This window comes from Cebidichthys violaceus, unplaced genomic scaffold (genome assembly GCF_023349555.1).
Source record: "Cebidichthys violaceus isolate CVI_PGR_0920_01 unplaced genomic scaffold, fCebVio1.0.p SCAF_106, whole genome shotgun sequence".
Taxonomy (NCBI): domain Eukaryota; kingdom Metazoa; phylum Chordata; class Actinopteri; order Perciformes; family Stichaeidae; genus Cebidichthys; species Cebidichthys violaceus.
In genome coordinates this window covers 43,313-112,525 of record NW_027176270.1, presented here as the reverse complement: position 1 = coordinate 112,525, position 69,213 = coordinate 43,313, and the positions used below count along the sequence as shown (strand labels likewise).

The 69,213-nt window shown below is 44.7% G+C and overlaps 5 protein-coding genes and 1 long non-coding RNA gene across 13 annotated transcripts in view; 4 read left to right on the top strand and 2 right to left on the bottom strand.

Annotated features, from left to right (window-relative positions):
• afg2b (AFG2 AAA ATPase homolog B) overlaps positions 1–3,108 on the top strand; it is a 3,593-nt gene extending 485 nt beyond the window's left edge. For both annotated transcript variants that reach the window (XM_068732195.1, XM_068732203.1), the window contains 10 exons: positions 1–407; positions 500–685; positions 819–1,103; positions 1,198–1,383; positions 1,486–1,644; positions 1,771–1,980; positions 2,075–2,305; positions 2,410–2,544; positions 2,637–2,762; positions 2,886–3,108. The exon at positions 1–407 is cut by the window's left edge. In XM_068732195.1, coding sequence (XP_068588296.1) covers positions 1–407; positions 500–685; positions 819–1,103; positions 1,198–1,383; positions 1,486–1,644; positions 1,771–1,980; positions 2,075–2,305; positions 2,410–2,544; positions 2,637–2,762; positions 2,886–3,023 — 2,063 coding nt within the window. In that variant the 3' untranslated portion in view covers positions 3,024–3,108. The remainder of the gene's footprint in view (positions 408–499; positions 686–818; positions 1,104–1,197; positions 1,384–1,485; positions 1,645–1,770; positions 1,981–2,074; positions 2,306–2,409; positions 2,545–2,636; positions 2,763–2,885) is intronic.
• Positions 3,109–3,318: 210 nt separating this feature from the next.
• Positions 3,319–4,595, top strand: cunh15orf48 (chromosome unknown C15orf48 homolog). Its single transcript, XM_068732019.1, has 5 exons — positions 3,319–3,421; positions 3,498–3,557; positions 3,678–3,766; positions 3,897–3,957; positions 4,242–4,595. Exons 2-5 carry the CDS (start codon positions 3,519–3,521, stop codon positions 4,308–4,310), a joined length of 258 nt encoding a protein of 85 aa, XP_068588120.1. The 5' UTR covers positions 3,319–3,421; positions 3,498–3,518; the 3' UTR covers positions 4,311–4,595.
• A 2,329-nt stretch (positions 4,596–6,924) lies between these two features.
• slc30a4 (solute carrier family 30 member 4) lies at positions 6,925–13,121 on the bottom strand. The gene is made up of 8 exons (XM_068732132.1): positions 12,943–13,121; positions 12,151–12,660; positions 11,173–11,319; positions 9,870–10,023; positions 9,372–9,585; positions 9,109–9,214; positions 8,881–9,015; positions 6,925–7,889 (listed from the first exon to the last, which is right to left on the bottom strand). Exons 2-8 carry the CDS (start codon positions 12,560–12,562, stop codon positions 7,735–7,737), a joined length of 1,323 nt encoding a protein of 440 aa, XP_068588233.1. The 5' UTR covers positions 12,563–12,660; positions 12,943–13,121; the 3' UTR covers positions 6,925–7,734.
• A 72-nt stretch (positions 13,122–13,193) lies between these two features.
• Positions 13,194–15,692, top strand: bloc1s6 (biogenesis of lysosomal organelles complex-1, subunit 6, pallidin). Of its 2 annotated transcripts, none has more exons than XM_068732144.1 (6): positions 13,194–13,282; positions 13,464–13,550; positions 14,059–14,194; positions 14,322–14,409; positions 14,490–14,576; positions 14,692–15,692. In XM_068732144.1, the coding sequence occupies exons 2-6, from the start codon at positions 13,487–13,489 to the stop codon at positions 14,809–14,811; spliced, it is 495 nt and encodes a 164-aa protein (XP_068588245.1). In that variant the 5' UTR covers positions 13,194–13,282; positions 13,464–13,486; the 3' UTR covers positions 14,812–15,692. The 2 variants fall into 2 exon arrangements, with proteins under 2 accessions (XP_068588245.1, XP_068588253.1); XM_068732152.1 differs by having other exon boundaries at positions 13,233–13,323.
• Positions 15,693–24,178: 8,486 nt separating this feature from the next.
• Positions 24,179–26,999, bottom strand: mibp2 (muscle-specific beta 1 integrin binding protein 2). Its single transcript, XM_068732122.1, is given in 9 exon segments — positions 24,179–24,439; positions 24,523–24,617; positions 24,730–24,836; positions 24,940–25,011; positions 25,245–25,362; positions 25,365–25,433; positions 25,724–25,772; positions 26,027–26,117; positions 26,734–26,999. Coding segments are annotated over 8 exon segments (618 nt in total). The 5' UTR covers positions 26,760–26,999; the 3' UTR covers positions 24,179–24,439; positions 24,523–24,531.
• Positions 27,000–36,237: 9,238 nt separating this feature from the next.
• LOC137888666 (uncharacterized) lies at positions 36,238–54,353 on the top strand. Of its 6 annotated transcripts, none has more exons than XR_011105178.1 (10): positions 36,238–36,470; positions 37,873–37,920; positions 38,199–38,320; positions 38,495–38,765; positions 43,817–43,910; positions 45,312–45,359; positions 45,638–46,204; positions 51,703–51,796; positions 52,937–52,966; positions 53,465–54,353. It is a non-coding gene; the product is annotated as an uncharacterized lncRNA (long non-coding RNA). The 6 variants fall into 6 exon arrangements; XR_011105176.1 differs by having other exon boundaries at positions 38,199–38,765; positions 45,638–45,759; positions 45,934–46,204; XR_011105177.1 differs by having other exon boundaries at positions 36,239–36,470; positions 38,199–38,765; positions 43,821–43,910; positions 53,465–54,352.
• Positions 54,354–69,213: the final 14,860 nt, after the last annotated feature.

The following is a 69,213-nucleotide window of genomic DNA, read 5'->3' as shown; positions in this document are numbered from 1 at the left end:
TGGACCTGAAATGCTCCTCTCCCGGTCTCGTCTCTCACCCGCCCGCTCATCTCGACCTGGACCCAGACCACCTCACACCTGTGCCCTGCCCCAAACTGAAAGGCGTGAAGGTAACCGTGGTGGTCCAGGGTGTGGATTTCAAGAAACGCACGCCTCCCGGGCTCGTTCACGAGCTCGCGAAGGACATGCTGAAAGGTGTGCATGTCCACGAGAAGCACGTGATAAACCTGGAGAATTACGACACGGAGATTAGATATGTTGTTATCGAAGGCATCAATCCGGATCCCGCCAGCGCTGGACTCATCACCTCAAAAACGAGGGTGGAGGTAGTGGGCATCCAGACGCTCCGGCACCACAGGAGTCAGCTGCAGGACCAGCAAATAGTCCCACTGGGGGGACTGGAGGAGGTCAGCGTAGTGATATTAAAAAGCATTCATCCACAGTGTGTATTCCCTCAATGCGATGCCTGTATTTGTTGTTGTTTTTAACTATATTCCAGGTGAGTGCCTCCCTGAGAGAGATGCTGCAGCTGCCCCTGCTCTACCCAGGCGCCCTGAGCTCTCTCGGCGTGTCGTGTCCCAGAGGCGTGCTCCTAGTGGGGCCTCCGGGCGTGGGCAAGACCCTGCTGGTCCGCCGAGTGGTGGCGGAGGTGGGAGCCAGCCTGGTGGCGGTCAGAGGGCCGGAGGTATTTGTTGCATTCTGTCATGCGCTGTGTTTGTTTACATTACCTCATTTCTAATCACAGAATATGTGTGTTGTTACACATGTAAGGACTTGTGTGCCAGAGTTCCATGTTTTGGGTGAATTGATGCCCTCAGGTGGTGGGGGCCCGGCCCGGTGAGAGCGAGGAGCAGTTGCGTGCCGTGTTTGAGCGCGCTCGCTCCGCAGCTGAAGAGGGCCCCTGCGTGCTGTTCCTGGACGAGCTGGACTCTCTGTGTCCGAGGAGGAGCGGCTCGTCGGCGCCGGAGAACCGCCTGGTGGCCCAGCTCCTCGCGCTGATGGACGGGATGCAGCGGTCCGACCGCTTCCTCGTCGTCGGCGCCACCAACAGACCGGACGGCTTGGACGCGGCACTGCGCAGGCCTGGAAGATTTGACAGAGAGGTCAGGGGGGGGGGGGGTGATGAAATACATAACCCAGTACATATTAATACATGTAAACATATTGACAATCTGGGTTTCTACGTCTCTCCTTCAGATTGTCATTGGAGCCCCCACCTTGCGGCAGAGAGCAGCCATCTTGTCTGTCCTGTGTGCGAGGATGCCCGTGTGTCCCGGTGTGGACTTGGCGGAGCTCGCACGCAGAACTACCGGCTACGTGGGGGCGGACCTCAGCGCCCTGTGCAGAGAGGCCGCCATGCACGCCGTGCGAGGACGCTCAAAGGTAAATGCCGCGATACAGCGACTCCGCGGCTAGAAGAGAAGAGCGCTGTGTCGGCGATACGCTTTGGTTCTTCTTGTGTGGCCTCGAACTTGTTGTCTGCAGGGCTCAGGGGAGCGGACGGTGGGTGTGAAGCACTTCCACGAGGCCCTGAAGGCGGTGCGAGCCTCCTGCCTGCGGAGCAGCCTGGGCAGGACGGAGCTCCCTCCGACGTCATGGGAGCAGATAGGAGGCCTGGACGAGGTCAAACTCAAACTCAGACAGGTACGCCAGCGTCAGTGCTCCGATCATACAAACGTACAACACACATGACCAAACGAGCTGCGAGCGGAGAGACATACTCACGTGTTCCCTCCCATCGGTCCTCTCTTGTGTCTTTTAACATCAAAGAGCATTGAGTGGCCGATGCTGCACCCCGAGGCGTTTGTGCGTCTGGGTCTGTGTCGGCCCCGCGGCGTGCTGCTCTACGGACCTCCAGGCTGCGCGAAGACGACGCTCGTCAAGGCTGCTGCCGGCACGTCTCACTGCGCCTTCCTGTCCGTCGGCGGCGCTGACCTCTACTCTCCTTATGTCGGAGACTCGGAGAAGGCTTTAGCTCAGGTACTTCTCTTTTCACGATGACGCCCGCTGTGGTCGTTGTCCTCTCCCTTGTTTCATCAAACAAACACCTGTCCCTGTCTGTCCACGCACACAGCTGTTTCGCCAGGCCCGGGCCTGCGCTCCCTGCATCCTGTTCCTGGACGAGATTGACTCCCTGATCGGCTCGCGGTCCAACAGTGGGACGCCCGACGGCGTGCAGACGCGCCTCCTGTCTGTGCTCCTGAATGAGATGGACGGGGTCGGCCTGAAGACGCTGGAGAGGAGAGGGACCGAGAAGATCCTCCAGGCGGAGGGGACGGAGGAGGAGAATCGCCCGCAGGACCGGGTCAGATGTTACGGAGGCCGTCTCTCCTCCTTCTGTTGCTTAGCGCCTGATCAATAGGAGGCGACGCTTTATGCCATAAACTGTTTTTTTTTGCTCTTCGACAGTTGGAGTTCCAGGAAGTATGCAACAAAGATGTGATGGTTGTAGCCGCCACAAACAGACCCGACTGCTTAGACAGTGCCCTGCTCAGACCCGGCAGGCTGGACCACATCATCTACGTCCCGCCACCCGACCAGCAGGTAAGCCGCTCGTCTCAAGGGGACAAAGACACAGCGATCTTGCGGAGAAGGTTCACGAAGTATATCCATCATATCCGTGTGTGTGTGTCTAGGCCCGTCTGTGCATCCTGAAGATGTGCACGCAGTCCATGCCCGTGGGCGCTGATGTGCGTCTGGAGGAGCTGGCCGCAAAGACGGAGCTTTACTCTGGAGCCGACCTGGAAAATCTCTGCAAAGAGGTACTGAAGTAAAGACCTCGTTTTCTAAAACGCACGACGTGACACCCGGGTTCCGAAAAGCGTTGACGAAGCGGATGAAGTGAGAATGAAAACTGTGGTTTTTTTGTGTTTTTTTTTACCCAGGCTGCTCTGCTGGCGCTACAAGAGGACAACATGGAGGCTTCCAGCATCGGGCACACACACTTCCTCCGGTCGCTCGGCACAATGAGCCCCTCCCTCACCGCCCAGCAGATCCAAGCGTATCAAACGCCTCCCAGATGACAAACCACACATGTGACCATGTGCATAAACGATCAAATGTATGACCGCAGAAACAAATATTTTAAATAAAATAAGTCAAAGTGAACTTTTCTGTGTTTTCTTGTTTTTTGTTTTATCCCTTACAAGCCCTCAAAATGTCTTTAGTGTTTGACTTTCATTTTCAAATGTGGGCACAAGAGGGTGCTGCACACCCAGAAAAAAGCTATCGATCGCCACCTTACAGATATGTCGACGAATTGGACTTTGGGAGCAGGAAGCTCCGTCTTGTCTACGTGCCGTTCACCTCGTACCGCCTCTCCTCCAGCCTTCATCAGCCGGGGCTCACAGGATGCTGCGCCGAGACACGCCGAGGACGTCAGCAGCAGCAGCAGCAGCAGCAGCAGCAGCAGCAACAACAGGTGAGAGCTCGTCACATTCCATCCGGGGAATGGACTCGTCCTACATGGAATTGTGATGCATTATTTTTCCTTTTAGGTATTTGAGAAATTTGTCAAAATGGTTGGATTCTTCCAAATGTTGAGAAAGAAAAAGGAGGTGAGCCTTAACTTTGTTCAAATGTAATGTGTTGATATCATCTTTGTAGCCCAGGGTTTATTCTCTGCATTTTAACATGATGCTCATTTCAACACGGTGTTTTGTCTGCGTATGTTTCAGCTGATCCCTCTGATTGGGTTCATGGCTTTTGCCGCAACAGGAGCCACATCTGCTGCTCTCTACTTTCTGTTCACTAAACCCGATGTCATGTGAGTGTTTTATTGTCATTACTTACCATACACAGCGCCGTAAATTGCACTTCACCACTTCCTGTTTCGATGCTTTAATGTGACTTTTGAAGGCTCGACCGTTGATCCTCATTTTCAATTCGCTTTTTAGTTTGAATAAGACCAACAACCCCGAACCGTGGGAGAGACTGGACCCATCCAAACCCCAAAAGGTAATCGGCAATAAACCCAACATTACGTCACATTTATTAACGTCAAAATGGTTGTTAAGCCCTTTTTTTTTTTTTTTTATTGGCACAAGCAGATGCATCCAGGGTGCAGCTACAATCTGCTGAGTCACTGAGGAAGACGTGTTATCAAGTTACAGCCGGCGTGCTGTTGCAGAAAACAGATGAATGATGTTTACACGTGTTTGTACGCACTGCTCCTGTCATTTTGATGACGCCTTCTTTCTTTTCTTTTTTTCTTTGTTGTTTTGTGGGCATTGTCGCTGCAGCTCATCACCATCAATCAGCAGTGGAAACCAGTGGAGGAGCTGGAGTATGTGAAGAGTCTCACCAAGTAAAAGAAGGCCTGCCCCCCCCGTCCCCCCATCAGTCTAACAGAATCCTTTCTGCACAAACTTTGCTTTGACTCTCAGTGTGCGGAAATGCTTCTGCTCCACTGGTGGGGTTTCACCCTGCTCTGCATGAGGACATCCACCCACAATCGACACCGATCCAAGCTGTGGCGTTTCACTGCTCTTACAGTGGATGTTTAATGTACGACAGTGTCTCAATGGAGACCCGGGTATAATAGTAATGTTGTCATACGTACTGTACAGGTTCAATAAATTATTATTGTGAACAAGCTCCACTTTCAGAGTTTCTTCTGTTCACGTTTCCTGTCTTTAGGTTGATAATCTTGTGTTTAGAGCTAGTAGTTATATCTCCTCTGCACCCCCCCCCCAAAAAAAAAGTATGTTCGACACGTCGAATTAGGCTAGATGTGCTGCGTCCCTTCTTTTCATATCAGAATACATCATAAAACAATAATATAAGTTACATATTTCTCTGTCGCAGAGCTCCGTCGGCCTCCAGCGGACATTTATAGACTCCATGTGTGACGGTGAGCCGGCGCTCACAACACCAGGACCTTGAAACCGAAGCAGCTTCATGGACTTAAGCCTCCATTAACTGTATTATTTATTTATTTATTTTCCCGCTGTGACATCACAGAATGTAATGAAGGCGTCCAGTGAACAGGTTAGGACATTTTCTCCACATTTTATTTAAAAAAAATAAAAACAAGTCAGTATTTGTTTGAACGTTTGCAGACAAAGCGAATGAACAGTTTCCAGCTAGAACAGCTATAAAGTAATTACAGCCATAAAAACAAATGCACTCATTTGATTAGTTTATGGCTGAATGGGCACTTGACAATCCTCTTACCCTCCATCTATCAGAGGAGAACAACTCCTGGACTGATGAATCCAAAAGCACTTTCATGAATTATTAAACTCTAAACAAAAGGGTGTGTGAACCGAGCGAGAGGGAAGGAGAGGTGTGTGTGTGTGTGTGTGTGTGTGTGTGTGTGTGTGTGTGTGTGTGTGTGTGTGTGTGTGTGTGTGTGTGTGTGTGTGTGTGTGTGTGTGTGTGTGTGTGTGTTTTGTTTCCTGATCCGTTTGAGTTGCTCCTTTCCCCTCGTTTGGTTTCACTTACATGCACGTTGACCAGGTCAGCGAGGGTGTTTTCACATTTTCAGACACTTCCTTCCTCCTTCCTGTTCCCTCCAATATGTTTTAAAGATGTCTTCCAGTCACATTTATCACCTTTAGAGAACGTAAACAGCGGCGGACGAGTGCCGTCTTGTCCAGATGATCGTGTCGTCAGACAGAGAGAACTTACCGATCAAGATCTGTGCCATTGAGAGATTAGAGAAACAACAACAGGGGAGGAAGGATGTAGGTTGCGGTTATGGAATTGGTGTATGTGACTCTGTCTGTCACAGGCGTCGTGACACGCCACACCACACACACACACACACACACACACACACACACACACACACACACACACACACACACACACACACACACACACACACACACACACAAAAATGTGACCAGCAAGTAAAGCAGGTATCACCAAACACAAGCGCATGAAGAGCAAGAGATGGGAGTTTCCCCCCATGTGAAATATAGTGGTTGCACTACTTTGATGCACTAGACGCTCTCAGAAAGTGAACTCTCCTGACCTGCATACTTGAGCCTGAGCGAGGAAGAGTGTCAACAAGTAAACACGAAAAAGTACAAAGAAGTAATGCAGTCTGACTGCGTATCAGGCAGCGAGTCTATTTGTTCAGCTTTCATCAGACGGGGACTAAACACAGGAACCTGCAACTCAAAAAAAAAAAGAATCACAAGAGACCTGATCGTTAGAGCACTGGTCCGATCCAGTGATGGATTCTAAATGTTGGACATCTATTTGGATCTTGTGTTCAACAGCATTCAGTGACTATTGTTATTAAATATAATTCCACAAATGTAGGAAAGTTAAACATGGTCCCTGAAAAACACTCCTTAAACTCACTTTCAAACCACATTCTGCAGCTGCACCACGATCCTGCTCACCCAGAAATGTTGACGTCTAATCTACAACATTATAGGAGTTGAGTTGACATCAAATGGAGTGAAAGTTTATATATATATATATATATATATATATATATATATATATATATATATATATATATATATATATATATATATATATATATAAAAACTTTCACTCGCAAAAAGGACAGGAGCTCGTGTTCTAAGATGAGGTGACTCCGTGTGATGTTTGATATTTGTGTTCAAAATAAATGACATAGAAAGCTGTAAATGCTTTAGAGTCTCCTGAGTAACAAACCAGGCAGGTAAGAGTCAGACACTAACGAGGGCAGAGGACTCGTTACAGCCGTTTAAGGCGGGGCACTCAGGTGGACGCGGTTAACGATTAGCTCGGCTGCAGAACAAACAAGAGGAGTTGCAATGCCTGCCGTTGGTTTCCTGGTAACTGACACACACACACACACACACACACACCCAGTTAAACTCATTAATAAACCGTCAATGTGAGTGAGTGGAAGCTTTTCACTCCCGTGAACACGAGTGGATTTAATTGAGACTCATTCAACGAGATACGAAGAGACGGACGAAAGATTAAATACTTTATTACAAACAAAAGACAGTGATCCAGTTCCTGATTTCCCTCGATGATTAATATCCGACATGGAAGGGTCTCGTAACCCCCCCCCCCCCCCGCCCCTTACAGAAAACACTATTAACACCATTATTGGCACATTTTAAACTCACGCCTCCCTCCCTGACAACACAGAGAATCTGAAACACTGAACATTTCCCCGGACCCGTCTGCGTTGTCACACCGTCGGGTTCAGATAACGAGAAGAAGCCGGGTCTACCCTTCATTCAAAGTCGGCCGCACTTTTGATTGTCAGCTGCACCGCGGTAAAGCGTTACGCGTATTTAAACCGACATAAGAAGACCGGCGGCTGTCGTTCTTCAGTTTGATGAGTAAGTGATGAGCTGTAGTGACTAATAAGAGACCCGATGAGGAGGTTTCTCTTCCTCATGTATGCCGGTGGTGAGGACGGCCTATGTGCATCGTGACCACAGTTATTACCACACGTTCATCCGCTGACATCCTCGGTAAAATAATAAAAATCCTAGCAGGCAGTCCTTGCAACAACAAAAAAAAGTTAAATTTACACCAAATAACAAAATCAAAAAAAAAAAAAAAAAAAAAAACGGTAAAAAATACAAATTCAAAACAAACGTTACATGTTGGAACAGGCTTTTGATGGTGAATTTAAGAGAAAGTTTCTTGTTCATTCTGAGACTTTGAGCGTTTTCGTCTCCGCTCTGAAAGTGGTCCTTTCATTAGAAATGTGCATCTCCTGTTGCATCGACATACTGTTTGGTCTGGCTCCGCCAGTCTCTCGTCTCTTCAGGCGCTGGACTGCTGGCAGTGGGTGCAGCTGCGGACCGGCCTCAGGCGGTGCGTCTGCACCTGCACCGTGCACCTGGTGAGGCCGTAGGTGTGGAGCATCAGGTGGCGCGCCTTCGCCTGGACGTCCTCCCAGCTGCTGGCGCTAGAGGGAGCTAGAGGGACGCAAAAGACGCATTTGAAAACATAAATCCAACAAGTTACAGCACGTCCCAAATAGGTCTTCTCCACTGAGGACATTTTGACTTGTAATAGCAGGAAACACACGGGCGGAACTCATCAGATTGATGACGACTGCATACCAGCTAGGTGAGCTAGTTTAAGGGCTCTGGATCCCTGGAATAGTTTACTGGAACAATTTAAACTTGTTGGTAACGATTGCCTTTTCCGTCCACTAGATGGTGCCGAGTTTATTTTTGGTAAAGACGGCCGGATTACTCGTCACACAGGTGAAGCGTTACAGTCCGTCTGCTGGACCGACCAAGCCATTATGAAAACTTTATCTTCTTAGAATAAACAGATATTGACAAACTGCATCATTTAATGTTGGAAAAAAAAAAAAAAAAGGTAATAAATCTTATTATATGTAATCACAACACTCGTGATTTCATCCCCGTCAACAACACACTCAACATATATTTAGTTTTCCTGCAGGCGACGCAGGTTTCATGTGTAGAACCGCTTTGAACGGTGAACAAACGGCGCCCTCTTGTGAGGAACCTGGAGAACTGCCCAACACTGAAGCACGCTCCAGAGCAGACCTCGCTGCAGAGGGAGGAAGATGAATGATCTACGAGTATTTAGTGACTTGTAATGCACATCTTTTCACTATTCTTCAATGATTTTATCATTTCAGAATTTGAGCTGAAAGACCAGAAAAATCTGGAAAAACATGTGTTAAAATATGTTTAAAATATGTTAAAAATATGTTAAAATCTTTTTTTTTAAATATGTTACAAAAAAAATGTTAAAAAATATATTAAAAAATGTAAAAAATATGCACATCTACCTAAACCTTAGTGTCATCTGTTTTTTGTGTGAAAACTAAGTAATTAAAATGCATTTATTGCTACTGTGTCTAAATAATAACATCTACATTTGACTAGAATAGAATAGTCCTGTAAACACATCACGTCATGCACTCACCGAGCTGCAGATGCACTATTGCTGCAGTCTTGTCCGCCGTCAGCGCCCAGACATTCAGCTCATCCACTGACTGGACGTCCTCCAGCTTCAGAAGGTCCTCTCTGATTCTCAGAGTGTCCAAATGTCTGGGAACACCTGATAAAAAAACAAAAAACAAACACACATCACCGCTCTAAATCCTCGACAACGACACGACCCGACGGGACCCCGGGACACAAAAAGACTCACCCTCCAGCAAGATGACGGTTGTGTCTCGTATGATGCGGAACGTGGTGAAGAGAACCAGAACGGAGAAGATGTAGGTACAGATGGGGTCCGCCAACTTAAACTCCGGCTGTGAAGTCACAGAGTCTCGTCAGATCAAACGGATTACACTTGGTACGAATGACTCATTAATGCACAACGCAGCTGCAAATGTCCTTTCCTCACCAAGACCTCTGGTCACTAAAAGAGACCTGCGTTCACTGTTAACGGTCGAGACAAACGCGCACCTTGAAGCGGACGATGTAGGCAGCTATGAGCACCCCGACGCTCTGGACCAGGTCTCCCAAAGCGTGGATGAAGGCGGCTCTCACCGCCAGGCTGCCGTGCTGCTGACCCGACCCGGCCGACTGAGACCCGGAGCCGTGAGAGTGACCGTGGCCGTGAGAGTGACCGTGGCCGTGAGAGTGGAGGTGACCATTTTGGTTTAACAAGAAACCCATTCTGTAACACGCAAGAACACAAAGACAGAGGTTTCATTCATCTCATCTTCAGCCGCTTATCTGGGATCGGGTCTCGGGGGTCAACAGCTCCAGCAGGTGGACCCCCAAACTTCCCTTTCCCCGGTGCCACATCAGCCAGCTCTGACTGGGGGGATCCCGAGGGGCTCCCAGGACCAGTTTGGAGATGTAGTCCCTCCACCTGGTCCCGGGCCTCCCTCGTGGGTCTCCCTAGGGAGGTGTTCCGGGTGGCGTGGCAATGACACGTTCACGTCGGCGTTTACTCACACGAGGTTGACGGCCACCCCCACGGCGGCGGTGATGAGCATGACGTCCCCGTCGATGTCGAACTCCTGGTGCACCGTCCTCTGAACCGCCTCGTAGAGCAGCGCGGCCGTCAGGATGTAGATCAGCACCACACTGAGGACCGCCGACACCACCTCTGGGTCAGGAGATCACAATCGGTTGTGGGAACAAAGCATCGCAACACAAAAACAGAAGCAAAAAAAACAACAGATTTCAACAGAAAGAGAAGAAGATTGTGCCCGATAGAACGAACAAAACTGCTTACAAGTATCTCATAGAATAATAAAATTGTGTGACTGTTAAATTCAACTTCACCGATAAATGATTCCATTATAAAAACCCTGAACGATGCCTTCATTTATCTCCATTTAGCCCTTGATGATAATAAAACAAATGCTTTTCTCTGGATCCACAGATATAACTGACAAGAGAACACTTTCGCTCCGTCTGCGTTTAATCGTGAGACGACGACGACGGAATAGAAATCTTTCCACGCGGCTTCTCTCTGACGGGTAGAAAGACGGTGAAGCGGCTCACTTCCCGTTATCGAGGCTGAGGCCTCTCCACCCGTTTTAACCCATTCCGTCCCAACGATCACGACGGGTGACGTTTAGACGACGAGTCGCAGGTGTTTATTTATTCACGTACGAAGCTCTCGTTGGACAGTTTCCATCACACGACTTATATTTGCTACTCTAGCGCCTTCTTACCTGGTCGATACTTCAGGGACGTCATCTAAAAGTGAAAACACACGCACCTGGACATGACGTCTGTAATTGAGCCTGCAGCTGGTTTATTGTCCATCATTTGGTTTTATTAATCATTCCGTCGGGTTTCTCTTCACTGTGGCCGTCGACTAACCTGCTCTGTATGAATGAGGATTCATTACGAGACACTCAACAGGATCCAACCGCTCCAGAAAACAAGTTTGACGATGTCATATGCCATGTTATTTTTCTACATTTGAGTTGATGTAATTGGGGTTTATCTCCACGAGTGCTTGCAGCCATTTGGGAATCAGGAGAGACACTTACAAAACGGTGTTTTACCCTAAACACCACAGGTGGAAACTGGCGTTATTATGAATATCTATATCGGTAACGCTGTCAGGTATTCTCTATTTCAAACGTAATCTAAAGCATCCGATCGGGGACCCGGTCCGGCTCGAACGCTGCCGAACACTCGGTTTCTTTGTTGAACATAATTAATCCGCATCAAAAAAAAACAACAAAACACCGGCGGCGTCACGTCGTCTCACAGAGAGGGACGGCTCGCTGAGACTTACCGAGGCGATGCAGGCCGAAGGTGTAGCGGCTCGTGGGCGGCTTGGTGGAGAGCCAGAGGGCCAGCAGAGAAAACAGGATTCCCACCACGTCCGTCAGCATGTGCACGGCGTCCGTCATGATGGCTAAGCTGTTTGACAGGTAGCCGCCTGAAAGCACGACGGAGACGATCGAGATTTTATGTCTCATAAGGACACAAAAAAAGGCAGAACAAAAACACAGGAACAGGAAACGTCTAGCACAAGTTTTAACCTCATGTTCAACAACCCTTAAGTATTTTAGAAAGACAAAATCAATAATATAGGAGATTATTCAGCACAAGCCAGTCAGCAGGACATGCTTTTAAAGAGCGACTGTTGGACATATTTTCAATGAAAGGAGCCTCGGGCTGCTTTACACCCAGGACAATGCAGATGCTGTGAGCCGGGAGATACAGGGAGTGTCGGTACCGGTACCGGTACCGGTACCCTAATTCAATCTCATACAGAACAGCCCTGAAACAAACACTGCAAAGCTGTTTATCTTGTGCGCACACAGATAGGAAAAATGATCACCTTTTGGAGACTTTTAGCGGCCTCTGTAGAAAAGGTGATGATTGAACTGTGGTAACCTCTGAGGCCATAGTGCGTGTGCGTGTGCGTGTGTGTGTGTGTGATTGCATTTAGATCGCTAGCTATCTGTCTCTTTAGATTGCTCCTGCTAACACAACACAACGAAGGTGAAGAGAATGTGATTTGTAGTTGCTCAAAAACAATAAGACACTCGTTAAAAATGCGGCCCGTGTGAAAACTCTGCTCCATTTCTCTCGGAGGTTAGTGTTTGATGATGTCAGCGGAGGAGCTAACAACTACAAAAACACTGCTGGACACTCACTAGAGTTCATTCCCTTAAATTGACTGTTAATAAGTGACAGGAGCAATCACTGTCTCACTCAGTGTGATGATGGAATGGCTGCTGGACATCTCTCTGGACATGCTTACCAACAATTTCCGCTGTCATGAAAAGGAAGTAGAGCAAAGCTGCGATGACCAGCCTCTTCATCACCCGCTTGTGTTTGATCCTCTCCCTCTTCCTGGCGCAGCTGTCGCAGGGGTCCATGTTTAACCCCGGGCTGGAGGAGGAGGAGGAGGCGGAGGAGTCCAGCAGGCAGTCGTCGTCGTCCGCCGCCACCGCCAGCGTGCTCACCGCCAGCACCCCGTTGGACGACGCCCCTCCGGCGGAGTAGTCCGACATCTCCGCGGAGACCACCACCTTGAGCTTGTTGAATTTGGGCGTCTCGTCGTCCGCCAGCTCGTCGGAGAAGTCAAAGGGCACCGAGTCGCTCAGGTCCCAGTCGCTCCGCTCTCTCCTGAAGGCGGAGCGCACCTTGCTGAAGAGGTTCCCGCCTGACATCTTTTAATACCCTTGGTGGTCTCTCTCGTCTGTAGGTTCACTGCCCTTCGAGGCACTCACAGGATGAAATACTGCGTTTCTGCTCCATCTTAGCACCCCTGCGGAGACGCAAATAAATCAAAGTGACACCAGAACACACGAGACAACCAACTCGAGACACCAACAGACCTGTTTTTAGGTCAAGTTGGTGACTTGACCCGCGTTACGTCCTCGAGACACTCACATTCCTCACACGCGCTGATTAAAACTCCTAAAAAAAAAACCCAGCCTCGGCTAAACAGCAACAAGCTAGCTGGTCCAGCATCATAATGTCAGCTCGCGACACACAGACAACCCCTTGTGACGTGACGGCTTGTTCATAAACACGAGCCGGGACTCACCTAATAGATGTACTTCACGGTTGAACTCCCTTAAAGATGCCTTCAAAGCTACAAACTGTCATGGTAATACTGGTGTAAACATCACGGTTGTTCCTCCGCACTCGGAAGTAACACAACACTCTAGCAAGTTCGGTTGCGCCGGCAGTCACGTGATGACGCAGGAGTCACATGACGGGGTTTCTCCTTCTTCTTCTTTCCGAAACATCTTTTCCGTCGTTCTCTCTCTCTCTCTCTCTCTCTCTCTCTCTCTCTCTCTCTCTCTCTCTCTCTCTCTCTCTTGGTTCTGGTTAGAAACAACTCAACTCCGCACACCTGCGGTTACAAGCAGACAGTCACACAGGTGAGACGGTGACGTGGTTTACCGTGTTTACGGTTTACGAGGTGAGCGACGCGTTACGAAGCGACCTCAACGAGCTAGCTAAACAATACTTCCTCAACGGTTACTGTTGCTCTATATCAGCTAAAACTGATCATTTCCGTCCGATGCAATCTGTCGTGTTTCTTCGGCGCCTCTCTTTCAGGTTCATCGAAGGCAAGTCTGCTTATGGAGGTAGAGGAGATGGAAGATGAAGGACCTTCGCTCCAGAGTGATCCTCCACCCTGTGAAGGTGTGTGTGTGTGTGTGTGTGTGTGTGTGTGTGTGTGTGTGTGTGTGTGTGTGTGTGTCATGTCTCTATTTCCCTTTTAGTGCAGAGTAGGTGGTTGAGACATGCCAGCCTTCAGTTCCTCCTGCAAGCCAAGCTTCAAAAAAACACTTCACTTCCCACAATGCAACATTGTTTATCCCTTGTTCATGTCATATTTTAATGTCCGGTTCTTGAATTGCAACGGCGACATCCAAGTCGTGATTTGTGACACTATGAATTTTGAATCCTGAAAGCTCTGTTATGTTTTGACTTTGTGCTAAGTAATGCATTACAATGCAGCATACCTGAAAACCAAACAAACATGGATTCCTCACACTAACCAAAGTATGCGTTGTTTTAAGGTCCTTTTAATGTAGAAATGCCCACATGTTTCCACTTCACACCACGACTTAGAATCTCTTCGGTTGGAGGAACGGCCCTAAAGTGCAACACTGAATACTTTGCACCTGTTCTCTCAATGGTTTGACAGATCTCCAGCTGGAACCGCAGGACTCGCTGGAGACCGTGTTCGTGGACGAGGAAGCGGTGGACAAACTGACAGAGGGACTCCTCTCCCACTACCTACCGGACCTGCAGAACTCTAAACGAGCCCTCCAAGAGCTCACGTGAGTGTCTCATACTTCACTCAAGGACATTGTATATTAGTGGGCGAGAAAAACATATAAAGTCATTTATAATAATACATATTCTCTCGTCTCATCTCTCATGTCTTTTTATTTTTGCGTCAACCAGACAAAATCAGCTGGTACTGTTAGACACACTGGACCAAGAGGTCACCAAGTTCAGAGACTGTAACACCTTACTGGACCTCAACTCTCTGGTATGTTTGGACCGAGTTCTAATCTCACTTGTGCTCATTTTGCTCTCTCTGTCTCTTCTAACCCCGTCTGTCGTCTTCAGTTTGCAGAGGCGAAGGTTTACCACAATAAACTGGTGAACGTAAGGAAAGAGATGATCGTGCTCCACGAGAGAACAACTAAACTAAAGGTACACTCTGATTTTAAGAAGCGTCCGGGCACAGGGGCGACGTTTTTTTTTTTTTGCGGGCCGAGATTGCGAACTAAACCGTCGATTTCAAACGTTTCCTTTTGTTTCCTCTCAGAGAAGAGCGCTGAAGCTTCAGCAACAGAAGCAGAAGGAGGCGCTGGAGAAGGAGCAGCGGCGGGAGAAGGAGCTGGAGAGAGAACGGCAGCTCATTGCCAAACCCGCGAAAAGAACTTAGGATCCCCCGAGTACGCCTGCTGCCGTGTGGGTGGATCACACCGGTGCTCCTGCCTATTTATCACACATCCGTACGTCACACTACCGCCGAGCGTTTCCCAAAGCAGACGTATTTTTAGATTTGGAGTTTTCTTTTGCTGATTTTTTTTTTTTTTTGTTTGGGGTGAAAGAGAATCAAAGAGAGGAGGGGATGAGATCCAGGCAGCGTTAGCTTCAACTCATTCTGGGATCCTATTAAAATCTACTTGACCCTGGATCGATAGACTTAATCCATCGCGCTGAATATTACCAAGTAGACGTGGTTTTTTACAATACGTAGAGGTAACGAGATGATCTTTAATTGAAAGAAATGGATTGAAAATAAGAATCTTTAAGACCGATAAGAGTAGAGCACCCTGCTTTGGGAAACGGTCCGCTTCATCCACACTATATGTGATTTTTGTATAAACGTGCGCAGAGTCCGGCGTGATCCTTTTTTTTTTTACGTCGTACTTTGGCCGAGATCGCCGCAAACCAAAGACGTGGACGACGTCATCAAATGCTGGTTCTTCCCCACGATCGACCTCCAAGGATCTTCCCCGAGAGCGGAACACAAAGTACTCACAGACACTGTTTGCAGCCGTCAGACAATGAGGAGGAGGAGGAGGAGGATCAGTGGGTTTGCTGTTGTTGTTTGGTTACAGATATAGTGTTAATATATGTGATTCCTGTCAGTGTTGAATGTTACATAACAGAGATGTGTTATTTAAATTGGTCTGCACTAAATGTAACCGACTGTACGTCTGGGGTCCAGGATGACAATGTGCACCAATAGCAGAGCTGTGGAGAGACCGCCTGGACCTCCTCTGTTTGTACCGTTCATAATAAAGGCAACACAAAGTGTGTGTGTGTGTGTGTGTGTGTGTGTGTGTGTGTGTGTGTGTGTGTGTGTGTGTGTGTGTGTGTGTGTGTGTGTGTGTGTGTGTGTGTGTGTGCGAGAGAGAGAGAGAGTGTGTGCGTGTGCGAGCGAGAGAGAGAGAGAGTGTGTGTGTGAGCGAGAGAGAGAGAGAGTGTGTGTGTGTGTGAGCGAGAGAGAGAGTGTGTGTGTGTGTGAGCGAGAGAGAGAGAGTGTGTGTGTGAGCGAGAGAGAGTGTGTGTGTGAGCGAGAGAGAGAGAGTGTGTGTGTGAGCGAGAGAGAGAGAGTGTGTGTGTGAGCGAGAGAGAGAGTGTGTGTGTGAGCGAGAGAGAGAGAGTGTGTGTGTGAGCGAGAGAGAGAGAGTGTGTGTGTGAGCGAGAGAGAGAGAGTGTGTGTGTGAGCGAGAGAGAGAGAGTGTGTGTGTGAGCGAGAGAGAGAGAGAGAGTGTGTGTGTGAGCGAGAGAGAGAGTGTGTGTGTGAGCGAGAGAGAGAGAGAGAGAGTGTGTGTGTGAGCGAGAGAGAGAGAGAGTGTGTGTGTGAGCGAGAGAGAGAGAGTGTGTGTGTGAGAGAGAGAGAGTGTGTGTGTGAGCGAGAGAGAGAGAGAGAGTGTGTGTGTGAGCGAGAGAGAGTGTGTGTGTGTGTGAGCGAGAGAGAGAGAGAGAGTGTGTGTGTGAGCGAGAGAGAGAGAGAGAGTGTGTGTGTGAGCGAGAGAGAGTGTGTGTGTGTGAGCGAGAGAGAGAGTGTGTGTGTGAGCGAGAGAGAGAGAGAGAGAGTGTGTGTGTGAGCGAGAGAGAGAGAGAGAGAGTGTGTGTGTGAGCGAGAGAGAGAGAGAGAGAGTGTGTGTGTGAGCGAGAGAGAGTGTGTGTGTGTGTGTGTGTGAGCGAGAGAGAAAGTGAGTGTGTGTGTGTGAGCGAGAGAGAGAGTGTGTGTGTGAGCGAGAGAGAGAGAGTGTGTGTGTGAGAGAGAGAGAGTGTGTGTGTGAGCGAGAGAGAGAGTGTGAGCGAGAGAGAGTGTGTGTGTGAGAGAGAGAGAGAGAGTGTGTGAGTGAGAGAGAGAGAGTGTGTGTGTGAGCGAGAGAGAGAGTGTGAGCGAGAGAGAGTGTGTGAGTGAGAGAGAGAGAGAGTGTGTGAGTGAGAGAGAGAGAGTGTGTGTGTGTGAGAGTGTCTGCCTGCTGCAGGGCTGTTTGTCACAGTTGCACACAACAATGCTGTGCGTCTGCTTTTTTTTTTGTCTAATCTGACCCACAATCCTTTGTGTTGGCAGATCTATGAGCGAGACGGTCAAAGTTTAAGGTGCGTAGGATTGAATGTGTACTACATGCTACAGTACATGCTCTGTAAGGGGAGCCGCAGTATGTTCTAAAACTAAAAATATATATGTATATATATATATATATATGTATATATATATATATATATGTGTATATATGCAATTTGGAAGGGAGCTGTGGTGTAAACCTGCTCTTTCCAGGCTTCTCGTGCACATCGATGGACCACATGAACTGTGTTAAGCACCTCAGTCCACCAGGTGTCGGCAGAGACCAGAAATAACGTCACCGGGTCTTGATCTGTGGTGGTGAGAAGGCGCTCCGGTCAGCCTCAGCTTTTCCTTCACAAAGCTCGAATTGTCACCGAGTGGGTAAACAGTAAACAGTAAACAGTAGACGGATGTTTTCAACCAACATTGTCTCTTTTCACGCACATGTTTTTTGGTCACCGTTGTCACACACTAGCCTCAAAGAGGCGTTTGTTGACAGGTTACATTCCTCTCTATCCTTACACAATCCCGCGTCTGTCACTCCCCCTCCTGTTCACATGAAACTCTAACTTTATACTCACTACTACAGCAGGAAACTCGAGTCAAAACCAACAGGGCTTGGCACACACCCTCTGCCCAGCGGAAACTGCACCACAGTGTGGCCACGGAGGGGCCCGGACCCAGGAGAGGGGCCCGGACCCAGGAGAGGGGCCCGGACCCAGGAGAGGGGCCCGGACCCAGGAGAGGGGCCCACCTGATGACAGAGGAAACCACACTTTGAGTTTAGTTCTCAGTTCCTTGACTTTGGGCTTTGTCAAGGTACTTTCTTCTGTGTGTGTGTAAACAACGTGGCTCCATATGTGAATGCCTTATGCAACACCTGAGTGCTGTTGTGTTTATGAAACTGGGTCAGTGTGATGATCAAAAACAAGGACGGAGGTTGTTCTTTGAGGAATCTTGCTGGTTAATTAAATCAGTTATTGAGTCATATTGTTTTGGTTGATATAGCACTTTTTAATGTATCTTTTTTTATACCAGAAACAAGCTTTAAATGAGCAGATTCCCCTTTAATTAATGCTGTATTCTGACGGTTTGTAGGGACAGAGAGAGCAGATAAAGTTCTGCTTCAGGTCCATTGCAGGAAGACTTTTGCTGCTCCTTGGATCTCCAATCAGGGGGGAAAATTAAAATAAAAAAACAACAATTAAATACATAATTTGTACAAAGTGATCCAGGGAAAATTTTAAAATCTGAGAAAGAAATAATCCTCATGCATTAAATCATTCTTTTATTTATTCAATTTGAAGGTGAAGTGAAAATAATTATAAATAAATATTGATTGTAATATTCATAACTATGTTTTCATATGTGTATAATGACCTGAAACTAAGAATCATTGTTGTTTTTTTACCTTAGAGTTAATTTTTATCTGCATAAAGAGTATATATACGTTGCACCGCCATGTTTCTACGGCAGCCCTGAACAGACAAACGCTGGCTCTAGCGAGACACTTTTGCAGTTGCACCTGAAGGCCTCCGACGTCCTCCGACAGGCTTGGAAAGACGGAAGCGAGCGAAGTTCACGCTCTTGGTTGCAAGTCTGCAACCTCACCACTAGATGCCACTAAATCCTACACACTGCTCCTATAAAATGGCTTTTCATTCCAACAGACCACATCATTTAGCGTTTTGTGAGTTTTCACACTGTAATATTTCTACCAACTGGAATGTCTGCCAGGACCTGCTCATAACGAGTTCATCCTAATTGAATGAGGCTCTGTTTTTCCCGGGAGCAGTGGGCGTACGAGGCCTCAGAGGCAGACGGCTCAGAGAAGCAGGGGTGGGGATTTTTTTCCGAAGGCTGGGCTCTCTACTCCTCCGAGCATTTTGGTTTTAACTTGTCTCTGCTTTTAGAAACTTGGCCGTCAGGGGGAAAACACACAAAACCCCTTCTTTTCGCCAAAACCACAAGCGAGTCACAGACGTGGAGCAGCAGCATCAGCGAGCAGATGATGATGATGTTGTATAGCGGACGGCCTTCCTGTCTAAGTAAACACAGATCCAGACGGGTGAGGAGTGGGAGGCTGTGGTCTGCTTCAGACTGCCAGCACCAGGCCTCACCCAGACCCACCATAACAGGATATGGTCCTCGCTGGGCCCACACTGAGGATGATCGCATCGTGTTATTACTTCCCTCAGGTTTTACCATTTGGTTGGCGTGGTAGTAGGCTATTCATGCACGGCCGTGTACCATGTGAAGAGCTCTGGAAAACATCTGTGTGTGTGTGTGTGTGTGTGTGTGTGTGTGTGTGTGTGTGTGTGTGGTGTTTCTGACCAAAGTGACAGTGAATGAGGTTACTTTCCCACCTCAAGCAGGTCTTATATAACTCCACACGTAGGTCTGGGTAAGTGGGCATCGGAGAACATTAGTAGTTAGGTTGCTGTGACTCAACAGATGGTACACAGGAGATATTTAAGCCTATGCGTGTACTATGTAGCCACCACATCTTTTTCAAAACAATAATTTGACATGCATTTAGATGTGATAGGAAGTAACTAAATATATTATTAACCGAAGTACAGTTTTCAGATATTTTTAACCGGGAGTTTTTGTTTTTTATTTTGTACGCTACTTCTGCTCCACTTCATTTCAGAAGCAGATATTCTTCATTTTACTCCACAACGTCTGACAGTTATATACGTATATTAATGCTTTGCAGATAATAATAATAATAATAACTATTTATATAGCACCTTTAAAAACAGAGTTCACAAAGTGCTTTGACAGACAAAAGATAAAGATTTCCACACGATCAACTTAAAACAATAAATAAACTAAATAATATAGCGTATCCATCTCAACATGGAGCTAGTTTTAAGTACTTTATATACACTTAGGTTGTTTTTACTGCAGAGGGGTGCAGCCAAAGCCTGCATAATGTTTTTGGTACTTTTCCATATTTCCTTGTTACGTCTGAAATATCTTAATTAGATGACAGCTGTATCTCTTTGAGCTTCAGCTATAGAGCCCCTGGTTCCATATCACATGACATATATGCCGTTTAAGTTTGTCTCATGCTGTTTTATGTTCAACCTGAATCTGGAAAATAACTATTAACCTCAGCTGTAGAACAATATTTCACTGTATAACGTGGCGGAACATGGAAACACTGTACGACCACTTCAATAGCAACAGTATACGCTTGCAATGCTCAAGTTTGTTTATTGTGCTTTTGTGTATTCGTAAAACGTGTATCATAAAGTAAGACCCACCTTTAAGCCCTTGTGTCAGATAGTGCTGCACATTCAAACACATGTTCGATCAGATCAAACTGGCACTAATATGTAACATGCTTATTACATATTAGTAATAATACATAGGATAGAACACAGCCTATGTAAACACAAAGTGTGTGCTCGCAGTACGGTGACCTTAGGATGCTTATGTAACTGTATTTCAGTGAAAACCTTGACTGGATATTTTTAACTTAAAGTAAAGGATCCAAATACTTCTTCCACCACCTCTGCAGCAGCAGTGAAGTGTGTACAATTTAAGTGTGTAATGCCATGTGTGGGCTTCAGCAGGCGCTTGTTGTGTCTGCGCTGCGGTCAGGACAGCTCCACTCCGCGTAAACACAGTAAACACAGACACAGAGCCAGCGGACCGCAGTGGGTGAAAGGCCGCCCTCACAGCCGGGCCCACAGGTGCTTCAGCGTCACGGCTGCAGAGCGACACATTTTTCAGAACAACAAGTCCGTCCCCCCCCCCCAAAATTGTCACGAGAGGTTTTATGGCACCCGTGGCTGGTTCCACGGGCTCCTCTTAGACTGTAGTAAAAGCAGCAAATACAGAAAACACACTCGTCGGCTGAGGAGGAGGCTTTGAAGAGCGGCGTGGGTTGTGGCCGGGAGGGGAGAGGATGATTTGATTAAATGAGCGCGCTCTGTCCTCGTTGTTTTTCCCCCTCTGGTGAAGAAAACAGGACAAAGACATCCAGACGAGCGCCCACAGAGTCGCAGTCACCTCCGCCCGCCACCACGGTTAGCGGTTAGCACGGACGTGTCCCGTCTGACCTGTGCGAGGCGCAGACGTGACAATCCAAAAAGCTTAAGTGCGTGGTGTTGGAGGTCTGGGAGGAAGGATTTATAGTGTTGTTTATATGGTCTATTTGAGACAAACCGCAGCAGACTGTTGCTTCCTCCTGTGTTTTTTTGGATGCACTGAGGAGAGGTGTGTAGTGAGAGACACATGACACACACACACACACACACACACACACACAAACAAGATCCAGTAAGAGCCAGTACTGCAGCCCTGGTGCCAGCGTGGTTTAGAAAACTGCAGGGTTTGTGGTAGTCCAGGGTGTCAGAAGACGATGTCCTCTATCGCCACGGTGACATTCAATCGTGAAGTGTTGCATCTGGGGCCAGTGAGTTCACAGGAACCTCGTTGATGTAAACCCACTTTATTGGAATAAAGCGCTATCTTACCTTTAACGTCAGTTCACCCAAGACTAGGTGAAGGGTCTGACCAGAGCAGAACAGGTCAACAGGTCAACAGGTCAGCGGCTAGTCGAGGTTACGTAACGTCTTATCTCTCGCATTCACATCTGACTTCGGCTCGAACGCGTCGTGAAGTGACACCCATTTTAAAACGAGTTAGCTGCCCTTTGAGGAAATTAACACCATCTCCAGAAGCATACTATGAGCTGCTTGTTAAAATGTCTGGGCACAGGAGGACGTCGGCTCACACCCTAACACCAGTGGGAAACCTTCTGACTCGAAGACATAAAACCCCATTGTGTTGTTCACAAATGGGACGAAGTATTTCTGTGTTTTGTCCTGCTCCAAAACTAAAGTAGACTGCAGTAAATTCCCAAGATGACTAGGATTGTAATAGGAGGTGGTCTAAAGTATGCAAACTCAATCCGTACAACAAGCCATGACCTGTTCCATCCAACGGGCTTCACAGTTTTATAGCTGAAGGATGGACTATATGTGTATGCTACATGTGGACATTTATGTGTGAGGACACACAGCGGGTTTAACGCACCAGAGAGGAACTGGGGCGAACGCTGGCAAGTCATTTGAGGCAACAGAAATGCATGAATATGACAATGAAACCTCAATTATAAACTGTAACTAAATAAGTAAAGAAGGGCTTTGAAGAAACACTTTTTCAGACGTTTGCTACCTGCATGTCTGCGTCTGCGTGTGTGTGTGTGTGTGTGTGTGTGTGTGTGCACGCTGTCGCTGCAGAGACACAGACGTGTCAACAATCACGCAGTTTCGTCTGGAACTGGAGGAACCCGTAGGAGCTGCTTCGTGCTCTGAATAATCCGACACGTGCTCTCTCTGTCAGACACCTCCACGCAGCGTAGCGTCAACACTTGAGGATAGGTTTGTTCTAGAGTGACTCAGCGGAGGGAAAACAGTGACTGTCGAATGGAAACAGGTTTAAAAGGTGCAATATGCAGGATTTAGAACGCGAACGAAGCTGAAAACAATGTGCCGTGTAAAGATCTAGAGGAGTAACATCTACCTGAGCAGAGAATGGAGTTGCTCTCCGAGCCTCTCCTTGCTTTGGTTACATAGCCGGGACGGCCCGGGCGTACATTTAGTGCATGTTGTTTTTGCACGTGAGCGTGCACCGCCGGCTAGCTCACGGCCGCCGCGCTGCTGCTGCACCGCGCTGATGAAGTAGTAGCTAGTGAAGGAGTAGCACCCACCCTCCCTGCGCATCCATCTCAGGTAAACATGAGCTCCGTCTAGGTCGCACCGTTAGCATCGTTAGCACCTTTTAGCTACAAGCTGTCCCTGTCAGCGGGTGCCATGTTGAGAGCCATTGAGAGGCAATCGAAAACGCTCCAAATCTCAAATGTTGCACATTTAAGATGCGTCTAAAAATGATTATGGAAGTTGAGTTAAATTGGGTGATTAGTTAATAAAAACAGCACAGTTGGATTGACTCAAATGAATACATAACATAGCAAGAACCTACATGCAAGGGGGGGGATAAATCGGCGGCTCGTTTGTGGGCCAGGGGTTGTTTTTCCCCGATCTTCCACAGCGCTGTGACCTCTGTCCACACAGGTCCACAGCAACATTACATAATGTGTGCTTTCACAGGGGAGACAGGCCAGCATGAAGGTGACTCCTCTTCCTCAGAGGGGCCCGACACACCCAGGACTTCTGTGGACTGTGGAGCTGTGTTTCTCCATTTCAGGAAGATAAAAAGCTGCACTGGCACATGTGCACAATAATAATAATGCATGTGCCTCATGCATTAATAAAGCATTACATAACTGCACTAGTTGGTAAAGAGTCAAATTGTTTTTGGGGTGAAAAGCTCTCTGCTTATGCAGGCAAAGATGAAAATGTGTCTTTAGCTTTAATAACATTATAGGGATATACATACATACATAAATAGTATATTTGTGCATGTGATAATGACATAGGGTACCACAGCTTTAATGGAGAATCAGACAAAAATGATTGAGCTTATTTATTGCAGCTGGAGGAAATCATCTTTTAAAATAAATGTGTTTGCGCACGAAACCGCTGCTCTACAGACATCCACTCAAGAAAAAAAAAAAAAAAAAAAAATGAAATATTTGGTGTGGAAGTGAAATATATATTTGTCCACCATCCCACCAACCCCCCCCCCCCCCCCCCCCCCCGCTTTGCACTAAGGGATGGTCTACTACAAAACATCTTGGTCCCATCTAATGCGAACAAACCAAAAAGATACACCAGGCCTTTATTATGGGCTTGTGGAATAAAAATAAAATAAAAACTGTCCATCGCATATATGATGTACTGCATGTGACCAACGTCATTACATAAATACAATTTAAAAAAAAAAAAAAAAAAAAAAAAAAAAACAAACATGCATGAACTTCTTGAAGTCGTCTGCATTATCAATAAAGAGCCGTTACTCTGTGAAGTTCACGTTCTGCACCCTTCTAGAGAAACAGCCCCACTGCGTCTGCATTTAGATAAGAGCTGTGCTCCAGACGTGGTCACGAGGTTCAGCCTCGTGACTCCACTTTATCACTCACACCAACTGTCGCCTGTGAGCGGGAGAGTGAACGCCGTCTGCTCACAGAGCGCAACGGCTACGAGTGTTGAAATAAGGGCTGCGTTTTGAAAGAGTCGATTCTGTATTAGGAGTGAGAGCTCGTCATTCCCCTTCAAATAACCAGAGGAGCACAGAGTTTGGCAGGAGGATTATTTATTGACAGAAATGCAGCCATCCTCTGAACACATCCATCAACTCTTTGAGCGTGGGCTTGTAACAAAGCAATAAATACGGTCGATATAAAAACATGCCAGCATTTGATGCAATCAGTTCTAACAATTACAAAAATCGTAGCAGTCGTGCTAAATGAGCTGCCAGGTAGAAACTTTTAAAAAAAAGGCAAGGCGGTGTTGTGCTTGCAGGCTGAGTACACGCTCCTTTTAGCCGATCGTATGACCTGCAACGCAGAGAAGACGCGAGTCAGAACCTCACATTTGGACACGGAGATTATGTTACATGAAGGTCTGACGATCGAGTTACCTTTGTTTGTTAAAAAGACTTCTGGATGTTATTCAGGATGTCGCCGTAGACAAAGTTGAACAGCTGTTCCTTTGACTTGGTTCCATCGAGCTGCACTGTAAACCAGGAGACGCATTGGGGGAAAAAAAAAAAAAAAAAAATCAATGGAAGACACTTTGTACATGACAAGTATGAGATTCATTCAAAAAAAAGAATGCACCGACTTACAGACGTCAACATCTGATGACTCCATGATGTTCTTGTGTTTCAAATACATGGGCCAGACATGGCCATCGAACAGGCCGGGGGGGTCTGGCACCGTGTAGTTCCTAAAGCTGCAGAGACAGACAGACAGACAGATTACAGACGGGCAATAAAAACAGCAGAGCAGACTATAAACACCAGTTAAGAACAGCGTCTGAACACTGAGGCACTTACCACCTCCTCTTTTTGCATTCTTCATATGGGATGGAAATAAAAAAACGTTGGTTGAGCACGTCGATCAAAGGTCTGCGAGAGAGAGAGAGAGAGAGAGAGAGAGAGAGAGAGAGAGAGAGAGAGAGAGAGAGAGAGAGAGAGAGAGAGAGAGAGAGAGAGAGAGAGAGAGAGAGAGAGAGAGAGAGAGAGAGAGAGAGAGGGAGGGGGGGGGGGGGGGGGGGGGGGGGGGGACGACGCATGAATGTCAAGGCTGGCTGGTCACATTCCTTTTACAGCAGAGAGACGCAGAGAGCACATGTTCCTACCCGTAGGTGTAGAGCAGGAAGCCCTCCACGATGAGGATGTGAGACTCCTCCTCATCCTTGGCGTCGGACTTCGGGACAATCTCAGCATCCAGGGTGTTGTTGACGCCGTGAGACTCTCGAACTTCACCGGGTTGTCCAGCCACGCGTAGATGGTGCTCATCATGGCGTCCATGTCCAGGGCAGCAAGGACTGGAAGGCAAAAAGGTGGAGGGGGAAGAGAGGACGGGGGGTGAAGGAGAAATGTATAGAAAATTGCAAAGAAAAAAAAATTTGTCAGAAACAAGTCTTCAACTTTCTCTATAATGCATGCAGATTAAAAATGGAACAAAGCGTTACAGCAGACGCACAAGACAAAAAACGCGCACGCGCGCACACACACACACACACACACACACACACACACACACACACACACACACACACACACACACACACACACACACACACACACACACACACACATAAAAACCCAGGCTTACCATCGTACTGCTTAAAGCCATCTTCACCAACTTCAATCTGATCTTGGGGCTGAAACATACATTGATAAGATGTACCACGGTACATTCCACTAGAGCTACACTCTGCCATCAAAAGGAAGGCTCTGACAGTGTGTTTGTTTTACTCACTAGGTCAAAAACAGGCAAGCGTTAACACCCCACCGACTAGTAACTCAAGAGCTATCCCTTTGGTTAAATGAGGTGTGTGTGTGTGTGTGTGTGTGTGTGTGTGTGTGTGTGTGTGTGTGTGTGTGTGTGTGTGTGTGTGTGTGTAACGTGGCTCACCTTGAAGAAGTCATCCTGATGCACCACACAGCAGTTGGGCAGGTTCTTGATCAGCCTGTTGGTGAGGGTGGTTTTCCCTCCATTGGTTACACTGAATAGAACAAAAAAAAAAAAAAAAAAAAAAAAGCAATAAAAATGAATGACAGACAATGGGACCTATTGTCATCTGACAAACCTGGCAGATTGATGATTAACCGTCACATTAGAGGTGAATGCATGGAACACCTTACATAAGATAACATTGTTTTAGTTATTTCCACAATTAAAAAAAATAAATAATTTTATACCATAAAAAGCCCTGCAGAGCCGTTTGTAGCATGCAACCACAAGATGTGCACTTTAAATAGATTTTAGGTGTCGATATCTAACGCATGCAGACATGGGTGTGTTAAGTGAACAAATGGCGGATGTGCTCGTCTCTATTACATGCCAGGAACAGTTAGCTTTAGCTCTATTTATTGACATAGTTGCTAGCAAAGGACCAGCGTTGAGGGTCTAACGCTGCAGAAACTGTAAACAAAATAAAAATAAATGAACACCGACATATTTGGTCAGCAGGACAACAAGAAAACAAAAGGGAAGCAACAAGCTGGCGGATGTCACGACCGCCCTTGTCTCCACGTGTGCCTCTTCTAAAGGCCTTAGCAGCTTAGCTTAGCCGGCTAGCTTAGCCTAGCTAGCCGGTCATTCATCCAGCCGGAACTCACCCGCCGATGCCGATGATGTACTTCATGGTTTCGGATGGTCAAAGCTCGTTACAAAAAGTGTCGTTAGAGAGTTCAAAACGTCAGCAAAACCGGTTTCGGGATCACAGTGATCAGACGGGAAGAAAGCTTAAAAAGAGAAGGTTACAGGAAACGTCAACTACTTGATTCATCCATGGCACTTAAGTTAAGTGAGTAAGGCGAGAGCAGAGACGAGGTGTCACTCGGACGCGGTGTTCCACCGAGAGAGGGCCGTTAGCTCGCTGTAGCTTCTACACATACTGAGGAGACGCGACGTGATTGGCTATTTAAACGGGCTCGAGCCGCGCAAGAAGTCCCGCAGCAGCCAATCGGGAGCGAGTGTCGCCGCAGCTCCGTCCCTCTTCCTCCCTACGCCCACTTCACACCCTCTAACCCTAACCCCATGACGTAATCCGTACGTTTGCGGGCAATAAAGTGAAAAACAAAAAGTGAAAAACAAATGTACCACTAAAGTGTACCACTAAAGTAAAAGTAGTAATACCACAGTGTAGAAATACTCTGATAAAAGTAGAAGTTCTACATTCAAAATTATGCTTTTTACATATTCCTTAATATAAGACAAGTGACTTGTTTGAGAGAAATATGTATTACTTTTATTATGATTATTGATGCATTATGTTGGTCTTCACTTTAACGTTGTAGCTGTTGTGGAGTTGTTTTTAATTACTCTATATACTGCTGGGTATTTAGTCTATAATAATAATTTTAAAAAATCATAATTAATTTATGGATTTTTGCATCAATAACATAAACCTGCAAAGTAACTAAAGTTGTCAAATAAATGTGGTGGATATATAATATTTGCCTCCAAAAATAAAGTGGAAATAAGCGAGTAATATACAAATTTGGGTCCTTTATTTAGTATTTACGGTATTTTAAAATTGTGTTGGTGCCTCTTCTACTTGAGTTTCACACATCGCTGAATCTTTGATTGTTGCCGCGATCCTCTCAAGACAGACTATCACCCGTACTCCACCTGAACATGAAACACAATCACCATGAAGAAGAGGAGGAACAGGGTGAGCAGAGCGTTCACAGCTGATCGTTGGTCTCTTATGTAATCGACGGAACCTCTCTTTACCACCGGGACCTTAACAGACACGCGTTAATTATAGGGCAGCTTTGCATTGTGGGCATGGTGCCGATGACCTGTACGTGTTTCTCTTGACACACACTCTCACATTGCTGCGGTGTTTATCTCACCAGCCTGCAGCTGACCTCTCTCTCTCTCTCCGTTTAGTTCTTTAGAAACTTCCCAACCGACTCCATGACACATGCAGTTTCCTGAGGTTGAACCTCAGCTATGAGGAGGAAGTCTCCAGGAGAAGTGGAGTTTTAAGTTCAGTTTGTCAGATTTCTTATTCTTATAGTTTGACTTCATTCTGCCAATTTTTGGAGGAGATTTTTTTAATTTTTATATTGGATTTCTTGAAGTTCACAACAATTTATTGCACACCAGCTTTTACACTCATGGATTGAAACTGATGCAGCGTGTCAAGGGGGGATCGAGCTGTGATGAATAAATGAATAAGTAGGCTAAAGGATCACAAGCCAGATGAAAACGTTCCACGCAAAAAACATTTTCCAGCCTTCTCATTTGACTACTACGTGATTCAATGAGAACACCGTCACCTTTAATTAAACTGTGACTGGGAGATTACGGCTCTTGGAAGCGCAACAACATTTTGGCCTAAATCATGTTGATCACGCAGTCGGTGAAGAATCCCCTTTTCTACGAATCCTCATTTTTGTGTGTGTTAAACTCGTGTGATCTGATGATGTATTTGATGCGCTTTTTGTCGTCTGCTCGATACTCACAAACCTCGATCCTATCGCAACGTTTCCGTTAAATGGAAACCTGGGACCTGATCGCATTAGACGTGTCCTTTAACTTTGAACAAAGCAGTTTCAGTCTGCGCATTTGTAGCTCAACAGTGTCTGATGGCGTCAATAGCTAAATACAAGGGTGGAGCCCGCAATCCACACTTGTATCAAAGGACAGTTTTTTTTTGTATATATCTCATTCACTAACCAGTGGTGGAAGAAAACACTCGCATCCTTCACTCAGGTAAAAATACTGTAGAAGTACCACAATGTAAAAAATAATACACAGATTCAAGTACTAGTCTTGCAACGTGGATGGAAGTATCGACATCAAAATGTGCTTAAATGTGTATTAAAATGAAAAGTGCGTTATTAGCGCTGATGCATCAACGTGGACGCAACGTTTCAGTGTCAGTTGGACGAGGTGGAGAGCATTATGATCATATTCGATAACGTGACTATGTGTTTTGTAAGAAAAAAGTAAATCTGAGAACAACGACAGCGTGAGATATTGCGTTTATTCTCCCTGAAATACAGAGTGGAGCACCGTGGTATAAGTACACGATGACAAGTACGAGTGTAAAGTAACACGTATAGAACAACATTCACGGTACATTCTGCCTCAACGTGCCAGAAGAACATGAATAATTAAACTCAACAGTGTAAAAATCAACACAATGTTATTGATATATACACTAATAACTTCAACGTGTGTCTGCAAGATTGAGCTATATGTGCTTTATGTGTTCTAAAAGCAACCAAACCTAAACATTGTATCTGCAAGTCGGATATATTTGCTCACATGCTTTTTTATTTCGTTCCACTTTTTTGGTAAATTTAGTGGCAATAAAACACATCTTAACGTGGCTGTACAATCAAATATCGTGCTACGCACTTTCAGTCACGAGCGGTGGAGCTCGGAGAACGCTTCTGCTTCATTTTCGATGAATTTGAGCTGTTGCTGCTTTATTGTCTATTGTCTGTTTCCAGCGTTGTGCGTAATAGCTCAGTGTTTCTCCCCAGCGCGTAATGCAGACGTCGAGTCTGTCTGCACGGTCACTTTGTGTCATATGTCTAAATGATCCATTCAGCGGAAATTCAGCTGTGGCTGTGTTTACTTCGCCAAAGTGTTTCCTGACATGAAGACCCGAGATGCTGAATCAGCTGCGCAGCCCCACGTGTGAATGTCTCGTGAACCTGAGAGAATCTGCGAGGTGTGTGAAGTGTCTCCTGACTGTACGCCGTGTCCACGCCGTGTCCGCGCCGCCGTCACATTTCACCTCGCGTCTCTTCAAGCGGTCACATTCATGTCATCCGGCATTCTTCACATCTAATCTGATTGTGTTCCATAAATGCCAGATTTTCTGCATGACTGCAGCTTGTTCACAGTGGATTCGTGGAAATGTGAAATCTACCGTGTGATGCAGTTGGTGGATTAAGTGCTGTTTTGCGGAATAAATCCTCAAAATCCCTCGAAATGTTGTGAACGTTTGATGTGACTGAGAGAGTTGAATGCAGTTTTGATGGTTTCTGCACATTTTGTTCTGCTCTCGTTGTTGAGTCAAAACTTTCCAAGCAGCTGACTGCCATCTGGTGGCTGTGATCAGACCTGTGTGAAAAGGGTCGGTCCTGTTTGTTCTCTCTCTCTCTCTCTCTCTCTCTCTCTCTCTCTCTCTCTCTCTCTCTCTCTCTCTCTCTCTCTCTGTCTCTCTTTATCTCTCTCTCTCTCTCTCTCTCTCTCTCTCTCTCTCTCTATCTCTCTCTATGTCTCTCTCTCTCTCTCTCTATCTCTCTGTCTCTCTCTCTCTCTCTCTCTCTCTCTATGTCTCTCTCTCTCTCTCTCTCTCTCTCTCTCTCTCTCTCTCTCTGTCTCTCTTTATCTCTCTCTCTCTCTCCCTCTCCCTCTCTCTCTCTCTGTTTAGACCAAATGACAGGTAGACACACACACACACACACACACACACACACACACACACACACACACGCACACATGCTTCTTTCTGTCTAGTCACTGAATGCTCAACAATGCATAAACAAACTTCAATCGTTATCAGAACTTGCAATATTTTCTATTTCATAACTTTTTAAAGACATTTCACTTCGCAATGATTGCAACGCTATGTAATAGTGCTGAACATGAATAACAGAAATAAAGAGAATAGTGTATTAAATGTGTTCATTGCAGCATTGCTTTCACCAGCTGTAGTAACCTTTCACCAGCTGTAGTAACCTTTCACCAGCTGTAGTAACCTTTGCCCATATGTTTGATTGTCATTCACACTGAGTGTTTCAATAAGAATGGCTGAAGAGCGTTCTTAGCATCACGACGTCTTTGATGTGTTTACGTTTTCTTTGGGTTTATATTCTATGGTTCTCCTTCATGCATCCAAGTCAGGGTGCTGCGCTTTCGCTCCCCTGCGATCCATCAACGTTTCCTTTTTTTGTCACATTTCAAAGGCAGAACCCAAATGAAAGACTTTGGACAAACAGGTAAAGATGAAAACAAGTCTTTATTTGGGAAAAACACACACTTAAAGCAGGCAGGCAGGGTCTGTGGCATGTTTATTATACTGTTATAGATTATAGATTGTTGTTATGTATTACTGTTATAGATTATAGATTATTATTATTATTATTATTATAGAGTATTCTCAGCAGTGAACAGGAAGACATCCCGACAAAGAGGAAACTATCTAAGGGGGTAAAGAAAGTTGGTTTATTATCTGATAATGTAAAGTACAGAAATTATTGAACAATTGAAGTTTTCCCCTCTTTGAGACACACCCAGTAGGGATAGACTGTTTGTTTTTTTGTCACACACATTAACAAAGACGAGCATGTGACCGGAATGACAGTGAAGATAATAATGTGCTCTCTGTTTTTCTAGAGTTACTAGTATCAGCACCAAAGTAAACAAGATATATATATATATATATAGATATATATATATATATCTATATATATAGAAAATGTTTCCCTTTATTTATTTCCCTTCTACTCAAGTTTTAGCAAATAAGATTAAGTTACTTTTTCATTCAGTCCAGTAGGCGGCGGTAGTGCACCAATGACAAAGAAGAAGAAGAAGAAGAAGAAGAGGAAAGAAAAAAATGAAGAAGAAGAATTTGAAGTCAACGTTAGAAGTTAGAAGTTAGCACGGGTAACAGGCGCCGCCGCTGTCAAAAAGCATTCAGAGACTCGAAAGGGACAAAACCCTATTGAGGTAAGACTCAGAGATTTAACAACAATTAAGAACATTCATTGAAACACTAAAAAGCTAAAAACAGAATAATTGTTGCAGTGCATAGTATAATGCAGAAATTGATTAATATCCTTGAATGTGGTTCAATCAAAGGCAGCAGCAAACAGAAAAGTCTTCAGTCTGGATCTAAAGGAGCTGAGGGTCTCAGCAGACAAAAATCCACCCACAAATGTGGAGCAATCCACAAACAAATACATACAAATGCAGAAATATATTTGTGATTATGATTATCAATCATAATTTATTTATGTGTGCATTGGATTGTATTTGTGAATCGTTCTGCGTGAATTTGCAATTATTGAGACTGATCTGACCCCATAGAAATATGAGTCGGAATAAAGATTTGAAGAACAATATTTAGAATGCTGAATCAGCATTCCAACAATAAAGATTCAGATGACAATATTTGAATAAGTATTCACAAAATAAAAATAAGTGAATGGGTTGAATATAATTTTGATTTATTTTTTTAATATTCATATATATTTTGATATTTGAGGTCTTGTATTTTTCAGTTTCAGATTTTATATTTACAGATTAAAAAAATAATAATTTCGGTTTCAAATCTTTTTCACTTTCATGCTAAATCAGCATTCCAAATATTACAGAAAAATGAATAGTGAGATGAGCAATCAATTCAATTAATTTTTTATTTTTTTTTATTTAATTGAGATTTTTTATTTCCGGAGCACACCAGAGAAACCCTGATCCTGCCACCACAGTAGTGGACACACAAAGTGAGAGAGGCTCAGGACCAACCTTCGCCTTCTAACTGTGTGTGGACCACTGAGGTGGCTCTGAGAACTCGAGTCCTGCTCCACATCTGTAACCTCCTGCTCCACTGGCCTCGACCCCTCTATGATGAAGGGCGGAGGAGCAGACCTGGATGTGATGCAGGACTGGAGCTCCTTGTTGGATTCAAGATGAAACCCATATTACAGGTTTTTGTTTTTTTTTAAAGATAAGTTCACCTTCAATTATTGTGGGAGAAACCAGAGAAACCCTGATCCTGCCACCAGAGTAGTACACACACAAAGTGAAAGAGGCTCAGGACAGACCTTCGCCTTCTGGCTGTGTGTGGACCACGAGGTTTTTTTTAAAGAGAAGTTCACCTTCAATTATTGTGGGAGAAACCGGAGCACACCGGAGAAACCCTTATCCTGTCACCAGAGTAGTGGACACACAAAGTGAGAGAGGCTCAGGACCAACTTTCGCCTTCTAGCTGTGTGTGGACCACCAGTTTTTTTTTTTTAAAGAGAAGTTCACCTTCAATTATTGTGGGAGAAACCGGAGCACACCGGAGAAACCCTTATCCTGTCACCAGAGTAGTGGACACACAAAGTGAGAGAGGCTCAGGACCAACCTTCGCCTTCTAGCTGTGTGTGGACCACGAGTTTTTTTTTAAAGAGAAGTTCACCTTCAATTATTGTGGGAGAAACCGGAGCACACCGGAGAAACCCTTATCCTGTCACCAGAGTAGTGGACACACAAAGTGAGAGAGGCTCAGGACCAACTTTCGCCTTCTAGCTGTGTGTGGACCACCAGTTATTTTTTTTTAAAGAGAAGTTCACCTTCAATTATTGTGGGAGTAACCGGAGCACACCGGAGAAACAGTTACGGGAGCAAAGTGGGGTTAAGTGTCTTGCTCAAGGACATCGACATGTGACTTGCGGTGCCGGGGATCAAACCCTGCTGTCCACTTAGCCACAGTGAGTCACCCCGGTAACAGTGCTGCACCACCGTATTTGAATGATGACATGTGTATCATCATTCAATTACATCAACTCTGCAGAAACATAGAAACCTAGACATCCTGGAGAAGAACCTCTTGATGAACCTCTTCCGACTTTTGATTTCAACAAACTGTTTGGTTCCTCCATCACTGCTGGTGTTGTCACCATGTGAATTATGAGTAACAGAGGCTTATTGGTCGTCTTTGGCGCCATCAGCATTACTATCAGCTGTGGCTTGTTGGTTGTCTTTGGCGCCATCAGCATTTCTATCAGCTGTGGCTTGTTGGTCGTCTTTGGCGCCATCAGCATTTCTATCAGCTGTGGCTTCTTGGTCATCATTAGTGTCCCTAGATTGTTTCATTGTGATGAAAGGGTGCTTTAAAGCTTCGCTAGGGCTGATTCTTTTTTCAGGATCCACATGAAGCATCTGTTTGAGGAGACATAAAAAGGCTGATGAGTTAATGACATCATTCCTTTCTGGGTGTTTCTTTATCACATCATCGAGACTTGTGAATTTTTTGGCACGTATTTTGGTGAGTCGGAACATGGCGCCTGTTTGTTCCTGGTATTCATCTCGTGTGTTCAGCCTCCACATTTCTTTCTTCTGCCACCAGTTTTTTTTCTTCTTGGTATAAAAATTCTTGGTATTAATCCCAGAATCCAGCAGGTGATCAGCGGGCTGACCTTGCAGCTTCCTGATGAGTTTCATGTGCTCATATGGACAGCCTGTTAGATACAGGTGCCAGCCCAGGCACATGTAGACCAAAAGGCAGCCGAGGGACCACATATCTACAGCCTCATTTAGTTGGATGCCCAAGGAGACCTCAGGGGCCCTGTAAGGAAGGGGCTGAACACGGGAGCCAGGCTGTAGCTTTGAAATCTCACAAGCATTACCAAAGTCAATCAGTTTTATCTTGAAAGGATGTAACTGATGATTTACCAGCATTACGTTGTCTGGCTTGATGCCTGTATGTGCCAAACCTATGCTACTGAGGGCATTTAAAGCCACCAGCATCTGTTGTGTGATTATTCTAAGCCCTGAAAAACACAGTGGCTCTTTGAATCTGTTTGCCATGAATGTCTTTAGGGTCATGTCCAGCACTTCAAATGCCAGACAAATGTGTGTCTTGTACTCAAAATGCTCGATTAACTTGACCAAGTTATTCTTGTCTTCGTCAAGCTTTCTAAGTTTATTAAGCATCAACACTTCATAGTTGGCATCCATTAACAGGTCCTTCTGCACAAACTTCACTGCCAGCTTCTGCTTGGTTTCTAAGTTCAGGCACGTGGCCACTTCCCCAAAAGCACCCTCCCCCAGAAACTCTTCTATCTGATACTGACCGAATGTACCAGACAGAACTTGACCATTATCCATTTCAAAACGGTCATCATCAGTGGCTTGTTGGTCGTCTTTGGTGCCATCAGCATTACTATCAGCTGTGGCTTGTTGGTCGTCTTTGGCGCCATCAGCATTACTATCAGCTGTGGCTTGTTGGTCGTCTTTGGCGCCATCAGCATTACTATCAGCTGTGGCTTCTTGGTCGTCTTTGGCGCCATCAGCATTTCTATCAGCTGTGGCTTCTTGGTCATCATTAGTGTCCCTAGATTGTTTCATTGTGATGAAAGGGTGCTTTAAAGCTTCGCTAGGGCTGATTCTTTTTTCAGGATCCACATGAAGCATCTGTTTGAGGAGACTTAAAAAGGCTGATGAGTTAATGACATCATTCCTTTCTGGGTGTTTCTTTATCACATCATCGAGACTGGTGAATTTTTTGGCACGTATTTTGGTGTGTCGGGACTTGGCGCCTGTTTGTTCCTGGTATTCATCTCGTGTGTACGGCCTCCACATTTCTTTCTTCTGCCACCAGTTTTTTTTCTTCTTGGTATAAAAATTCTTGGTTTTAATCCCAGAATCCAGCATGTGATCAGCGGGCTGACCTTGCAGCTTCCTGATGAGTTTCATGTGCTCATATGGACAGTCTGTTCGATACAGGTCATAGCCCAGGCACATGTAGGCCAAAATGCAGCCGAGGGACCACATATCTACAGCCTCATTTAGTTGGGTGCCCAAGGCGACCTCAGGGGCCCTGTAAGGAAGGGGCTGAATACGTTTGCCAGGCTGTAGCATTGAAATCTCTAAGGCATTACCAAAGTCAATCAGTTTTGTCTTGAAGGGATGTAAGTCATGATTTACCAGCATTATGTTGTCTGGCTTGATGTCTGTATGTGCCAAACCTATGCTACTGAGGGCATTTAAAGCCACCAGCATCTGTTGTGTGATTATTCTAATCTCTGAAAAACACAGTGGCCTCCAGTATCTGCTTTTCATTAATGAATCCAGGGTCATGTCCAGCACTTCAAATGCCAGACAAATGTGTCCCTTGTACTCAAAATGTTCGATTAACTTGACCAAGTTATTCTTGTCTTCGTCAAGTTTACTAAGTTTATTAAGCATTGACACTTCATATTTGCCATTCAAGTACAGGTCCTTCTGCACAAACTTCACTACCAGCTTCTGCTTGTTTTCTAAGTTTAGGCACATGGCCACTCTCCCATAAACACCCTCTCCCAGAAACTCTTCGATCCGATACTGACCGAATTTACCAGACAGAACTAGACCGTTTTCTATTTGAAAACTGTCATCATTAGTATCTTTTGATTGTGAGGCCATTTCTTGTCTTTTAGTTGTTGTATTCATAATGTAAAAATATCTCTGGATAATGGATTCTGTTCACCCTATAGGCTTAGACTTTTCAAATGCCTTTGATCTTTGATGGCTTTGATCTAGGAAGCTGCTGAAGTGACGTCACAAAGGCACTGTTTGGCGAGACATACGTCATGACGTCACACATTTTCCCTTGTTGAGGTGACTCGGATAGAAGGTAAGTTTAGTGCTAAATTGTATTTTGTCTGTACAAATAATGTAGTATGTTAGATGTAAAATGATTCACCTGAATCGGTTACATTTTGTTAAGTATTAAGTTACTAGTTAAGTATTTAGTAAAGTGACTGAACTAAACCAGCTATTGTCGTGCTAATGTTAGCGCGTTTTAAATTAACAGTTAAGATTCATTTCGCTCGTTTTGTGAAAAATGCGTTATAGCTTTATTTTCAATCCACCGATGTGTTCGACTTCTAGTTACAGTAATAGACTAGAGATACTTTCGCCGGCAAGTAGCTATTAAAATGTCTATAACGTTAGTGCTCTGCTGCTATGCTAGTTAGCATATCGCTAGCGGGCCTGCAGCCTGACTTACGGTTAAACATCAGACCAGCTGGTAGCTCGCTAGCAGACCGTAGATGTTTGCGGGCGGGACTGTCGTGCTTCAATGCTCTAACTGAAAGTTGTGTATGCATGTTGTGTACCGGTGTAGCTGCTTATTAGCACATTAGCGCAGAGATATTGAGCTGGTAAGGCTTACATTAGCTTGTTACCAAGAAGCTAATTACAGGGTCCGCGCGGTCACACTTTCTTGGACGACACCAGAACCTCAAGGTGATGTGGTAACGTTAGGTGAAATTGTGTCTTCGCTGCTTCAGAAAGCCTGACTTTACTGCCGCCACCTGCGTGGTTTCCAATGTAAACACAATGCCTCTCTCGTGCATGCGCGGAGGTATGTTGTGTCGCTTATTAGCACATTAGCGCAGAGATATTGAGCTGGGTGAGGCGTACATTAGCTCGTTACCAAGAAGCTAATTACAGGGTCCGCGCGGTCACACTTGTTGGACTACCCCGGAACCTCACGGAGATGTGAAGGCTCAGTGACGGGGCTGCCTTCGTGTTTATGTTGGAGAAAGCGCCGCATGTATAAGTCACGGTGGCTAACGTTAAGGTAAGCGTGTTTGTGTCAACTGCTGCTAAGTCTTCTCACTCGGTCCTTACACAAACCGTTACCGGGTGAGGTAGTGATGCAGTTAAACCGTACACAACTCAAGGCACGTTTATTTGTATATTACATGTCAACAACAAAGCAATTCAAAGTGCTTCACATAAAACCATTAAAGGCATCAAAACATAATGCAAAAGAAAAGGAGATTTAACAACAATTAAGAACATTCATTGAAACACTAAAAAGCTAAAAACAGAATAATAGTTGCAGTTCAGTTTAAGAAATAAAATACAGTAGCAGTAAAATGCAGAAATTGATTAATGTCCTTGAATCTGGTTCAATCAAAGGCAGCAGCAAACACAACTCAAGATTAACACTGAAAAGACAAAGTCCTCTCCTCCTTAATATTAATGTGTTTTTTTTAAATTTTCTTTGATTTCCCCCCCCCTGACAGGTGGTGGTGACCTGTCAGGCCTGGACATCATTCATTGGACTACCAAAGGTAAGTTATACTCCTGGGGAGGGGGGACGACAGTAACACCTGAAGTGAAATGATGTAACTATGTTTCCTCTAATATCAAATCGGAAATTAGACAAATTTGTCTCATGAATGAGATTTTGAAGGGCTTTTATTTTGAAATGCTACATCAGAATATCCTGGTTCTCTCTGAGTGACACCTTGAGGTGGTCTGCTATCAACCTGAAGTGAAATGAACACTTGAAGGAATCATGGTGTTGACTGGCAGGGAGACTATAAATGGCCTGTTATCCTGTCTATAGAAGCTAATCAGTCATCCGTGCCAAAGGAGCAGCGACTCGCCAGAAGACCGCTAGCATCATGGACGCTGTGGACCAGGCAGATCTGATTCATCAAAGGAGTCCTTGAGTTTCTAGCAGGGCTGGTTTGAAGCTACTCCATTGAGCTCACATCCTTTTTTTATATGAAACTCTGACGTAACGCATTTCTGTCTTTTGTCAAATATAGCGTAAGTTCAAAGGAGTTCAGCGGTGAGAGTAAGGACGTCTGTTTTCAGAGATTAGTGAAAATAACATGAATCAAGATGATGTTTTCCTAGACTGGGGGCGTTCATCTTTGGCGGGAGTGTGTCCTGAAAGCGCTCCTCATCTTCCTGACCGGAGGCAACCGGCAGGTCTGCAGGCAGGATGGTGACCCGAGGCTCCGGGAGAAAACACAGACGGGAACGTCGAGAGCTGTGGTGCAGGGCTGAGGAGAGGGGACCCGGTTCAACGCCTCTGGAGTCTCGGCAGCTTTAGGACGACGGGCCCCGGAGCTCCGCCTCCTCTTCTGGGGACGGTCTCCGGTAGCGGGGCCAAAGTCTGCACCTGGTGAGCAGCACATGAGAGGATGTCAAACTAAAACCTGTCTAATACTCTCTGGAGGGTTTACACTGTGAACTATTTGAATATGAGGATCCAAATGATCAAATCATTACATTACATTACATTACAGTCATTTAGCAGACGCTTTTATCCAAAGCGACTTACAATAAGTGCATCAACATTGGTAATCAAAAGAACTACTAGTCACCAGAAATCATAAGTACATTTCCTTTTCCAAACAAGCATCTAAGAGCATGAAGCAGAGCATAACGCAGAGCCAAAGTACAGTGCAGGAACAAGAAAAACAGTTAGTGCTATAAGTAATTCGAATACAATAAGTGCAACAAGCTAGTATGACTACAATAAGTGCTGAGTGGAAGGCTCAGGGTAGCACTTCCTGAAGAGGTGGGTCTTCAGCCTGATGAAAGATGGGCAGCGACTCCGCTGTCCTGACGTCAGTGGGAAGTTCATTCCACCGTTCTGGGGCCAGGACAGAAAACAGCCGTGACCGGGTCGAGCGGCTGCCGGGACCTCTGAGCGACGTGGCGACCGATCGCCCCGAGGCAGCAGAGAGAAGTGGTCGGGCGGGGTGTAAGGCTTGACCATGGCCTGGAGATGGGAAGGAGCTGTTCCTTTCACTGCCCTGTAGGCCAACATCAGAGTCTTAAACTGGATGAGCTCTTACAGGGAGCCAGTTTAGAGAACGGAGAAAGGAAGTAGTTGTTGGAGATCTACAAAATGTCTTTTTCACAAAGTGAGAGAGGCTCAGGACCAACCTTCGCCTTCTAGTTGTGTGTGGACTACCAGTTGTTTTTTTTTAAAGAGAAGTTCACCTTCAGTTATTGTGGGAGAAACCAGAGAAACCCTGATCCTGCCACCAGAGTAGTACACACACAAAGTGAGAGAGGCTCAGGACCAACCTTCGCCTTCTGGCTGTGTGTGGACCACAAGTTTTTTTTTAAGGAGAAGTTCACCTTCAATTATTGTGGGAGAAACCAGAGAAACCCTGATCCTGCCACCAGAGTAGTGGACACACAAAGTGAGAGAGGCTCGGGACCAACCTTCGCCTTCTAGCTGTGTGTGGACCATTGAGGTGGCTCTGAGAGCTCGAGTCCTGCTCCACATCTGTAACCTCCTGCTCCACTGGCCTCGACCCCTCTATGATGAAGGGCGGAGGAGCAGACCCGGATGTGATGCAGGACTGGAGCTCCTTGTTGGATTCAAGATGAAACCCATATTACAGGTTGTTTTTTTTGAAAGAGAAGTTCACCTTCAATTATTGTGGGAGAAACCAGAGAAACCCTGATCCTGCCACCAGAGTAGTACACACACAAAATGAGAGAGGCTCAGGACTGACCTTCGCCTTCTGGCTGTGTGTGGACCACGAGTTTTTTTTTAAAGAGAAGTTCACCTTCAATTATTGTGGGAGAAACCGGAGCACACCGGAGAAACCCTTATCCTGTCACCAGAGTAGTGGACACACAAAGTGACAGAGGCTCAGGACCAACCTTCGCCTTCTAGCCGTGTGTGGTCACTCAAAGTGCTTTCACACTACTTGTCATCACTCACCACACTGATTGCAGACACCTGCCAATCAGATTCTATCACAGTCATACACACACGTAGCACAGCTACAGGAGCAAAACCTGCTGTCCACTTAGCCACAGTGAGTCACCCCGGTAACAGTGCTGCATGATGAATGATGACATGTGTCATCACTCAATAACATCAACTCTGCAGCAACATAGAAACCTAAACATCCTGGAGAAGACCCTCTTGATGGACTTAAACCGACTTTTGGTTTTAACGGACTGTTTGGTTGCTCCATCACTGCTGGTGTTGTCACCATCTGAATTATGAGTAACAGAGTCAGCTGCATCATTTGCACCTGGTGGGTTCTCATAAGTCCCAGCTGCAGTGGCTGGTGGTTCGTCTTTGGCGCCATCAGCATTACTATCAGCTGTGGCTTGTTGCTCGTCTTTGGCGCCATCAGCATTACTATCAGCTGTGGCTTTTTGCTCGTCTTTGGCGCCATCAGCATTACTATCAGCTGTGGCTTGTTGGTTGTCTTTGGCGCCATCAGAATTACTATCAGCTGTGGCTTGTTGGTTGTCTTTGGCGCCATCAGCATTTCTATCAGCTGTGGCTTGTTGGTTGTTTTTGGCGCCATCAGCATTTCTATCAGCTGTGGCTTGTTGGTTGTCTTTGGCGCCATCAGCATTACTATCAGCTGTGGCTTGTTGCTCGTCTTTGGTGCCATCAGCATTACTATCAGCTGTGGCTTGTTGGTCGTCTTTGGCGCTATCAGCATTTCTATCAGCTGTGGCTTGTTGGTTGTCTTTGGCGCCATCAGCATTACTATCAGCTGTGGCTTGTTGGTCGTCTTTGGCGCCATCAGCATTTCTATCAGCTGTGGCTTGTTGGTCGTCTTTGGCGCCATCAGCATTACTATCAGCTGTGGCTTGTTGGTTGTCTTTGGCGCCATCAGCATTACTATCAGCTGTGGCTTGTTAGTCGTCTTTGGCGCCATCAACATTTCTATCAGCTGTGGCTTCTTGGTCATCATTAGTGTCCCTAGATTGTTTCATTGTGATGAAAGGATGCTTTAAAGCTTTGCTGGGGCTGATTCTTTTTTCAGGATCCACATGAAGCATCTGTTTGAGGAGACTTAAAAAGGCTGATGAGTTAATGACATCATTCCTTTCTGGGTGTTTCTTTATCACATCATCGAGACTTGTGAATTTTTTGGCACGTATTTTGCGTCGGAACATGGCGCCTGTTTGTTCCTGGTATTCATCTCGTGTGTACGGCCTCCACATTTCTTTCTTCTGCCACCAGTTTTTTTTCTTCTTGGTATAAAAATTCTTGGTATTAATCCCAGAATCCAGCATGTGATCAGCGGGCTGACCTTGCAGCTTCCTGATGAGTTTCATGTGCTCATATGGACAGCTTGGTTGATACAGGTGATAGCCCAGGCACATGTAGGCCAAAATGCAGCCGAGGGACCACATATCTACAGCCTCATTTAGTTGGGTGCCCAAGGCGACCTCAGGGGCCCTGTAAGGAAGGGGCTGAATACGGATGCCAGGCTGTAGCTTTGAAATCTCAAAGGCATTACCAAAGTCAATCAGTTTTATCTTGAAGGGATGTAAGTCATGATTTACCAGCATTATGTTGTCTGGCTTGATGTCTGTATGTGCCAAACCTATGCTACTGAGGGCATTTAAAGCCACCAGCATCTGTTGTGTGATTATTCTAATCTCTGAAAAACACAGTGGCTTTTTTAATCTGTTTGCCATGAATGTCTTTAGGGTCATGTCCAGCACTTCAAATGCCAGACAAATGTGTGTCTTGTACTCAAAATGCTGGATTAACTTAACCAAGTTATTCTTGTCTTCGTCAAGCTTACTAAGTTTATTAAGCATTGACACTTCATAGTTGGCATCCAATAACAGGTCCTTCGGCACAAACTTCACTGCCAGCTTCTGCTTGGTTTCTAAGTTTAGGCACGTGGCCACTTCCCCAAAAACACCCTCCCCCAGAAACTCTTCTATCCGATACTGACCGAATGTACCACACAGAACTTGACCGTTATCCATTTCAAAACGGTCATCATCAGTGGCTTGTTGGTCGTCTTTGGTGCCATCAGCATTACTATCAGCTGTGGCTTGTTGGTCGTCTTTGGCGCCATCAGCATTACTATCAGCTGTGGCTTGTTTCTCGTCTTTGGTGCCATCAGCATTACTATCAGCTGTGGCTTGTTGGTTGTCTTTGGCGCCATCAGCATTACTATCAGCTGTGGCTTGTTGGTCGTCTTTGGCGCCATCAGCATTTCTATCAGCTGTGGCTTCTTGGTCATCATTAGTGTCCCTAGATTGTTTCATTGTGATGAAAGGGTGCTTTAAAGCTTCGCTGGGGCTGATTCTTTTTTCAGGATCCACATGAAGCATCTGTTTGAGGAGACTTAAAAAGGCTGATGAGTTAATGACATCATTCCTTTCTGGGTGTTTCTTTATCACATCATCGAGACTGGTGAATTTTTTGGCACGTATTTTGGTGTGTCGGGACTTGGCGCCTGTTTTTTTCTGGTATTCATCTCGTGTGTACGGCCTCCACATTTCTTTCTTCTGCCACCAGTTTTTTTTCTTCTTGGTATAAAAATTCTTGGTTTTAATTCCAGAATCCAGCAGGTGATCAGCGGGCTGACCTTGCAGCTTCCTGATGAGTCTCATGTGCTCATATGGACAGCCTGTTAGATACAGGTGCCAGCCCAGGCACATGTAGGCCAAAATGCAGCCGAGGGACCACATATCTACAGCCTCATTTAGTTGGGTGCCCAAGGCGACCTCAGGGGCCCTGTAAGGAAGGGGCTGAATACGTTTGCCAGGCTGTAGCTTTGAAATCTCAAAGGCATTACCAAAGTCAATCAGTTTTGTCTTGAAGGGATGTAAGTCATGATTTACCAGCATTATGTTGTCTGGCTTGATGTCTGTATGTGCCAAACCTATGCTACTGAGGGCATTTAAAGCCACCAGCATCTGTTGTGTGATTATTCTAATCTCTGAAAAACACAGTGGCCTCCAGTATCTGCTTTTCATTAATGAATCCAGGGTCATGTCCAGCACTTCAAATGCCAGACAAATGTGTCCCTTGTACTCAAAATGTTCGATTAACTTGACCAAGTTATTCTTGTCTTCGTCAAGCTTACTAAGTTTATTAAGCATTGACACTTCATATTTGCCATTCAAGTACAGGTCCTTCTGCACAAACTTCACTGCCAGCTTCTGCTTGTTTTCTAAGTTTAGGCACATGGCCACTCTCCCAAAAACACCCTCTCCCAGAAACTCTTCGATCCGATACTGACCGAATTTACCAGACAGAACTAGACCGTTTTCTATTTGAAAACTGTCATCATTAGTATCTTTTGATTGTGAGGCCATTTCTTGTCTTTTAGTTGTTGTATTCATAATGTAAAAATATCTCTGGATAATGGATTCTGTTCACCCTATAGGCTTAGACTTTTCAAATGCCTTTGATCTTTGATGGCTTTGATCTAGGAAGCTGCTGAAGTGACGTCACAAAGGCACTGTTTGGCGAGACATACGTCATGACGTCACACATTTTCCCTTGTTGAGGTGACTCGGATAGAAGGTAAGTTTAGTGCTAAATTGTATTTTGTCTGTACAAATAATATAGTATGTTAGATGTAAAATGATTCACCTGAATCGGTTACATTTTGTTAAGTATTAAGTTACTAGTTAAGTATTTAGTAAAGTGACTGAACTAAACCAGCTATTGTCGTGCTAATGTTAGCGCGTTTTATATTAACAGTTAAGATTCATTTCGCTCGTTTTGTGAAAAATGCGTTATAGCTTTATTTTTAATCCACCGATGTGTTCGACTTCTAGTTACAGTAATAGACTAGAGATACTTTCGCCGGCAAGTAGCTATTAAAATGTCTATAACGTTAGTGCTCTGCTGCTATGCTAGTTAGCATATCGCTAGCGGGCCTGCAGCCTGACCTACGGTTAAACATCAGACCAGCTGGTAGCTCGCTAGCAGACCGTAGATGTTTGCGGGCGGGACTGTCGTGCTTCAATGCTCTAACTGAAAGTTGTGTATGCATGTTGTGTACCGGTGTAGCTGCTTATTAGCACATTAGCGCAGAGATATTGAGCTGGTAAGGCTTACATTAGCTCGTTACCAAGAAGCTAATTACAGGGTCCGCGCGGTCACACTTTCTTGGACGACACCAGAACCTCAAGGTGATGTGGTAACGTTAGGTGAAATTGTGTCTTCGCTGCTTCAGAAAGCCTGACTTTACTGCCGCCACCTGCGTGGTTTCCAATGTAAACACAATGCCTCTCTCGTGCATGCGCGGAGGTATGTTGTGTCGCTTATTAGCACATTAGCGCAGAGATATTGAGCTGGTGAGGCGTACATTAGCTCGTTACCAAGAAGCTAATTACAGGGTCCGCGCGGTCACACTTGTTGGACTACCCCGGAACCTCACGGCGACGTGAAGGCTCAGTGACGGGGCTGCCTTCGTGTTTATGTTGGAGAAAGCGCCGCATGTATAAGTCACGGTGGCTAACGTTAAGGTAAGCGTGTTTGTGTCAACTGCTGCTAAGTCTTCTCACTCGGTCCTTACACAAACCGTTACCGGGTGAGATAGTGATGCAGTTAAACCGTACACAACTCAAGGCACGTTTATTTGTATATTACATGTCAACAACAAAGCAATTCAAAGTGCTTCACATAAAACCATTAAAGGCATCAAAACATAATGCAAAAGAAAAGGAGATTTAACAACAATTAAGAACATTCATTGAAACACTAAAAAGCTAAAAACAGAATAATAGTTGCAGTTCAGTTTAAGAAATAAAATACAGTAGCAGTAAAATGCAGAAATTGATTAATGTCCTTGAATCTGTTTCAATCAAAGGCAGCAGCAAACACAACTCAAGATTAACACTGAAAAGACAAAGTCCTCTCCTCCTTAATATTAATGTGTTTTTTTTAAATTTTCTTTGATTTCCCCCCCCCTGACAGGTGGTGGTGACCTGTCAGGCCTGGACATCATTCATTGGACTACCAAAGGTAAGTTATACTCCTGGGGAGGGGGGACGACAGTAACACCTGAAGTGAAATGATGTAACTATGTTTCCTCTAATATCAAATCGGAAATTAGACAAATTTGTCTCATGAATGAGATTTTGAAGGGCTTTTATTTTGAAATGCTACATCAGAATATCCTGGTTCTCTCTGAGTGACACCTTGAGGTGGTCTGCTATCAACCTGAAGTGAAATGAACACTTGAAGGAATCATGGTGTTGACTGGCAGGGAGACTATAAATGGCCTGTTATCCTGTCTATAGAAGCTAATCAGTCATCCGTGCCAAAGGAGCAGCGACTCGCCAGAAGACCGCTAGCATCATGGACGCTGTGGACCAGGCAGATCTGATTCATCAAAGGAGTCCTTGAGTTTCTAGCAGGGCTGGTTTGAAGCTACTCCATTGAGCTCACATCCTTTTTTTATATGAAACTCTGACGTAACGCATTTCTGTCTTTTGTCAAATATAGCGTAAGTTCAAAGGAGTTCAGCGGTGAGAGTAAGGACGTCTGTTTTCAGAGATTAGTGAAAATAACATGAATCAAGATGATGTTTTCCTAGACTGGGGGCGTTCATCTTTGGCGGGAGTGTGTCCTGAAAGCGCTCCTCATCTTCCTGACCGGAGGCAACCGGCAGGTCTGCAGGCAGGATGGTGACCCGAGGCTCCGGGAGAAAACACACACGGGAACGTCGAGAGCTGTGGTGCAGGGCTGAGGAGAGGGGACCCGGTTCAACGCCTCTGGAGTCTCGGCAGCTTTAGGACGACGGGCCCCGGAGCTCCGCCTCCTCTTCTGGGGACGGTCTCCGGTAGCGGGGCCAAAGTCTGCACCTGGTGAGCAGCACATGAGAGGATGTCAAACTAAAACCTGTCTAATACTCTCTGGAGGGTTTACACTGTGAACTATTTGAATATGAGGATCCAAATGATCAAATCATTACATTACATTACATTACAGTCATTTAGCAGACGCTTTTATCCAAAGCGACTTACAATAAGTGCATCAACATTGGTAATCAAAAGAACTACTAGTCACCAGAAATCATAAGTACATTTCCTTTTCCAAACAAGCATCTAAGAGCATGAAGCAGAGCATAACGCAGAGCCAAAGTACAGTGCAGGAACAAGAAAAACAGTTAGTGCTATAAGTAATTCGAATACAATAAGTGCAACAAGCTAGTATGACTACAATAAGTGCTGAGTGGAAGGCTCAGGGTAGCACTTCCTGAAGAGGTGGGTCTTCAGCCTGATGAAAGATGGGCAGCGACTCCGCTGTCCTGACGTCAGTGGGAAGTTCATTCCACCGTTCTGGGGCCAGGACAGAAAACAGCCGTGACCGGGTCGAGCGGCTGCCGGGACCTCTGAGCGACGTGGCGACCGATCGCCCCGAGGCAGCAGAGAGAAGTGGTCGGGCGGGGTGTAAGGCTTGACCATGGCCTGGAGATGGGAAGGAGCTGTTCCTTTCACTGCCCTGTAGGCCAACATCAGAGTCTTAAACTGGATGAGCTCTTACAGGGAGCCAGTTTAGAGAACGGAGAAAGGAAGTAGTTGTTGGAGATCTACAAAATGTCTTTTTCACAAAGTGAGAGAGGCTCAGGACCAACCTTCGCCTTCTAGTTGTGTGTGGACCACCAGTTGTTTTTTTTTAAAGAGAAGTTCACCTTCAGTTATTGTGGGAGAAACCAGAGAAACCCTGATCCTGCCACCAGAGTAGTACACACACAAAGTGAGAGAGGCTCAGGACCAACCTTCGCCTTCTGGCTGTGTGTGGACCACAAGTTTTTTTTTAAGGAGAAGTTCACCTTCAATTATTGTGGGAGAAACCAGAGAAACCCTGATCCTGCCACCAGAGTAGTGGACACACAAAGTGAGAGAGGCTCGGGACCAACCTTCGCCTTCTAGCTGTGTGTGGACCATTGAGGTGGCTCTGAGAGCTCGAGTCCTGCTCCACATCTGTAACCTCCTGCTCCACTGGCCTCGACCCCTCTATGATGAAGGGCGGAGGAGCAGACCCGGATGTGATGCAGGACTGGAGCTCCTTGTTGGATTCAAGATGAAACCCATATTACAGGTTGTTTTTTTTGAAAGAGAAGTTCACCTTCAATTATTGTGGGAGAAACCAGAGAAACCCTGATCCTGCCACCAGAGTAGTACACACACAAAATGAGAGAGGCTCAGGACTGACCTTCGCCTTCTGGCTGTGTGTGGACCACGAGTTTTTTTTTAAAGAGAAGTTCACCTTCAATTATTGTGGGAGAAACCGGAGCACACCGGAGAAACCCTTATCCTGTCACCAGAGTAGTGGACACACAAAGTGACAGAGGCTCGGGACCAACCTTCGCCTTCTAGCTGTGTGTGGACCATTGAGGTGGCTCTGAGAGCTCGAGTCCTGCTCCACATCTGTAACCTCCTGCTCCACTGGCCTCGACCCCTCTATGATGAAGGGCGGAGGAGCAGACCCGGATGTGATGCAGGACTGGAGCTCCTTGTTGGATTCAAGATGAAACCCATATTACAGGTTGTTTTTTTTGAAAGAGAAGTTCACCTTCAATTATTGTGGGAGAAACCAGAGAAACCCTGATCCTGCCACCAGAGTAGTACACACACAAAATGAGAGAGGCTCAGGACTGACCTTCGCCTTCTGGCTGTGTGTGGACCACGAGTTTTTTTTTAAAGAGAAGTTCACCTTCAATTATTGTGGGAGAAACCGGAGCACACCGGAGAAACCCTTATCCTGTCACCAGAGTAGTGGACACACAAAGTGACAGAGGCTCAGGACCAACCTTCGCCTTCTAGCCGTGTGTGGTCACTCAAAGTGCTTTCACACTACTTGTCATCACTCACCACACTGATTGCAGACACCTGCCAATCAGATTCTATCACAGTCATACACACACGTAGCACAGCTACAGGAGCAAAACCTGCTGTCCACTTAGCCACAGTGAGTCACCCCGGTAACAGTGCTGCATGATGAATGATGACATGTGTCATCACTCAATAACATCAACTCTGCAGCAACATAGAAACCTAAACATCCTGGAGAAGACCCTCTTGATGGACTTAAACCGACTTTTGGTTTTAACGGACTGTTTGGTTGCTCCATCACTGCTGGTGTTGTCACCATCTGAATTATGAGTAACAGAGTCAGCTGCATCATTTGCACCTGGTGGGTTCTCATAAGTCCCAGCTGCAGTGGCTGGTGGTTCGTCTTTGGCGCCATCAGCATTACTATCAGCTGTGGCTTGTTGCTCGTCTTTGGCGCCATCAGCATTACTATCAGCTGTGGCTTTTTGCTCGTCTTTGGCGCCATCAGCATTACTATCAGCTGTGGCTTGTTGGTTGTCTTTGGCGCCATCAGAATTACTATCAGCTGTGGCTTGTTGGTTGTCTTTGGCGCCATCAGCATTTCTATCAGCTGTGGCTTGTTGGTTGTCTTTGGCGCCATCAGCATTTCTATCAGCTGTGGCTTGTTGGTTGTCTTTGGCGCCATCAGCATTACTATCAGCTGTGGCTTGTTGCTCGTCTTTGGTGCCATCAGCATTACTATCAGCTGTGGCTTGTTGGTCGTCTTTGGCGCTATCAGCATTTCTATCAGCTGTGGCTTGTTGGTTGTCTTTGGCGCCATCAGCATTACTATCAGCTGTGGCTTGTTGGTCGTCTTTGGCGCCATCAGCATTTCTATCAGCTGTGGCTTGTTGGTCGTCTTTGGCGCCATCAGCATTACTATCAGCTGTGGCTTGTTGGTTGTCTTTGGCGCCATCAGCATTACTATCAGCTGTGGCTTGTTAGTCGTCTTTGGCGCCATCAACATTTCTATCAGCTGTGGCTTCTTGGTCATCATTAGTGTCCCTAGATTGTTTCATTGTGATGAAAGGATGCTTTAAAGCTTTGCTGGGGCTGATTCTTTTTTCAGGATCCACATGAAGCATCTGTTTGAGGAGACTTAAAAAGGCTGATGAGTTAATGACATCATTCCTTTCTGGGTGTTTCTTTATCACATCATCGAGACTTGTGAATTTTTTGGCACGTATTTTGCGTCGGAACATGGCGCCTGTTTGTTCCTGGTATTCATCTCGTGTGTACGGCCTCCACATTTCTTTCTTCTGCCACCAGTTTTTTTTCTTCTTGGTATAAAAATTCTTGGTATTAATCCCAGAATCCAGCATGTGATCAGCGGGCTGACCTTGCAGCTTCCTGATGAGTTTCATGTGCTCATATGGACAGCTTGGTTGATACAGGTGATAGCCCAGGCACATGTAGGCCAAAATGCAGCCGAGGGACCACATATCTACAGCCTCATTTAGTTGGGTGCCCAAGGCGACCTCAGGGGCCCTGTAAGGAAGGGGCTGAATACGGATGCCAGGCTGTAGCTTTGAAATCTCAAAGGCATTACCAAAGTCAATCAGTTTTATCTTGAAGGGATGTAAGTCATGATTTACCAGCATTATGTTGTCTGGCTTGATGTCTGTATGTGCCAAACCTATGCTACTGAGGGCATTTAAAGCCACCAGCATCTGTTGTGTGATTATTCTAATCTCTGAAAAACACAGTGGCTTTTTTAATCTGTTTGCCATGAATGTCTTTAGGGTCATGTCCAGCACTTCAAATGCCAGACAAATGTGTGTCTTGTACTCAAAATGCTGGATTAACTTAACCAAGTTATTCTTGTCTTCGTCAAGCTTACTAAGTTTATTAAGCATTGACACTTCATAGTTGGCATCCAATAACAGGTCCTTCGGCACAAACTTCACTGCCAGCTTCTGCTTGGTTTCTAAGTTTAGGCACGTGGCCACTTCCCCAAAAACACCCTCCCCCAGAAACTCTTCTATCCGATACTGACCGAATGTACCACACAGAACTTGACCGTTATCCATTTCAAAACGGTCATCATCAGTGGCTTGTTGGTCGTCTTTGGTGCCATCAGCATTACTATCAGCTGTGGCTTGTTGGTCGTCTTTGGCGCCATCAGCATTACTATCAGCTGTGGCTTGTTTCTCGTCTTTGGTGCCATCAGCATTACTATCAGCTGTGGCTTGTTGGTTGTCTTTGGCGCCATCAGCATTACTATCAGCTGTGGCTTGTTGGTCGTCTTTGGCGCCATCAGCATTTCTATCAGCTGTGGCTTCTTGGTCATCATTAGTGTCCCTAGATTGTTTCATTGTGATGAAAGGGTGCTTTAAAGCTTCGCTGGGGCTGATTCTTTTTTCAGGATCCACATGAAGCATCTGTTTGAGGAGACTTAAAAAGGCTGATGAGTTAATGACATCATTCCTTTCTGGGTGTTTCTTTATCACATCATCGAGACTGGTGAATTTTTTGGCACGTATTTTGGTGTGTCGGGACTTGGCGCCTGTTTTTTTCTGGTATTCATCTCGTGTGTACGGCCTCCACATTTCTTTCTTCTGCCACCAGTTTTTTTTCTTCTTGGTATAAAAATTCTTGGTTTTAATTCCAGAATCCAGCAGGTGATCAGCGGGCTGACCTTGCAGCTTCCTGATGAGTCTCATGTGCTCATATGGACAGCCTGTTAGATACAGGTGCCAGCCCAGGCACATGTAGGCCAAAATGCAGCCGAGGGACCACATATCTACAGCCTCATTTAGTTGGGTGCCCAAGGCGACCTCAGGGGCCCTGTAAGGAAGGGGCTGAATACGTTTGCCAGGCTGTAGCTTTGAAATCTCAAAGGCATTACCAAAGTCAATCAGTTTTGTCTTGAAGGGATGTAAGTCATGATTTACCAGCATTATGTTGTCTGGCTTGATGTCTGTATGTGCCAAACCTATGCTACTGAGGGCATTTAAAGCCACCAGCATCTGTTGTGTGATTATTCTAATCTCTGAAAAACACAGTGGCCTCCAGTATCTGCTTTTCATTAATGAATCCAGGGTCATGTCCAGCACTTCAAATGCCAGACAAATGTGTCCCTTGTACTCAAAATGTTCGATTAACTTGACCAAGTTATTCTTGTCTTCGTCAAGCTTACTAAGTTTATTAAGCATTGACACTTCATATTTGCCATTCAAGTACAGGTCCTTCTGCACAAACTTCACTGCCAGCTTCTGCTTGTTTTCTAAGTTTAGGCACATGGCCACTCTCCCAAAAACACCCTCTCCCAGAAACTCTTCGATCCGATACTGACCGAATTTACCAGACAGAACTAGACCGTTTTCTATTTGAAAACTGTCATCATTAGTATCTTTTGATTGTGAGGCCATTTCTTGTCTTTTAGTTGTTGTATTCATAATGTAAAAATATCTCTGGATAATGGATTCTGTTCACCCTATAGGCTTAGACTTTTCAAATGCCTTTGATCTTTGATGGCTTTGATCTAGGAAGCTGCTGAAGTGACGTCACAAAGGCACTGTTTGGCGAGACATACGTCATGACGTCACACATTTTCCCTTGTTGAGGTGACTCGGATAGAAGGTAAGTTTAGTGCTAAATTGTATTTTGTCTGTACAAATAATATAGTATGTTAGATGTAAAATGATTCACCTGAATCGGTTACATTTTGTTGAGTATTAAGTTACTAGTTAAGTATTTAGTAAAGTGACTGAACTAAACCAGCTATTGTCGTGCTAATGTTAGCGCGTTTCATATTAACAGTTAAGATTCATTTCGCTCGTTTTGTGAAAAATGCGTTATAGCTTTATTTTTAATCCACCGATGTGTTCGACTTCTAGTTACAGTAATAGACTAGAGATACTTTCGCCGGCAAGTAGCTATTAAAATGTCTATAACGTTAGTGCTCTGCTGCTATGCTAGTTAGCATATCGCTAGCGGGCCTGCAGCCTGACCTACGGTTAAACATCAGACCAGCTGGTAGCTCGCTAGCAGACCGTAGATGTTTGCGGGCGGGACTGTCGTGCTTCAATGCTCTAACTGAAAGTTGTGTATGCATGTTGTGTACCGGTGTAGCTGCTTATTAGCACATTAGCACAGAGATATTGAGCTGGTAAGGCTTACATTAGCTCGTTACCAAGAAGCTAATTACAGGGTCCGCGCGGTCACACTTTCTTGGACGACACCAGAACCTCAAGGTGATGTGGTAACGTTAGGTGAAATTGTGTCTTCGCTGCTTCAGAAAGCCTGACTTTACTGCCGCCACCTGCGTGGTTTCCAATGTAAACACAATGCCTCTCTCGTGCATGCGCGGAGGTATGTTGTGTCGCTTATTAGCACATTAGCGCAGAGATATTGAGCTGGTGAGGCGTACATTAGCTCGTTACCAAGAAGCTAATTACAGGGTCCGCGCGGTCACACTTGTTGGACTACCCCGGAACCTCACGGAGACGTGAAGGCTCAGTGACGGGGCTGCCTTCGTGTTTATGTTGGAGAAAGCGCCGCATGTATAAGTCACGGTGGCTAACGTTAAGGTAAGCGTGTTTGTGTCAACTGCTGCTAAGTCTTCTCACTCGGTCCTTACACAAACCGTTACCGGGTGAGGTAGTGATGCAGTTAAACCGTACACAAGGCCAGCTTAACACTGAAAAGACAATGTTTAATATTAATGTGTTTTTAAATTTTCTTTGATTTTTCCCCCCTGACTGGTGGTGGTGACGTCAGGCCTGGACATAACTCATTGGACTACCAAAGGTAAGTTATACTCCTAGAATACAGTGCTATTGACAAGGCAGTAATGTGGCTGTATGTCATTGTAAGAACATTCCTAAATAATCCCCTATTCATTCTCTATGTACTGTATCTAATCTGTCTGTTTATTATTTATGTGTTTACTTACTTACTTACATACCAAGATCAGTCTTGTACAGCCAGGGGGAGTATTTCCCCTCTGACAGCCAAGCTGGGTCAGAACCTGTGATCCGGTGGTGACTGGACTTTTCACTGCTTGTGGGGCAGGGCGTGCAGCACTTGGGCTCGCAGGAGAGCGAGTGTTACCATCTTCACCACCTGGGAGCGTTTAAACAAAACAAAACAAAACTATTCTAATACAACAGCCCTACAGCTGATTCTCCCTCATATTCTCCTGCTTCAGGGAAGTAGACGGCCCAATCAGAAATTGGTCAACGGTACTCCTAGAGGGGATTTGCCTCGCATGTTGAACCGTACTAATTGCTGGCGATCTCTTCTCAGACCGGCTGCTTTGACGCCTGCGAGACTCAAGGTGATTTTGGGAGAAAGTGACATTAAAAAACTGACAACAATGCTCTCAGGGACAGACGGCCTGCACTGGTCCAGCCCAAAGAGGTAATCATGGTACTGAGGTGTCAAAGAACCATCTGGAGTGTAGTGAAGACAGAACCAAACAGAGACTCCTTATATATAACTATTGTTAAGAGATCGTGGAAAGATATGAAAGCATAAAAGTAAAATCATCAAAAGATATATTTTGTCCACTTTTTATAATCGTCACAATATATAAACTGTTTTATTTCATATTAGATGTGATTCAACATAAACTGTTTTATTTCATATTAGATGTGATTTAACATAAACTGTTTTATTTCATATTAGATGTGATTCAACATAAACTGTTTTATTTCATATTAGATGTGATTTAACATAAACTGTTTTTATTTCATGATAGAAGTAATAGAAACATTTAGCCTGCCTTGACACTTTAAAGTAACAAGGTCACTTGAGCCTCGTGCTTTGGTTCAATCTGGACCAAACTAGTTACAACCAGTTGTATTCTGTTGCTGACTCTGCTCCAAGATGTTTCCTGTATTGTGACGCATGTGATTAGAGGAGGTACTAACCTCAGAGGAGCATAAAAGAGGCAGGAAAACTTTGAGAAAATACGCTCTTTCTCCCCCATCGCTAGAGACGGGAAACTTTTCTTCACAAGAAGTTAGAGACCCCGGTTTAAAGGGTTACATTTCGCATTTATTTTTTAGGACCACAGTGACTGTTTCATTGCATTGAAATTGTTGTATGTGATTTTTGTGTGAATAGCTTTAATAAAACTACAGCCTTACCATTTGTAAGTAACTGGACCTAAACTAGAGACTGGTTTCTTAGAACAATTTGAGCCTCTTCCCTGTCCCTCATCCGTGTGATACAGAGGTGACGACAGACTCTACCAGAGGAGCTTAAGGTAAGTTCCCTGGGTGAAGACTTGGCAGAATTGGTCATAAATGGTGAGAATGTTCAAAATAGGCGATAGTAAAGTACAGACGTTCTACATAACTATCCATACTGGGTGCTAGGGTTGCATCCTAACGAGAACGCCGAGGGCGTAGCCGTACAAGATTCTCGTGAAGACAATTAATCCGAAATCCTAACAATTCAGCTACGGGGTGAGATAAAAGGCCGGAGGTATTGTCTTGACACCTCCAGGAGGAACGTATGTCCTCGCAGGTGGGACAGCCGATGGAGTTACCACCGTGTCAGGTGCGCACGCCTGTCCCGCTTTCCCCGGGGCGGGGTCCGTTCATGCTTCACTATATACACACATACTGTAGGAAGACATAATTATCAGATCATATTTACATCAAAAATATAAAAGTTCAAGTACTTTATAGTTGAGGGACTACTTTTAATATGGCGATATTTAAACATCCAACATCAACATCTTAGATAGATCATAGTTTTTACACTTTAATCATCATAGTGTGTAATAAAGTTTCACTGCTGCTCTTCCTTTTCAAGTAGCAAGTCCCCGAATATCAATGCAGAGCGTCGGTGAACAGTAAAGCAGCGCTGTGTTCACGCCAACGGAGCGTGAAGCGTTTAGCGGTTAAAGTCACGGCGAGCTGAATGACGTCACCTGACAGGAAGTAAACGTAGAGCCAAGTTGTTTCCTCACGGTTCACTTCAGTGTAAACAGTGTAAGCTGCTCACTGGCTGTTTCTTTACTTCAGTGTTGATCAAAGGACGAGGGTCTCAACATTCCTCATGTCGCACTTAAACGTAACACGATTGAGTATTCTTGAATGTTTTGTTTCTTTCGTTTTGTTTCATTTTGGACGTCTTCAATATGTTTGTCTGTATGTAAGACTAAAGCCCAAAGTTCTTTCTTGAAGTGTTCTTGAAGTTCTTTGATTAATAAATGGAAAGCAAAGTTATATTTGACTCCTCCCCTTTTCTTTGCTGATCCGAAAAATGATCCGAACCGTGAGGTTTGTGATCTGCTGCACCCCTAATATTTACATGTTATGTATGCATATTTGTGTTTTTATCACATATTTTATGCTTTTGTCTCAGTTATCATATCGAGAACCTCTTCATGCAAAGAGCCAAACTGATGACTTTTAATCTACATAAAATATGTAACTCTGAATCAGTTCATGAAGTTTTGATAATTATGAATAACTTCATCACCGCTGTCATACATTTGAAATGTGGGAACACGATACGGTTCAAAATAAAAGGTGTTTTTGTGTCGATGTCGACAGATTATTTTCATCAGAACAATAACTCATCACCAGCGTTTAATAAAAGCCTCAATATTTGTAAAGACAAGTGTAAACTATATTTGACCAAACCTCAATAAATAATATGTAGACGAGATGAATAAGAAACCATGTCGGCTTCAATTTCACTTCTACTACAGAATGAAGTCAGCAGGTCTCCGTCTATTAAACGGTCTCTCCAGATCAAACAGGACACAGAGCTGCTCCCATAAACTGAACACATCGCATGAAGACATGCAGGCTGTTCTCCTCAAACACTACAAATCACACTTCAATGACATTTGGTGGGAAGTTGGTCCATGAACAAGAGAACACATGTTTGTTGATGGGAGAGCTCCGCCATGAGGCCTTTTATAAAACACTTCCTGTTTGGTCTGAGGACTATTTAGATCAAGGCTCATCTATTTCCAGTCAGACGTTCTTGAATGCAGTCTGTTTGTGTGCACACTCATGCGCTCAGATGTTTGGCCACTTTGAAATATAATTTTAATTTGCAAATAAAAATAGTTGTCGACATCAAACGTAGCCCAGTTTGGGACTGTGTGTCTTTTAAGTCTTCTGTCGTGAAAAATACTGTTCACTTCAGATAAATCATAGATCTTTGCCTTGTGAGTTTGGAATGGGCTCGTTTTTGCCACTTGTTGTGGCTATTGGAAGTAAAATCGCCCACTACAGCTACAGCCTCCTTCAGACAGAATGTCTGCCTGGTTTCACTTAAACCACCGCCAGTTCTGTTTAGCTAGCGAGCTAACGTTACTGTTGTGTTGACAGAGTGAACAGCTACGCTAGCCGTTTAATGCTGCTTCCATGGCTGGAGATGAAATTGATACAGCTGTGCTGTGAGTCTCCCTGTTAAGAGCAAATGTGCATATTTTCCCCCAAACAATCCAAACAGCAGCTCAGCTACTGATGGAGAGGACTGTGGAGGATCAGGACCAGCCGGGAACCTAGATCCAGATCGTCATGCAGATCCGAATGCTAATGATGAAAAGGTTTCTGACTCCTCTGAGACGGATGTCTCAGAGGAGTCCATTGTCAGGATCCCTGTCTGACCCTTTGTGTGTCTCTCCTCATGTGTCTGTCATTCCCGTTTGTTATTGTGAGCCATGTGTGTTTGTTTACTCGGGCCTGCCTCCAGACACCTCCCACGGCCACACCCCCCCTGATCGGTGCACAGCTACAACAATCTGCAGTTGGACACACTGGATCATGATCCCACTAATCACCGCCTGGCAGTATATCAACCCTGGATACAACGGAAAAAAAAAAAATAAATCATTCAAAGTAACAGATTAAGATGGAGCTGTAAATTCTTCATTTTCTTCTTCCATTAATTAAAAGAAAACATATTTTGAACTCCAATGAATCGCCAACTGAACTTGGTGGAGTTGTGACACAGCTTGTGATTGTTTGGAACTAAACTGACGACATGTTTGTTGTGGCTAATAGAAATAATGTTGTAAACCAAGTTATGTGTGAATAACTCAACATACTACATAATATATGTAAAATACTGTGACCGTTAGCAAGTACAACATACATGGCAAGTACATGCAATGACCTAAACCGACCGCTGGGGGGAGCTGCAGTCAACTGAAGGATTGTTCAGAATATTAAGACGTTAAAATATAAACTCTAAAATGATCCAATAACATGTTTAAACTCAGCTCAATATTATTAAATGTGTGTTCATATATGATTTATTTTCGACCATGTTCTACTGTTTGAGATGAAGGAGAAAACTGATCAGCTTCAGCTCCAACTTCTCTCACAAGTTGAACAGCGAATAACAAATGTTTCAATAAAACCTACCACACTGGTCGGGAAAAAATGTTACAAATGTATTTGCAGAAAAAGAAGATGTTCCACATAGTTTCTTTACATACATATTTACAAGCTCCTGTAATACTTTACACCACTACAACCTTTCCTATACAAACAAAACATGTTTGTACAAAAGCTCTCAGAAACACCATGTTTTTACTTTTATATAGATTAAAGTTAAAGAAATAAAGAATCTAAATGAGATGCTTCAGGGAGCAGTGAGGCTCAGTGCGGATTTCAGAGCTGCAAATAACAATTTTCATTATCTAATCAGCTGTTAATTTTTTTTTGTTTACCGTTTTTCCTCAGCACACGGTGGCGTCTAAAGTTGCATGTTTTGTTTGACAATTCAAAACTTGAACATTGTCTATTCTATAAAAGCAGTAAATACTGTGAATGTTTTGGTGCTTTTGCTAATTTAATGACTTAAATGACTAATCATTAATTTATATAGTTGATTAATTGCTTCAACGCTAGCGGATTTACTCTGAATTCAGAACTATTTCACCGATTGGGGTGAATCCATTGATAAAAATTGATTTCAGTCCCAAAATTAGCCGTTGCAAACGTAGGTACGACTGGGCCCTTACGGGGGACAATGTTTCTGGAAAAAGATGTTTCTGTTGAATTTTTAAAATGTTATATTTTCATGCTGTGAGCACCACAGATTTAATTTTAACTTGACTGCACTGTATTTGTGTGGAGGGTTAGAACCAGATCTTAGAACCTGGCCAGGTGAAAACAAAACTGAGTGTATGGCTCGACACTACTATGACGTCATTTGATTTGTCCTTTTAAGTTCCAGTAAGTAGTACCAGTTGTATATTCAGAATCGAACTGTTGCACGTAAATGTAGAAACACAAAAAACATTTTGGGACTCATCCTCGCCCCCCCTGACTCTGTACTGTAGTCATTAACTGATATTTTGTGTTTTGCCTCTCGGCTTGAGCCAATTGAACTGATGGTGTTCTGCTTTCTATTTGTTCTTGTTTTGTTTGTAAAAAATGTCTTCATGAATGTATTTTATATCTGTACTTTTTAAGGTACTGTCCCAGCTCATGATGCTACTGTCACCACCTGTGAAGTTGATGCACACACTCTCTGGTTTCACCCGTGTTGCAGTGATCTCGTAACCAATTCCATTGTGGACAACAGACTTGTTGTTGTTGTTTTTCTGTAGACTGGCTTCTGCAGACAAATATTAGTTATTACAACCCAAACCCAGAGCAACAAACCTTTTTTTTTGTTTTTGTCAGGAAAAGACCAGATATTTCCTACGTCATATTTCTTTCATCGTTTCATTCTAACCCCGGATCATTAAACGCCGTCTGTACTGACATTCAAGGTTTCCTCGAGACTTCAGCTCGATTTATTTTAGCATTATTTGTTTTTTACTTTTCATGACGACAGGACCGTACATCCCTGCCGATAACACAGCTCCCAGGTTCACTGGGGCACACAAACCCCTCCACCAAGTTAAGTTGGTGATTCATTGGAGTTCAAAATATGTTTTCTTTTAATTAATGGAAGAAGAAAATGAAGAATGTACAGCTCCATCTTAATCTGTTACTTTTAATGATTTTTTGATGATGTTTTTCCGTTGTATCGTTTCAGTATCGGCATTGAGATATTTAGACAGGTATTGAATCCAAGTGATCATTTTGGATTAAACATTCAAATTCAAAGTAATCCCAAAAAGGACTCTGTCGCTTTCTCCCGACTTTCGCCGCCATGATACCAGGCGAGGGGCGAGTACTAAAAAAGGTGCAGCGGAATATAGACTTAGGCTATGTATGAAATACATTGACATCTATGAAATACATTGACAAAGACGAAAACTATAGTCTCTATTCTCTACAGTTCTATTTTATTTTAGTTAGTTTTGTAAAGACACAGTACAGTTTCAGTTAGTTATCGTTTTTTTATAAAGCCTCGTTTTTATTTTTATTTCAGTTCACGAAAAAAAAATTCACACCTAGTTTTTGTTTTTTCGTTAGTTTTCGTTAACGATAATAACCTTGTTTGGCACAGAGTTTGATCATGTTGGACTTGGCCATGTTTGAAGATATTACCGTCTTGCTTGCTTATCTCGGAGGTTGCAAGAACAATGAGATGTTTGGAGAAACAGTGTGAGGTGTTTTAAAAACCACTTATACTGAAATACACTTGCTGAAAATCTGATTGGCTACAGATAGGTCCATATTGAAAAAAATGCACAAACAAATGCATACAAATCCACAAACAAATACAAATATCCACCCACAAATGTGGAGCAATCCACAAACAAATACATACAAATGCAGAAATATATTTGTGATTTTTTTTTTTACATTTATATCAATCATAATTTATTTATGTGTGCATTGGAATGTATTTGTGAATCGTTCTGCATGCATTTGCAATTATTGAGACTGATCTGACCCCATAGAAGTATGAGTCGGAATAAAGATTTGAAGAACAATATTTGGAATGCTGAATCAGCATTCCAACAATAAAGATTTAGATAACAATATTTCAATAAGTATTCACAAAATAAAAATAAGTGAATGGGTTGAATGTAATTTTGGTTTATTTTTTTAATTTTAAATTTTCATATATATTTTGATATTTGAGGTCTTGTATTTTTCAGTTTCAGATTTTATATTTTCAGATTCAATTGTTTTTTTTGGTTTCAAATCTTTTTCACTTTCATGCTAAATCAGCATTCCAAATATTACAGAAAAATGAATAGTGAGATGAGCAAATTCATCTCGCTAAAATAATTTTTTTTTATTTATTCATGTAATTGAGATAATTGAGCACACCGGAGAAACCCTGATCCTGCCACCACAGTAGTGGACACACAAAGTGAGAGAGGCTCAGGACAGACCTTCGCCTTCTGGATGTGTGTGGACCACAAGTTGGTTTTTTTTAAAGAGAAGTTCACCTTCAATTATTGTGGGAGAAACCGGAGAAACCCTGATCCTGCCACCAGAGTAGTACACACATAAAGTGAGAGAGGCTCAGGACAGACCTTCGCCTTCTGGATGTGTGTGGACCACAAGTTGTTTTTTTATAAAGAGAAGTTCACCTTCAATTATTGTGGGAGAAACCGGAGAAACCCTGATCCCGCCACCAGAGTAGTACACACACAAGGTGAGAGAGGCTCAGGACAGACCTTCACCTTCTGGATGTGTGTGGACCACTGAGGTGGCTCTGAGAGCTCGAGTCCTGCTCCACATCTGTAACCTCCTGTTCCACTGGCCTCGACCCCTCTATGATGAAGGGCGGAGGAGCAGACCCGGATGTGATGCAGGACTGGAGCTCCTTGTTGGATTCAAGATGAAACCCATATTACAGGTTTTTGTTTGTTTTAAAGAGAAGTTCACCTTCAATTATTGTGTGAGAAACCGGAGAAACCCTGATCCTGCCACCAGAGTAGTACACACACAAAGTGAGAGAGGCTCAGGACAGACCTTCGCCTTCTGGATGTGTGTGGACCACAAGTTTTTTTTTTTAAAGAGAAGTTCACCTTCAATTATTGTGGGAGAAACCGGAGAAACCCTGATCCTGCCACCAGAGTAGTACACACACAAAGTGAGAGAGGCTCAGGACCAACCTTCGCCTTCTAACTGTGTGTGGACCACTGAGGTGGCTCTGAGAGCTCGAGTCCTGCTCCACATCTGTAACCTCCTGTTCCACTGGCCTCGACCCCTCTATGATGAAGGGCGGAGGAGCAGACCCGGATGTGATGCAGGACTGGAGCTCCTTGTTGGATTCAAGATGAAACCCATATTACAGGTTTTTGTTTGTTTTAAAGAGAAGTTCACCTTCAATTATTGTGTGAGAAACCGGAGAAACCCTGATCCTGCCACCAGAGTAGTACACACACAAAGTGAGAGAGGCTCAGGACAGACCTTCGCCTTCTGGATGTGTGTGGACCACAAGTTGTTTTTTTTAAAGAGAAGTTCACCTTCAATTATTGTGGGAGAAACCGGAGAAACCCTGATCCTGCCACCAGAGTAGTACACACACAAAGTGAGAGAGGCTCAGGACAGACCTTCGCCTTCTGGATGTGTGTGGACCACAAGTTGTTTTTTTTAAAGAGAAGTTCACCTTCAATTATTGTGGGAGAAACCGGAGAAACCCTGATCCTGCCACCAGAGTAGTACACACACAAAGTGAGAGAGGCTCAGGACAGACCTTCGCCTTCTGGATGTGTGTGGACCACAAGTTGTTTTTTTTTAAAGAGAAGTTCACCTTCAATTATTGTGGGAGAAACCGGAGAAACCCTGATCCTGCCACCAGAGTAGTACACACACAAAGTGAGAGAGGCTCAGGACAGACCTTCGCCTTCTGGATGTGTGTGGACCACTGAGGTGGCTCTGAGAGCTCGAGTCCTGCTCCACATCTGTAACCTCCTGTTCCACTGGCCTCGACCCCTCTATGATGAAGGGCGGAGGAGCAGACCCGGATGTGATGCAGGACTGGAGCTCCTTGTTGGATTCAAGATGAAACCCATATTACAGGTTGTTGTTTTTTTTAAAGAGAAGTTCACCTTCAATTATTGTGGGAGAAACCGGAGAAACCCTGATCCTGCCACCAGAGTAGTACACACACAAAGTGAGAGAGGCTCAGGACAGACCTTCGCCTTCTGGATGTGTGTGGACCACAAGTTTTTTTTTTTTAAAAAGAAGTTCACCTTCAATTATTGTGGGAGAAACCGGAGCACACCGGAGAAACCCTGATCCTGCCACCAGAGTAGTACACACACAAAGTGAGAGAGGCTCAGGACCAACCTTCGCCTTCTGGATGTGTGTGGACCACAAGTTGTTTTTTTTAAAGAGAAGTTCACCTTCAATTATTGTGGGAGAAACCGGAGAAACCCTGATCCTGCCACCAGAGTAGTACACACACAAAGTGAGAGAGGCTCAGGACAGACCTTCGCCTTCTGGATGTGTGTGGACCACAAGTTGTTTTTTTTAAAGAGAAGTTCACCTTCAATTATTGTGGGAGAAACCGGAGAAACCCTGATCCTGCCACCAGAGTAGTACACACACAAAGTGAGAGAGGCTCAGGACAGACCTTCGCCTTCTGGATGTGTGTGGACCACAAGTTGTTTTTTTTTAAAGAGAAGTTCACCTTCAATTATTGTGGGAGAAACCGGAGAAACCCTGATCCTGCCACCAGAGTAGTACACACACAAAGTGAGAGAGGCTCAGGACAGACCTTCGCCTTCTGGATGTGTGTGGACCACTGAGGTGGCTCTGAGAGCTCGAGTCCTGCTCCACATCTGTAACCTCCTGTTCCACTGGCCTCGACCCCTCTATGATGAAGGGCGGAGGAGCAGACCCGGATGTGATGCAGGACTGGAGCTCCTTGTTGGATTCAAGATGAAACCCATATTACAGGTTGTTGTTTTTTTTAAAGAGAAGTTCACCTTCAATTATTGTGGGAGAAACCGGAGAAACCCTGATCCTGCCACCAGAGTAGTACACACACAAAGTGAGAGAGGCTCAGGACAGACCTTCGCCTTCTGGATGTGTGTGGACCACAAGTTTTTTTTTTTTAAAAAGAAGTTCACCTTCAATTATTGTGGGAGAAACCGGAGCACACCGGAGAAACCCTGATCCTGCCACCAGAGTAGTACACACACAAAGTGAGAGAGGCTCAGGACCAACCTTCGCCTTCTGGATGTGTGTGGACCACAAGTTTTTTTTTTTTAAAAAGAAGTTCACCTTCAATTATTGTGGGAGAAACCGGAGCACACCGGAGAAACCCTTATCCTGTCACCAGAGTAGTGGACACACAAAGTGAGAGAGGCTCAGGACCAACCTTCGCCTTCTAGCTGTGTGTGGACCACCAGTTTTTTTTTTTTTTAAAAAGAAGTTCACCTTCAATTATTGTGGAGAGAAGTTCACCTTCAATTATTGTGGGAGAAACCGGAGCACACCGGAGAAACCCTGATCCTGCCACCACAAGTGGACACAAAGTGAGAGAGGCTCAGGACCAACCTTCGCCTTCTAGCTGTGTGTGGTCACTCAAAGCGCTTTCACACTACTTCTCATCACTCACCACACTGATGGCAGACACCTGCCAATCAGATTCTATCACAGTCATACACACACGTAGCACAGCTACGGGAGCAAATTTGGAATTATGTGTCTTGCTCAAGGACATCGATATGTGACTTGCGGTGCCGGGGATCAAACCCTGCTGTCCACTTAGGTAACAGTGCTGCACCACCGTATTTGAATGATGACATGTGTGTCATCACTCAAGAACATCAACTCTGCAGCAACATAGAAACCTAAACATCCTGGAGAAGACCCTCTTGATGGACTTAAACCGACTTTTGGCTTGTTGGTCGTCTTTGGCGCCATCAGCATTACTATCAGCTGTGGCTTGTTGGTCGTCTTTGGCGCCATCAGCATTACTATCAGCTGTGGCCCTTTGGTCGTCTTTGGCGCCATCAGCATTACTATCAGCTGTGGCCCATTGGTCGTCTTTGGCGCCATCAGCATTCCGCATTGCTATCAGCTGTGGCCCATTGGTCGTCTTTGGCGCCATCAGCATTACTATCAGCTGTGGCCCATTGGTCGTCTTTGGCGCCATCAGCATTACTATCAGCTGTGGCCCATTGGTCGTCTTTGGCGCCATCAGCATTACTATCAGCTGTGGCCCATTGGTCGTCTTTGGCGCCATCAGCATTACTATCAGCTGTGGCCCATTGGTCGTCTTTGGCGCCATCAGCATTACTATCAGCTTTGGCTTGTTGGTCGTCTTTGGCGCCATCAGCATTACTATCAGCTGTGGCTTCTTGGTCATCTTTGGCGCCATCAGCATTACTAGCTGTGGCTTCTTGGTCATCGTTAGTGTCTCTAGATTGTTTCATTGTGATGAAAGGGTGCTTCAAAGCTTCACTGGGGCTGATTCTTTTTTCAGGATCCACATGAAGCATCTTTTTGAGGAGACTTAAAAAGGCTGATGAGTTAATGACATCATTCCTTTCTGGGTGTTTCTTTATTATATCATCGAGACTGGCGAAATCGTTGGCATTTGTTGGGATGCATTGGAGCTTGGAGCCCGTTCGTTTCTGGTATTCAGCTCTTTTCTTCTGCCTCCACACGTTCTTCTGCTTACACTTGTTTTTGTTCCACCACATTCTTTTCTTCTTGGTATAAAATTTCTTGGTATTAATCCCAGAATCCAGCAGGTGATCAGCGGGCTGACCTTGCAGCTGCCTGATGAGTCTCATGTGCTCATATGGACAGTTTGTTAGATACAGGTGATAGCCCAGGCACATGTAGGCCAAAAGGCAGCCGAGGGACCACATATCTACAGCTTCATTTGGTTGGATTCCCAAGATGACCTCAGGGGCCCTGTAAGGAAGGGGCTGAATAAGGGTGCCAGGCTGTAGCATTGAAATCTCACAAGCAACACCAAAGTCAATCAGTTTTATCTTGAAGGGATGTAACTGATGATTTACCAGCATTATGTTGTCTGGCTTGATGTCTGTATGTGCCAAACGTATGCTACTGAGGGCATTTAAAGCCACCAGCATCTGTTGTGTGATTATTCTAATCTCTGAAAAACACAGTGGCTTGAAAAATCTGCTTTCCATTAATGTTTCCAGGGTCATGTCCAGCACTTCAAATGCCAGACAAATGTGTCCCTTGTGCTCAAAATGGTCGGTTAACTTGACCAAGTTATTCTTGTCTTCACCAAGCTTTCTAAGTTTCTTAAGCACTGACACTTCATATTTGCCAATCCAGGACAGGTCCTTCCGCACAAACTTCACTGCCAGCTTCTGCTTGGTTTTTAAGTTTAGGCACATGGCCACTCTCCCATAAACACCCTCTCCCAGAAACTTTTCTATCCGATACTGACCGGATTTACCAAACAGAACTTGACCGTTTTCTATTTGAAAACGGTCATCATTAGTATCTTTTGATTTTGAGGCCATTTCTTGTCTTTTAGTTGTTGTATTCATAATGTAAAAATATCTCTGGATAATGGATTCTGTTCACCCTATAGGCTTAGACTTTTCATCTGCCTTTGATCTTTGATGGCTTTGATCTAGGAAGCTGCTGAAGTGACGTCACAAAGGCACTGTTTAGCGAGACATACGTCATGACGTCACACATTTTCCCTTGTTGAGGTGACTCGGACAGAAGGTAAGTTTAGTGCTAAATTGTATTTTGTCTGTACAAATAATGTAGTATGTTAGATGTAAAATGATTCACCTGAATCGGTTACATTTTGTTAAGTATTAAGTTACTAGTTAAGTATTTAGTAAAGTGACTGAACTAAACCAGCTATTGTCGTGCTAATGTTAGCGCGTTTTAAATTAACAGTTAAGATTCATTTCGCTCGTTTTGTGAAAAATGCGTTATAGCTTTATTTTTAATCCACCGATGTGTTCGACTTCTAGTTACAGTAATAGACTAGAGATACTTTCGCCGGCAAGTAGCTATTAAAATGTCTATAACGTTAGTGCTCTGCTGCTATGCTAGTTAGCATATCGCTAGCGGGCCTGCAGCCTGACCTACGGTTAAACATCAGACCAGCTGGTAGCTCGCTAGCAGACCGTAGATGTTTGCGGGCGGGACTGTCGTGCTTCAATGCTCTAACTGAAAGTTGTGTATGCATGTTGTGTACCGGTGTAGCTGCTTATTAGCACATTAGCGCAGAGATATTGAGCTGGTGAGGCTTACATTAGCTCGTTACCAAGAAGCTAATTACAGGGTCCGCGCGGTCACACTTGTTGGACTACCCCGGAACCTCACGGAGACGTGAAGGCTCAGTGACGGGGCTGCCTTCGTGTTTATGTTGGAGAAAGCGCCGCATGTATAAGTCACGGTGGCTAACGTTAAGGTAAGCGTGTTTGTGTCAACTGCTGCTAAGTCTTCTCACTCGGTCCTTACACAAACCGTTACCGGGTGAGGTAGTGATGCAGTTAAACCGTACACAAGGCCAGCTTAACACTGAAAAGACAATGTTTAATATTAATGTGTTTTTAAATTTTCTTTGATTTTCCCCCCCTGACTGGTGGTGGTGACGTCAGGCCTGGACATAACTCATTGGACTACCAAAGGTAAGTTATACTCCTAGAATACAGTGCTATTGACAAGGCAGTAATGTGGCTGTATGTCATTGTAAGAACATTCCTAAATAATCCCCTATTCATTCTCTATGTACTGTATCTAATCTGTCTGTTTATTATTTATGTGTTTACTTACTTACTTACTTACCAAGATCAGTCTTGTACAGCCAGGGGGAGTATTTCCCCTCTGACAGCCAAGCTGGGTCAGAACCTGTGATCCGGTGGTGACTGGACTTTTCACTGCTTGTGGGGCAGGGCGTGCAGCACTTGGGCTCGCAGGAGAGCGAGTGTTACCATCTTCACCACCTGGGAGCGTTTAAACAAAACAAAACAAAACTATTCTAATACAACAGCCCTACAGCTGATTCTCCCTCATATTCTCCTGCTTCAGGGAAGTAGACGGCCCAATCAGAAATTGGTCAACGGTACTCCTAGAGGGGATTTGCCTCGCATGTTGAACCGTACTAATTGCTGGCGATCTCTTCTCAGACCGGCTGCTTTGACGCCTGCGAGACTCGAGGTGATTTTGGGAGAAAGTGACATTAAAAAACTGACAACAATGCTCTCAGGGACAGACGGCCTGCACTGGTCCAGCCCAAAGAGGTAATCATGGTACTGAGGTGTCAAAGAACCATCTGGAGTGTAGTGAAGACAGAACCAAACAGAGACTCCTTATATATAACTATTGTTAAGAGATCGTAGAAAGATATGAAAGCATAAAAGTAAAATCATCAAAAGATATATTTTGTCCACTTTTTATAATCGTCACAATATATAAACTGTTTTATTTCATATTAGATGTGATTCAACATAAACTGTTTTATTTCATATTAGATGTGATTTAACATAAACTGTTTTATTTCATATTAGATGTGATTCAACATAAACTGTTTTATTTCATATTAGATGTGATTTAACATAAACTGTTTTATTTCATATTAGATGTGATTTAACATAAACTGTTTTTATTTCATGATAGAAGTAATAGAAACATTTAGCCTGCCTTGACACTTTAAAGTAACAAGGTCACTTGAGCCTCGTGCTTTGGTTCAATCTGGACCAAACTAGTTACAACCAGTTGTATTCTGTTGCTGACTCTGCTCCAAGATGTTTCCTGTATTGTGACGCATGTGATTAGAGGAGGTACTAACCTCAGAGGAGCATAAAAGAGGCAGGAAAACTTTGAGAAAATACGCTCTTTCTCCCCCATCGCTAGAGACGGGAAACTTTTCTTCACAAGAAGTTAGAGACCCCGGTTTAAAGGGTTACATTTCGCATTTATATTTTAGGACCACAGTGACTGTTCCATTGCATTGAAATTGTTGTATGTGATTTTTGTGTGAATAGCTTTAATAAAACTACAGCCTTACCATTTGTAAGTAACTGGACCTAAACTAGAGACTGGTTTCTTAGAACAATTTGAGCCTCTTCCCTGTCCCTCATCCGTGTGATACAGAGGTGACGACAGACTCTACCAGAGGAGCTTATGGTAAGTTCCCTGGGTGAAGACTTGGCAGAATTGGTCATAAATTGTGAGAATGTTCAAAATAGGCGATAGTAAAGTACAGACGTTCTACATAACTATCCATCCTGGGTGCTAGGGTTGCATCCTAACGAGAACGCCGAGGGCGTAGCCGTACAAGATTCTCGTGAAGACAATTAATCCGAAATCCTAACAATTCAGCTACGGGGTGAGATAAAAGGCCGGAGGTATTGTCTTGACACCTCCTGGAGGAACGTATGTCCTCGCAGGTGGGACAGCCGATGGAGTTACCACCGTGTCAGGTGCGCACGCCTGTCCCGCTTTCCCCGGGGCGGGGTCCGTTCATGCTTCACTATATACTGTGAAGAATTTAAAGTTAAAAAGCAATGTTAATGTGTTTAATAATCACTCCTAGTGGTGGATATAATGTTATCACATGTTTGTTTGGAAAAGTGTTAAATCATAAAAGTATAATCATTCTATGTATCAAACTATGAAATACAGTTACTGAATGTTTTGAGGGAAAGAGAGAGACCTTTGAGACAGGCTTTTCAGATTCGAAAACAACTGTATGATAAGGTGATGAGTTTGGTGAGCTGACTTCAGGAATGTGGGGTGTTAACAGTGGGGGAAGGAGACGTATTGATCAAACAGATGTAGATGAAGACAGCCCTAAGAAAACACGGGGGTCGGGTAAACGCAGTTTTATGAGGAGGAGGACAGGTCGGACCAGAGGACACTATTCAGACATTATGCGGATCACTTAGACCAATGGAGAGCATTGTCAGAGGACAGGAGGAGACAATCGGATTCCAGCCAATCACAAAGCTGATAATGGACTTTTGAAAGTAAACTACTGACTTTTGGGTATAAAAACATTGTTCGGAGAGATGTTGTTCAGTTCTTGTCGATCCTCTTTACTGTAAACTGGCGTTTGTGGGCCGGTAGGGGGGGAGAGTCTTTGAACTCGGTTTCGCGATTCCTTACTGTCGACAGTGTAATTCAGTTTGTAATTGTCTTTTTAGCATTTGTGAATTATAAATACTTTTTCATTGTAAGCCGGATCCAGCTGAT

What these genes read in the sequence shown, in the direction of transcription:
- slc30a4 (XM_068732132.1), bottom strand. Translation starts at nt 12,562, where the DNA reads ATGTCAGGCGGGAACCTCTTCAGCAAGGTGCGCTCCGCCTTCAGGAGA. An exon ending in CATGACAGCGGAAATTGTTG is followed by an intron (nt 11,320 to 12,150) that starts GTAAGCATGTCC and finishes TCGTGCTTTCAG; the next exon opens with GCGGCTACCTGTCAAACAGC. An exon ending in AACCGTCATCTTGCTGGAGG is followed by an intron (nt 9,016 to 9,108) that starts GTGAGTCTTTTT and finishes TTTTTTTATCAG; the next exon opens with GTGTTCCCAGACATTTGGAC.
- cunh15orf48 (XM_068732019.1), top strand. Translation starts at nt 3,519, where the DNA reads ATGGTTGGATTCTTCCAAATGTTGAGAAAGAAAAAGGAG. An exon ending in TGTTGAGAAAGAAAAAGGAG is followed by an intron (nt 3,558 to 3,677) that starts GTGAGCCTTAAC and finishes CGTATGTTTCAG; the next exon opens with CTGATCCCTCTGATTGGGTT. An exon ending in TTCACTAAACCCGATGTCAT is followed by an intron (nt 3,767 to 3,896) that starts GTGAGTGTTTTA and finishes TTCGCTTTTTAG; the next exon opens with TTTGAATAAGACCAACAACC.
- bloc1s6 (XM_068732144.1), top strand. Translation starts at nt 13,487, where the DNA reads ATGGAGGTAGAGGAGATGGAAGATGAAGGACCTTCGCTCCAGAGTGAT. An exon ending in CGAGCCCTCCAAGAGCTCAC is followed by an intron (nt 14,195 to 14,321) that starts GTGAGTGTCTCA and finishes TGCGTCAACCAG; the next exon opens with ACAAAATCAGCTGGTACTGT. An exon ending in AGAGAACAACTAAACTAAAG is followed by an intron (nt 14,577 to 14,691) that starts GTACACTCTGAT and finishes GTTTCCTCTCAG; the next exon opens with AGAAGAGCGCTGAAGCTTCA.